The sequence below is a fragment of the Ranitomeya imitator genome, chromosome 1 (assembly GCF_032444005.1).
Source record: "Ranitomeya imitator isolate aRanImi1 chromosome 1, aRanImi1.pri, whole genome shotgun sequence".
Taxonomy (NCBI): Eukaryota; Metazoa; Chordata; class Amphibia; order Anura; family Dendrobatidae; genus Ranitomeya; species Ranitomeya imitator.
Window position 1 is genome coordinate 9,510,522 of NC_091282.1, and position 70,847 is coordinate 9,581,368.

The following is a 70,847-nucleotide window of genomic DNA, read 5'->3' on the forward strand; positions in this document are numbered from 1 at the left end:
AGATTTATAGATTTTTTTTTTCTAGTTCCCCTCAACAGCAATCAACCTTGCTGTTCAAATGCACTTCCAAAAAGGACTTGAGCCCCAAACAGCTGCCCCTTATAAACCCTTAACTATGGGCCCCCACCCTAAGTTAACCCTTATGAATATAGCTACCCCCAATTCAGCAACTCACACCAATTCACACAGGTATTTGATAAAGGCTTTCCAAATACCTAACCAAGAAGGAGAGTGATGGGGTGCTACGCCAGATGACCTGGCCTCCACAGTCACCAGACCTGAACCCAATCGAGATGGTTCAGGGTGAGCTGGACTGCAGAGTGAAGGCAAAAGGGCCAACAAGTGCTAAGCATCTCTGGGAACTCCTTTCCTTCAAGATTGTTGGAAAACCATTCCCAGTGACTACCTCTTGAAGCTCATCAAGAGAATGCCAAGAATGGTGTGCAAAGCAATCATCAAAGCAAAAGGTGGCTACTTTGAAGAACCTAGAATATAAGACATAATTTCAGTTGTTTCACACTTTTTTGTTAAATATATAATTCCACATGTGTTAATGCATAGTTTTGATGCCTTCAGTGTGAATTTACAATTTTCATAGTTATAAAAATACAGAAAAATCTTTAAATGAGAAGATGTGTCCAAACTTTTGGTCTGTGCTGTATATGATTTTTTTTTATCTCCTGAAGAAGTGGGTTACAATTCGAAACATGTAGAAAAATAAAAGAAACTGTTATTTTTATAATACCTTGAGTGTTTGACGTTTCTTCACAAGCTGGGAGCGCGAATATGGACCACAAACTTTCCATGTTTTCTTTGCTCTTTTTGAGGAGATCACCGATAGATCCGCCGCAGCAGTCGTACAACCTTGGACCAGGTCAGCACATTTCAACATGATTTCTGTTACTTATCAATCAGATAAGATCTTATTCTTCCGCGATTTTATTTCTCCTCAGCTTTTATTTGTTGTATTTTCTTCAGTCACTTAGAATAGTTTGCAGATTTCACATACAGAGCCCCGAAGATAATTTGTGCTCCAAGAATCAAATAGCGCTCGCCCCTCACGAGTCTCGCCGTATGTCTAATCAGTACTATACAACCACATATGGGGTATTTGCACATTCAGCAAAAATTGTGGGACTATTTTTGGTGCCATTTATACCCATTCCCCAGTGTGAAAATATAAAATCTGGGGCTAAAACAACATTTTTTTCTTCTTTGCCCTATGGTAAAAAAAAGTCTGTGACACACCTATGGAGTCAATATGATCACTGCACCCCTAGATGAATTCATTTAGAGGTGTAGTTTATAAAATGGGGTCACCTTCTGCTGTTCTGGCACCTCAGGGGCTCTCAAACCATTCCAGCAAAATCTGAACTCTAATATGGAGCTCCTTCTCTTCTGAGCTTTGCACTGTGCATCAAAAGTATTAATCCCCCACCAATGGGGTATTGGCGTACTCAAGATAAATTGCACAACAAATTGTATGGTCCATTTTCTCCTATTACTCCTTCTGAAAATTAAAACCTTAGGGTCAAAGCAACATTTTAATAGAAGAAATGATAATTTTCCATTGAGTCAGCAAAATGTTATACTGTACAATTCTTTAAATCACCTAAGGGCTAAAAATGCTGATGAATTCCTCAAAGATATATGAGGTGCTCTGCAAATACATCATGGCATCCGCTATCTATTCCAGCCAATTTAGTGCTTCAAAAGTCAAATGGTACTCCTTCGCTTACGAGCCTTGTAGTGCACCCAAACAGTAGTTTTCTACCACATATGGGATGTTAGCGTACTCAGGAGAAATTGCAGAAATTGGACATCAAATTGTATGGTCCATTTTCAGGGGCGAAAGCAACATTTTTGTGGGAAAAAAGTAAAATTCCAATATTTAACATTTTAAAGTGGATTCTCGCTTGTGTGAATTTTCTTATGTCGAACAAGATGTGACTTATCTCCAAAACATTTCCCACAATCTGAACATAAATACGGCTTCTCGCCTGTGTGAATTCTCTGATGTTTAGCAAAATCTGTTTGTCGTGTGAAACACTTCCCGCATTCTGAACATGAAAAGAGATTCTCTCTTGTATGAATTCTCTGATGCTTAGTAAGATAAGATTTATCTGTAAAACTTTTCCCACATTCTATACATACATATGGCTTCTTATTGCCTGTGTGAGTTCTCTGATGTCTAACACTATCTGATTGATATGTAAAACATTTACCACATTCTGAACATGAATACGGCTTCTCTCCTGTGTGACTTCTCTGATGTCTAGCAAGACTTGATTGATCTGAAAAACATTTCCTACATTCTAAACATGAGTATGGCTTCTCCCCTGTGTGACTTCTCAGATGTTTTACAAGACCTGATTTATGAGCAAAACATTTTCCACATTCTGAACATGAATATGGTTTTTCTCCTGAGTGAATTCTCTGATGCTGAGCATAAACTGATTGATGTGTAAAACATTTCCCACATTCTAAACATGAAAATGGCTTCTCTCCTGTGTGAATTCTCTGATGTGTAACAAGATATGATTTACCTGTAAAGCATTTCCCACATTCTGAACATGAATAAGGCTTCTCTCCTGTGTGAGTTGTCTGAGGTGTAACATGAACTGACTGATGAGTAAAACCTTTCCCACATTCTGAACATGAGTAATTTTTTTCCTCCATGTGACTTTGCATATGTCTAAGAAGACTTGATTTATATGCAAAGGACTTCCCACATAGTGAACATGAAAAGGCTTTAACCCCCATTTGATGTCTCTCATGACCAAGACTTGATTTATCTGTAAAGCATTCCCCACATAATGCACTTGAAAATGGCCTCTCTCTTGTGTGCGTTCTTTGATGTTTAACAAAATGTGATTGCTGTCTAAAACATTGCCCACATTCTGAACATGAATATGGCTTTTCCCCTGTGTGAATTCTCTGGTGTCTAACAAGACCTGATTTATCTATAAACGACTTCTTACAAAGTGAACATGAAAATGGCTTCTCTCCTTTGTGAAGTCTTTCATGTATAACAAGACTTGATTTATCTGAAAAGCATTTCGCACATTCAGAACAAGAGTATGGCTTCTCCCCTGTGTGAATTCTTCTGTGTGCATGAAGGCTTGAGCTTCTTGTAAAGTGTTTTCCACATTGACCACATTTAAATCTTTTGCCTCCTTTTTCACAAGTATTTGAGGTAACAATCTGAGATTGCTTATTAGAAGAATCCTCCTGCTTAGGGGGAATATGTGTTCGATCCACACTGTCAAGTCTTGAATTTACATTAAGGTTGATGAGATGTTCTTCTGAATGCTGCTTGATGTCTTCTACTTTATAATTTAGAAATATTGAGGAGATTCTTTCCGAATTCATTATGTGATTTCCTGGTTAAAATGAAAATGGATTTTGTAAGTTTGAAGAATAGAAAAAAAAAAAAAAATAAAGCAGATATTACTTTCCTATCGGATTAGAGAGGTACGTGCCAAACCTCTCTAATCCAATTCCAGTTTAGGCTCAAGAAACTGTGGTACGAACCATGACAAAGAAACTGCATGTGTGATTCTAGCCTTACAAAAACATTATTTAAACATTTATAATTTATCAATGACAAAATCTGGGATTCTGATCTGCGCCAAGTTCTACATTTATTACACAAACCTTGACATAATAAACTCAAAAACTGAAAAGAACAAATTTCTCTAACTTCAAGAAGGAAAAGTCATGGAATTCTGGAAATCACAAGATGAAGACAAGTTACTGATATGTAAAGGAAAAAAACTAAATTTTCAAAACATCTGGATTTTTCCAGTCTGAGTATGAGCCACAAACAGAAATCCACACATTTACACTTCTTGATTGCTGTCAGGGAGGTTATCCATTTTCCTCTGCCAGGCTGAGTGCAGTTGTCTATGTAAATCATTGTAATCTTCTCTAGACCAATTTCCGGATATTAATGTTCAATGAAAAAACTGCTCATTGCTGAAGATGCCAGAGCTCCATTCCAGCCTCTATTGCCATCTTATTCTGCACCAGGATCGGCTTTGAGAGGCAATGTAAGGATAATAGGACACATGTAGCTGGACGTCTGGCTCGTGGCCCAATGTCATGCAGATATTTTCTGATGGTTATGCAGACATTTTCTGATGGTTTGTGCAGACACAATTTGATGTCTGGGAATTGGTATGTGACATCTAATTTCACTTGCCATTCAGAATGAATCGCTAAGTGCCATTCTTGGAATTTGATGATGAGACCATGTGGGCAACACTACGAAGAGGCCTAAATGGCGGAACGCTGCGCCAGCCCTAGTCCCATGATTATGGCGGGGAGTGGCATAATGTGCAGTAGTCGGGCCCCTCCACACTTCCTTCCAGGACACTAGCAACTACTAGTTATTCTGATTTGGTGATGGAAGTAGTGGTTTGGATATTTAACCAAAGTGTCCCAGGAATCGTTATTCCATACTAAAATGCCAGGCCACCTATTTCTTTTCCTACTGTGAGCAACCTGCAAGGCCCAAATGTGCACCAATGGCTGCAGCGTCTCCAGCCTTGTCTCCATTGAGAATGTCATTGGTTGGGATCACAGTAACTTTCAGCAGCAGATCCTTATATTTTGTAGAAGTCCGCTCAGCAGCAGAACTTTCCTCAGACAACATCAGTAACAGCAGCAGAGGCCGAGGTGCTGTGATTTCTGCATGAGGCTCAGACTCAGGACTGATTAATCCAGAGGTTAGGAAAATGTTGTTTACATATTTTTATAATTTGCAAATCAGTGAGGTCTCTATCCTGTGATTTTCATCAGTCCACAACCTATATTATTTGGTGCTGAAATTTCAATGTTGATGAATTTATATTCTGTATAACCTGTTCTCACCTCGTGGTGTAAGAGGCCAGAGCTCCTCCATGATGACATCCTGGTACCGATCCTGGTGTCCTTCTAGATACTCCCACTCCTCCATGGAGAGATAGACAGCGACGTCCTGACACCTTATAGGAACCTGACAACAACGACACCGTCATCACCCAGAATCCTCCAGTGCTGTATAATGTCCCAGCAGTCACCTCTCCGCTCATCACCCAGAATCCTCCAGTCCCATCCTGTATAATGTCCCAGCAGTCACCTCTCCGCTCATCACCCAGAATCCTCCAGTGCTGTCCTGTATAATGTCCCAGCAGTCACCTCTCCGGTCATCACCCAGAATCCTTCAGTGCCATCCTGTATAATGTCCCAGCAGTCACCTCTCCGCTCATCACCCAGAATCCTCCAGTGCTGTATAATGTCCCAGCAGTCACCTCTCCGCTCATCACCCAGAATCCTCCAGTGCCATCCTATATAATGTCCCAGCAGTCACCTCTCCGCTCATCACCCAAAATCCTCCAGTGCTGTCCTGTATAATGTCCCAGCAGTCACCTCTCCGGTCATCACCCAGAATCCTTCAGTGCCGTCCTGTATAATGTCCCAGCAGTCACCTCTCCGCTCATCACCCAGAATCCTTCAGTGCTGTATAATGTCCCAGCAGTCACCTCTCCGCTCATCACCCAGAATCCTCCAGTGCTGTATAATCTCCCAGCAGTCACCTCTCCGCTCATCACCCAGAATCCTCCAGTCCTGTATAATGTCCCAGCAGTCACCTCTCCGCCCATCACCCAGAATCCTCCAGTCCTGTATAATGTCCCAGCAGTCACCTCTCCGCTCAGCAGCTCAATCATCTTGTTGCTGAGCTCCAGGATCTTCTTGTTCCTCTCATGTAGCAGGGAGTGCGGGGGAGGCTCTGTGATGGGGCCCGTGCTCCGCCCTCCTGACTCCTGGAGATGGATGATGGGAGTCACACCGTCCCCCGGTGTCTTCCTCACTATTGTGTAATCCTGTGTATGGAGAGAGACACTTAGGGAGAAGAATTCCTTCCCGACTCCAGATCTGACAATCAGTAGAAATCCCGGGATCAATAACCGTCTCCGGTAATCTGGGGCCATAATCGGGAATATTATTACCCACCGGACAGACATCCCGGCCCCTCTACAGCTCTTATAGGGAATCCCCATGACAACTCCTCCGGGCAGAGAGCTCCACACAATCACTGCTCTTACAGTAAAGAATCCTTCTCTCTATTCTGGATGTCGGACTTGTCACAGAACACAATAAAGCTGATAGAAATGTAGAGGAGTTACCTCTCCGCTCAGCAGGGAGATGATCTCCAGGGCGAAGTGGAATAATCTTCTGGTGGTCTCATTCCTGTCCTCATAATTTCTCAGGGGGTCATTCAGGAGGAGGAGGGATGAACACTGGATCAGCTGGAGGGATCTCGTCCTGCGGGCATCTTCATCATGAAGGAGAAGATGGAAATCATACAGGAAAATATAACGTGAGATACAGAACCGCAGTCACTGAGCATCGTAGTGAAGTGTCGGCGTCTCGTCTTGCCCGGCAGGGATGCTGTCTCACTCACCACCCCAGCCATCCTCCCACGGGTCCTCACCCTCCTGCTGTTTCCCCGGGTCTGCGCATGCCTGGCAGATCCCCAGGCTCTGTGCTTAGGGCATGCCCTGTCTCTAAAAGAGACAGGTCGCACCATCCAAAAGTCCCCAGCCAATAGCTTGGAGACACGTATTACTTAAGGGACCTCCACCTGTTGGGAGGTGCCTGAGCAACGCGTTAAGTCAGTTAGTCTGCACACGTGCTAATTTTCAGGTCCCATGTCTGTTAGTACCTACTTGTTCCTGCCTGTCCCTGCTTGTGCCTTTCTGCACCTGCCGTGCCAGTCTGTATACCAGCCATACGAGAGTGAAGGTTGATCCAGCTCACAGGATGCCAAGCTTTTGTTAAAACATAAAATTTATTTATTCAAAGTTGCTTTAAAAACTGATGAGTATCACAAAATATAATAATGGAACTACGTCCATGATGGGAAAGTCGGGGGAACACCGGGAATATGGATATTGTACCAGACACGTTTCGAACGTCATACACATTCTTAGACTTCGTATGAAACCAGCCGTACCTGCCGTGCCAGTCTGTATACCAGCTGTACCTGTCTGCACCTTCTGTGCCAGTCTGTATACCAGCTGTACCTGTCTGAACCTGCCGTGCCAGTCTGTACCCCAGCTGTACCTGTCTGAACCTGCCGTGCCAGTCTGTGCCCCAGCTGTACCACCTTTACGTGCCAAGGTCCATCCATTCCTGGTCGTTTCAACTACCTGCCCCTTTGGGGGTCAGCTGACGTGTTCCCGGTTAGTCCTGGAGTGGCACCTGGCATCCATTTGGAGCCAAGTCTAACCCCACCATCAGGGGCCCTAGCGAATAGTCAGCACCATGGGGCATGTGTTCATCGGGATATCGCAGTCATTGAGAAGCGCAACAAAGGTAAATGAAGTTTGCAAGGTTGGGAGATTCCTGCTGGATGATCCGAAAAGATGGGATAGAAGAGACCAGACGCCGTATATGAAGAATGTGAAAGGAAATCTCATTAACCTCGACCTTCTCACCTTTTACTCTGTGTAATTTTGAAACAAGAACCAATCTCACATTTTCTGTTATTCTTGCGTTCAGCATCAAAAAATTATACATGACTAAAGTCAATCTGTCGGTAGGATCAGCCCCCCTGAGCCGTCCATAGGGGCCGCAGGTTACATGACACCTTAATATCTGTGATCTGATGTCTTATTACTGAGGAATCCACCTTTTTCTTAATATTTAAATGAGCTATTAAGATCTATGGGCCGGACATAAATCTCCCTGAGACTCCGCCTTCAGAGCTTATTTTGAATGAAGGGGGGCGTTACCAGTGTGAGACATGTAAATGAGAGCAGACTGTCAGTCATTACATGTCTCCCACAAGTAACGCCCCCTTTCATTCAAAAATAATCTCAAGGCGGAGTCTCAGGGAGATCTATGTCCGGCCCATAGATCTTAACAGCTCATTTATACATTAAGAATAAAGTGGATTTCTCTGGAATTATATATCAGATCGCAGATATCAAGGTATAATTTTATTCAGTTTTCTGTGATCTACATGCCCATATAGATGACTTAGGAGGCCTGAACCTACTGACAGATTTCCTTTAGCCCCTTCTCAACAGCCGGTGTATATGTACGGCGCTGCGGGAACCGTGTACCGACAAACAGCTATTGATCCAAAAATTGTGCTGATGTAAAGTAGACATGTGGGAAATGTTAATTAAGAGCACAAAAATTAAAAGTTTGAAAACTGCAAAATATTAATGATTTTCGCCAAATTAACAATTTTTTCACGAATTAACGCAAGTCATACCGAAGAAATTTTACCACCATCATGAAGTAAAATATGTCATGAAAAAACAATGTCAGAATCTCCGGGATCCATGGAAGCTCCAGAGCTATAACCTCATAAAGGGACAGTGGTCAGAATTGTAAAAATTGGCCCGGTCAGAAAGGTGAAAACAGGATTCGGGGTGAAGGGTGTGAGTTAGCGCTCACTAACAAGTAGGGGAATACTCGCTTAGCAACCAGATTCAAGGTACATAACAGTCTATGCGGTTTATTTTATACAGCATAAACCACCAAACCAACAGCAGGTGAAGTCTTTACATCAGGCTTCACATCATTAGTTTGCGGCAACTAAACACGCTGGTCCTCCTCTGACCAGTTGCCGTGGGTGACCGCACAGTTCATAGAACATAATAAGCACCAACAGTCTGTGGAGGTACCTTATGGGAGCTCCTGCTCCACCCGCTGACTCCTTGTCAGCACTCTCTCCCAGGGAAAGCTGCCTTATGGGGATCACCAACTTGCCTGACAGGCATACACCAGTCGGTTCCAGACCCACCGAAGGACGGTAGCTTCCCCAACACAGTAGCCGTCACCGTCTCTGCAGGTCCTTGGCCTCACCTCGTCCTCTTCAGGTATCCGGTCCACACACAGAACCTCCCAAAACAGAGGCCACTCAGGACCACTGCCTCACCAGGTGTTCCTCAGGGATCCGGTCCATACTCTGAACCTCCCAACACCCAGGCCACTCAGAATCACGGCCTCACCAGGTGCTCTTCAGGGATCTGGTCCACACTCTGGACCTCCCAACACTTGGGCCTTTCCTCTTACAGGACCTTACAGCTAAGACCCATTCAGGTCCATACACAGGAACCATGGGACCCACCCCCTGGTCACATTATCAAGCTGTAACCACTCCCATAGATGGGTGGTGTGTGTGTGTGGCTAGTCTGACCCACCCAGGTCTCAAAACTAGCCCTGCCAGCCTGCCTCTAAAACAACACAATTACTTATTGGACTACAGGTCCCAGAACAACCTTATTCAGGCTTACAGCGCAGAGTATCTTCCTCTACGACATGCATACCGGCCGTTCACAATAATGCCAGACTTTGTCTCATCACCATAGTTATGCCTGCGACTACCATGTATTCCTATGGCCTCAATGCGCCTCCATGCGTATTCTGGAGAGACAATGCAGCGCCCCCTACCTGTAACAGGGGTCACTGCATCACAAGGTGTTAATCATGCCTCCTTTACAAAACCTGTATTGAACAGTGTCATTGATCAGCCTTGCAAAAGTTATGAATCTGTGCAATGTACTCCCAGAGGTAGGATTCGGCTGGCTCCCACCGGTTCTGGGGTAAAAAAAAAATTGTTAAAACTGCAGCCAGTTCCCTGAACCGGTTCTAGAGGCCTGCTCGTTTCAATTAAATGTGCGTCCAGGATGCACATTCACTTAAAATACATTACGGTGCAGGAAGTCCTCCCTGCAACGCAATAACTAAATAACCACCGGCCAATCAGAGCCTGGGAGCTGAGGTCGGAGAGCCTGTTGCTGGCATATGACATCATTGCCATGCGCCGGCCCATCTACGCCACAAATTAGGGCAGAAAGAGGACGCTGCTGGACCACAGACAGGTAAGAAGAATCTTTTTTTATTTTCTTATGGTGACTGGGATGAAGATTGAAAATAAGCAAAAGGGTTGAAAGCCAACCAAATTCTTAGAGAAAAGAAGGGTACCCAAAAATTATATCAAATAGAACAAAAAAGGGGACCTAAAACATAACATTTAATATACCTATTAAAAACACGTGACCCAACATATATCGACGAACATATTTCAACAAAATTTAGTCAAACCAGTAAAAGAGATTATAGTCAAGGTACTGCCAGCAAATACAGGTATTTCAAACCAAGAAAACCAATGTAACCACTAGATGTAAACCAGCCCAGTGAAGAAGCGGAGTACTAGTTATTGCTCTCTGTACCTATATATACCTTTTGCTTAAATAGGTGAAAATAAATCAGTGCCACTGATGATCACCATGCCATGTTAGCAAAGGTAAATGATAAAGGGTGCAATACTATAAGTTGGAACAATCTCACCAAAAGATGCCATATTGAAGATGCACCCTGTCATTCAGTCAGACAAAAAACGATCCGTGACTCCATAAGATGTGCACTGGATGGCATTAACAATCGTGGAGCACATTTCCTAATGGGGATTGCACCAGACAGAACAGTTCAATAAAAAAAATAAAAAATAAATACAAAGTATTAATACAAATCAGACAGCAATTCAGTAATTCCACCCTTGGAAACTCCCTGACTCCAAAGTCACTGAATCACAAGTCACACTTACCGCCGTCCACACTTACGCTCAGCTCACACTCAGCTCGCTCACACTCGCTCTGCTGAAGATTTATAGATTTTTTTTTTCTAGTTCCCCTCAACAGCAATCAACCTTGCTGTTCAAATGCACTTCCAAAAAGGACTTGAGCCCCAAACAGCTGCCCCTTATAAACCCTTAACTATGAGCCCCCACCCTAAGTTAACCCTTATGAATATAGCTACCCCCAATTCAGCAACTCACACTAATTCACACAGGTATTTCATAAAGGCTTTCCAAATACCTAACCAAGAAGGAGAGTGATGGGGTGCTACGCCAGATGACCTGGCCTCCACAGTCACCAGACCTGAACCCAATCGAGATGGTTCAGGGTGAGCTGGACTGCAGAGTGAAGGCAAAAGGGCCAACAAGTGCTAAGCATCTCTGGGAACTCCTTTCCTTCAAGATTGTTGGAAAACCATTCCCAGTGACTACCTCTTGAAGCTCATCAAGAGAATGCCAAGAATGGTGTGCAAAGCAATCATCAAAGCAAAAGGTGGCTACTTTGAAGAACCTAGAATATAAGACATAATTTCAGTTGTTTCACACTTTTTTGTTAAATATATAATTCCACATGTGTTAATGCATAGTTTTGATGCCTTCAGTGTGAATTTACAATTTTCATAGTTATAAAAATACAGAAAAATCTTTAAATGAGAAGATGTGTCCAAACTTTTGGTCTGTGCTGTATATGATTTTTTTTTATCTCCTGAAGAAGTGGGTTACAATTCGAAACATGTAGAAAAATAAAAGAAACTGTTATTTTTATAATACCTTGAGTGTTTGACGTTTCTTCACAAGCTGGGAGCGCGAATATGGACCACAAACTTTCCATGTTTTCTTTGCTCTTTTTGAGGAGATCACCGATAGATTCGCCGCAGCAGTCGTACAACCTTGGACAAGGTCAGCACATTTCAACATGATTTCTGTTACTTATCAATCAGATAAGATCTTATTCTTCCGCGATTTTATTTCTCCTCAGCTTTTATTTGTTGTATTTTCTTCAGTCACTTAGAATAGTTTGCAGATTTCACATACAGAGCCCCGAAGATAATTTGTGCTCCAAGAATCAAATAGCGCTCGCCCCTCACGAGTCTCGCCGTATGTCTAATCAGTACTATACAACCACATATGGGGTATTTGCACATTCAGCAAAAATTGTGGGACTATTTTTGGTGCCATTTATACCCATTCCCCAGTGTGAAAATATAAAATCTGGGGCTAAAACAACATTTTTTTCTTCTTTGCCCTATGGTAAAAAAAAGTCTGTGACACACCTATGGAGTCAATATGATCACTGCACCCCTAGATGAATTCATTTAGAGGTGTAGTTTATAAAATGGGGTCACCTTCTGCTGTTCTGGCACCTCAGGGGCTCTCAAACCATTCCAGCAAAATCTGAACTCTAATATGGAGCTCCTTCTCTTCTGAGCTTTGCACTGTGCATCAAAAGTATTAACCCCTTAATCCCATATGACGTACTATCCCGTCCAGGTGACCTGGGACTTAATTCCCATGGACGGGATAGTACGTCATATGCGATCGGCCGCGCTCACGGGGGGAGCGCGGCCGATCGCGGCCGGGTGTCAGCTGCCTATCGCAGCTGACATCCGGCACTATGTGCCAGGAGCGGTCACGGACCGCTCCCGGCACATTAACCCCCGGCACACCGCGATCAAAGATGATCGTGGTGTGCCGGCGGTGCAGGGAAGCATCGCGCAGGGAGGGGGCTCCCTGCGGGCTTCCCTGAGACGATCGGTACACGGTGATGTGCTCACCGTGTACCGAGCATCTTCTCCCTGCAGTCCCCGGATCCAAAATGGCCGCCGGGCTGCATCCGGGTCCTGCAGGGAGCACTTCCGGGTCAGGATCAGGCTGCAGCTGCAGCTCTAATCCTGCCCGGCTGTATGTTAGATCACCGATCTAACAGAGTGCTGTGCACACTGTCAGATCGGTGATCTGTGATGTCCCCCCCTGGGACAAAGTGAAAAAGTAAAAAAAAAAATTTCCACACTTGTAAAAAAAAAAATAAAAAAAAAATTCCTAAATAAAGCAGAAAAAAAAAAATATTATTCCCATAAATACATTTCTTTACATAAAAAAAAAACAAAAAAACAATAAAAGTACACATATTTAGTATCGCCGCGTCCGTAACGACCCGACCTATAAAACTGGCCCACTAGTTAACCCCTTCAGTGAACACCGTAAGAAAAAAAAAAAAAAAAACGAGCCAAAAAACAACGCTTTATTATCATAACGCTGAACAAAGAGTGGAATAACACGCGATCAAAAAGACGGATATAAATAACCATGTTACCTCTGAAAACGTCATCTTGTCCCGCAAAAAACGAGCCGCCATATAGCATCATAACCAAAAAAATAAAAAAGTTATAGTCCTCTGAATAAAGCGATGCCAAAATAATTATTTTTTCTATAAAATAGCTTTTATCGTATAAAAGCGCCAAAACATAAAAAAAATGATATAAATGAGGTGTCGCTGTAATCGTACTGACCCGAAGAATAAAACTGCTTCATCAATTTTACCAAACGCGGAACGGTATAAACGCCTCCCCCAAAAGAAATTCATGAATAGCTGGTTTTTGGTCATTCTGCCTCACAAAAAAATCGGAATAAAAAGCGATCAAAAACTGTCACGTGTCCGAAAATGTAACCGATAAAAACGTCAACTCGTCCCGCAAAAAACAAGACCTCACATGACTCTGTGGACCAAAATATGGAAAAATTATAGGTCTCAAAATGTGGAGACGCAAAAACTTTTTTGCTATAAAAAGCGTCTTTTAGTGTGTGACGGCTGCCAATCATAAAAATCCGCTAAAAAACTCGCTATAAAAGTAAATCAAACCCCCCTTCATCACCCCCTTAGTTAGGCTAGGTTCACATTGCGTTAATGGGTTAACGCTAACGGACAGCGTTGCACGGCGAAAATGTCACAATTAACGCCGTGCAACGGGTCCGTTAGCACAACCATTGACAGCAATGTGATTTTCAGGTGTAGCGCATCGCTAGAGCGTGCCATTTTCGGCTCGCGCTAGCAAGGTGCCATTCTTTTGTGGCGCGCCTCAGACGCTGCTTGCAGCGTCGGCGGCGCGCCCGAGGTCCGATCCCCGATCTTCCAGAGCGGGGACGTTAACGCGACCACTAAACACGACACCTAAAAAGACATTGTGTTAGCGCAATCCGCTAGTGCTAAACGGATTTCCCTAACGCAATGTGAACCTAGCCTTAGGGAAAAATAATAAAATTAAAAAAAATGTATTTATTTCCATTTTCCGGTTAGGGTTAGGGTTAGGGCTAGGGTTGGGGCTAGGGTTAGGGTTTGGATTACATTTACGGTTGGGATTAGGGTTGGGATTAGAATTAGGGGTGTGTCTGGGTTAGGTGTGTGGTTAGGGTTACAGTTGGGATTAGGGTTAGTGGTGCGTTTGGATTAGGGTTTCATTTATAATTGGGGGGTTTCCACTGTTTAGACACATCAGGGGCTCTCCAAACGCGACATGGCGTCCGATCTCAATTCCAGCCAATTCTGCATTGAAAAAGTAAAACAGTGCTCCTTCACTTCCGAGCTCTCCCGTGCGCCCAAACAGGGGTTTACCCCAACATATGGGGTATCAGCGTACTCGAGACAAATTGGACAACAACTTTTTGGGTCCAAGTTCTCTTGTTATCCTTGGGAAAATAAAAATTTGGGGGGCTAAAAATCATTTTTGTGGGAAAAAAAAGGATTTTTATTTTCACGGCTCTGCGTTGTAAACTGTAGTGAAACACTTGGGGGTTCAAAGTTTTCACAACACATCTAGATAAGTTCCATGGGAGGTCTAGTTTCCAATATGGGGTCACTTGTGGGTGGTTTCTACTGTTTGGGTACATCAGGGGCTCTGCAAATGCAACGTGACGCCTGCAGACCAATCCATCTAAGTCTGCATTCCAAATGGCGCTCCTTCCCTTCCGAGCTCTGCCATGAGCCCAAACAGTGGTTCCCCCCCACATATGGGGTATCAGCGTACTCAGGACAAATTGAACAACAACTTTTGGGGTCCAATTTATTCTGTTACCCTTGTAAAAATACAAAGCTGGGGGCTAAAAAATCATTTTTGTGAAAAAAAAAAGAATTTTTATTTTCACGGGTCTGCGTTATAAACTGTAGTGAAACACTTAGGGGTTCAAAGTTCTCACAACACATCTAGATAAGTTCCATGGGAGGTCTAGTTTCTAATATGGGGTCACTTGTGGGGGGTTTGTACTGTTTGGGTACATCAGGGGCTCTGCAAATGCAACGTGACTCCTGCAGACCAATCCATCTAAGTCTGCATTCCAAATGGCGCTCCTTCCCTTCCGAGCTCTGCCATGCGCCCAAACAGTGGTTCCCCCCCACATATGGGGTATCAGCGTACTCAGGACAAATTGGACAACAACTTTTGGGGTCCAATTTATTATGTTACCCTTGTGAAAATACAAAACTGGGGGCTAAAAAATTTTTGCGAAAAAAAAATAAATTTATTTTAACGGCTCTGCGTTATAAACTGTAGTGAAACACTTGGGGGTTCAAAGCTCTCAAAACACATCTAGATAAGTTCCTTAGAGGGTCTAGTTTCCAAAATGGTGTCACTTGTGGGGGTTTTTAATGTTTAGGCACATCAGGGGCTCTCCAAACCAACATGGCGTCCCATCTTAATTCCAGTCAATTTTGCATTGAAAAGTCAAATGGCGCTCCTTCCCTTCCGAGCTCTGCTATGCACCCAAAAAGTGGTTTACCCCCACATATGGGGTATCGTCGCACTCAGGACAAATTGCACAACAACTTTTGTGGTCTAATTTCTTCTCTTACCCTTGGGAAAATAAAAAATTGGGGGCGAAAAGATCATTTTTGTGAAAAAATAAGATTTTTTATTTTTACGGCTCTGCATTATAAACTTCTGTGAAGCACTTGTTGGGTCAAAGTGCTCACCACACATCTAGATAAGTTCCTTAAGGGGTCTACTTTTCAAAATGGTGTCACTTGTGAGGGGTTCCAATGTTTAGGCACATCAGGGGCTCTCCAAACGCAACATGGCGTCCCATCTCAATTACAGTCAATTTTGCATTGAAAAGTCAAATGGCGCTCCTTTCCTTCCGAGCTCTGCCATGCGCCCAAACAGTGGTTTACCCCCACATATGGGGTATCGTCGCACTCAGGACAAATTGCACAACAACTTTTGTGGTCTAATTTCTTCTCTTACCCTTGGGAAAATAAAAAATTGGTGGCGAAAAGATTATTTTTGTGAAAAAATATGATTTTTTATTTTTACGGCTCTGCATTATAAACTTCTGTGAAGCAATTGGTGGGTCAAAGTGGTCACCACACATCTAGATAAGTTCCTTAGGGTGTCTACTTTCCAAAATGGTGTCACTTGTGGGGGGTTTCAATGTTTAGGCACATCAGTGGCTCTCCAAACGCAACATGGTGTCCCATCTCAATTCCTGTCAATTTTGCATTTAAAAGTCAAATGGCGCTCCTTCCCTTCCGAGCTCTGCCATGCGCCCAAACAGTGGTTTACCCCCACATATGGGGTATCAGCGTACTCAGTACAGATTGTACAACAATGTTTGGCATCCATTTTATCCTGTTACCCTTGGTAAAATAAAACAAATTGGAGCTGAAATAAATTTTGTGTGAAAAAAAGTTAAATATTCATTTTTATTTAAACATTCCAAAAATTCCTGTGAAACCCCTGAAGGGTTAATAAACTTCTTGAATGTGGTTTTGAGCACCTTGAGGGGTGCAGTTTTTAGAATGGTGTCACACTTGGGTATTTTCTATCATATAGACCCCTCAAAATGACATCAAATGAGATGTGGTCCCTAAAAAAAAATGGTGTTGTAAAAATGAGAAATTGCTGGTCAACTTTGAACCCTTATAACTCCCTAACAAAAAAAAATTTTGGTTCCAAAATTGTGCTGATGTAAAGTAGACATGTGGGAAATGTTACTTATTAAGTATTTTGCGTGACATATCTCTGTGATTTAAGGGCATAAAAATTTAAAGTTGGAAAATTGCGAAATTTTCAAAATTTTCGCCAAATTTCCGTTTTTTTCACAAATAAACGCAAGTTATATCGAATAAATGTTACTACTAAAATGAAGTACAATATGTCACGAGAAAACAATGTCAGAATCGCCAAGATCCGTTGAAGCGTTCCAGAGTTATAACCTCATAAAGGGACAGTGGTCAGAATTGTAAAAATTGGCCCGGTCATTAACGTGCAAACCACCCTCGGGGCTTAAGGGGTTAATCCCCCACCAATGGGGTATTGGCGTACTCAAGATAAATTGCACAACAAATTGTATGGTCCATTTTCTCCTATTACTCCTTCTGAAAATTAAAACCTTAGGGCCAAAGCAACATTTTAATAGAAGAAATGATAATTTTCCATTGAGTCAGCAAAATGTTATACTGTACAATTCTTTAAATCACCTAAGGGCTAAAAATGCTGATGAATTCCTCAAAGATATATGAGGTGCTCTGCAAATACATCATGGCATCCGCTATCTATTCCAGCCAATTTAGTGCTTCAAAAGTCAAATGGTACTCCTTCGCTTACGAGCCTTGTAGTGCACCCAAACAGTAGTTTTCTACCACATATGGGATGTTAGCGTACTCAGGAGAAATTGCAGAAATTGGACATCAAATTATATGGTCCATTTTCAGGGGCGAAAGCAACATTTTTGTGGGAAAAAAGTAAAATTCCAATACTTAACATTTTAAAGTGGATTCTCGCTTGTGTGAATTTTCTTATGTCGAACAAGATGTGACTTATCTCCAAAACATTTCCCACAATCTGAACATAAATACGGCTTCTCGCCTGTGTGAATTCTCTGATGTTTAGCAAAATCTGTTTGTCGTGTGAAACACTTCCCGCATTCTGAACATGAAAACAGATTCTCTCTTGTATGAATTCTCTGATGCTTAGTAAGATAAGATTTATCTGTAAAACTTTTCCCACATTCTATACATACATATGGCTTCTTATTGCCTGTGTGAGTTCTCTGATGTCTAACACTATCTGATTGATATGTAAAACATTTACCACATTCTGAACATGAATACGGCTTCTCTCCTGTGTGACTTCTCTGATGTCTAGCAAGACTTGATTGATCTGAAAAACATTTCCTACATTCTAAACATGAGTATGGCTTCTCCCCTGTGTGACTTCTCAGATGTTTTACAAGACCTGATTTATGAGCAAAACATTTTCCACATTCTGAACATGAATATGGTTTTTCTCCTGAGTGAATTCTCTGATGTTGAGCATAAACTGATTGATGTGTAAAACATTTCCCACATTCTAAACATGAAAATGGCTTCTCTCCTGTGTGAATTCTCTGATGTGTAACAAGATATGATTTACCTGTAAAGCATTTCCCACATTCTGAACATGAATAAGGCTTCTCTCCTGTGTGAGTTGTCTGAGGTGTAACATGAACTGACTGATGAGTAAAACCTTTCCCACATTCTGAACATGAGTAATTTTTTTCCTCCATGTGACTTTGCATATGTCTAAGAAGACTTGATTTATATGCAAAGGACTTCCCACATAGTGAACATGAAAAGGCTTTAACCCCCATTTGATGTCTCTCATGACCAAGACTTGATTTATCTGTAAAGCATTCCCCACATAATGCACTTGAAAATGGCCTCTCTCTTGTGTGCGTTCTTTGATGTTTAACAAAATGTGATTGCTGTCTAAAACATTGCCCACATTCTGAACATGAATATGGCTTTTCCCCTGTGTGAATTCTCTGGTGTCTAACAAGACCTGATTTATCTATAAACGACTTCTTACATAGTGAACATGAAAATGGCTTCTCTCCTTTGTGAAGTCTTTCATGTATAACAAGACTTGATTTATCTGAAAAGCATTTCGCACATTCAGAACAAGAGTATGGCTTCTCCCCTGTGTGAATTCTTCTGTGTGCATGAAGGCTTGAGCTTCTTGTAAAGTGTTTTCCACATTGACCACATTTAAATCTTTTGCCTCCTTTTTCACAAGTATTTGAGGTAACAATCTGAGATTGCTTATTAGAAGAATCCTCCTGCTTAGGGGGAATATGTGTTCGATCCACACTGTCAAGTCTTGAATTTACATTAAGGTTGATGAGATGTTCTTCTGAATGCTGCTTGATGTCTTCTACTTTATAATTTAGAAATATTGAGGAGATTCTTTCCGAATTCATTATGTGATTTCCTGGTTAAAATGAAAATGGATTTTGTAAGTTTGAAGAATAGAAAAAAAAACAAAATAAAGCAGATATTACTTTCCTATCGGATTAGAGAGGTACGTGCCAAACCTCTCTAATCCAATTCCAGTTTAGGCTCAAGAAACTGTGGTACGAACCATGACAAAGAAACTGCATGTGTGATTCTAGCCTTACAAAAACATTGTTTAAACATTTATAATTTATCAATGACAAAATCTGGGATTCTGATCTGCGCCAAGTTCTACTTTTATTACACAAACCTTGACATAATAAACTCAAAAACTGAAAAGAACAAATTTCTCTAACTTCAAGAAGGAAAAGTCATGGAATTCTGGAAATCACAAGATGAAGACAAGTTACTGATATGTAAAGGAAAAAAACTAAATTTTCAAAACATCTGGATTTTTCCAGTCTGAGTATGAGCCACAAACAGAAATCCACACATTTACACTTCTTGATTGCTATCAGGGAGGTTATCCATTTTCCTCTGCCAGGCTGAGTGCAGTTGTCCATGTAAATCATTGTAATCTTCTCTAGACCAATTTCCGGATATTAATGTTCAATGAAAAAACTGCTCATTGCTGAAGATGCCAGAGCTCCATTCCAGCCTCTATTGCCATCTTATTCTGCACCAGGATCGGCTTTGAGAGGCAGTGTAAGGATAATAGGACACATGTAGCTGGACGTCTGGCTCGTGGCCCAATGTCATGCAGATATTTTCTGATGGTTATGCAGACATTTTCTGATGGTTTGTGCAGACACAATTTGATGTCTGGGAATTGGTATGTGACATCTAATTTCACTTGCCATTCAGAATGAATCGCTAAGTGCCATTCTTGGAATTTGATGATGAGACCATGTGGGCAACACTACGAAGAGGCCTAAATGGCGGAACGCTGCGCCAGCCCTAGTCCCATGATTATGGCGGGGAGTGGCATAATGTGCAGTAGTCGGGCCCCTCCACACTTCCTTCCAGGACACTAGCAACTACTAGTTATTCTGATTTGGTGATGGAAGTAGTGGTTTGGATATTTAACCAAAGTGTCCCAGGAATCGTTATTCCATACTAAAATGCCAGGCCACCTATTTCTTTTCCTACTGTGAGCAACCTGCAAGGCCCAAATGTGCACCAATGGCTGCAGCGTCTCCAGCCTTGTCTCCATTGAGAATGTCATTGGTTGGGATCACAGTAACTTTCAGCAGCAGATCCTTATATTTTGTAGAAGTCCGCTCAGCAGCAGAACTTTCCTCAGACAACATCAGTAACAGCAGCAGAGGCCGAGGTGCTGTGATTTCTGCATGAGGCTCAGACTCAGGACTGATTAATCCAGAGGTTAGGAAAATGTTGTTTGCATATTTTTATAATTTGCAAATCAGTGAGGTCTCTATCCTGTGATTTTCATTAGTCCACAACCTATATTATTTGGTGCTGAAATTTCAATGTTGATGAATTTATATTCTGTATAACCTGTTCTCACCTCGTGGTGTAAGAGGCCAGAGCTCCTCCATGATGACATCCTGGTGTCCTTCTAGATACTCCCACTCCTCCATGGAGAGATAGACAGCGACGTCCTGACACCTTATAGGAACCTGACAACAGCGACACCATCATCACCCAGAATCCTCCAGTGCTGTATAATGTCCCAGCAGTCACCTCTCCACTCATCACCCAGAATCCTCCAGTCCCATCCTGTATAATGTCCCAGCAGTCACCTCTCCGGTCATCACCCAGAATCCTCCAGTCCTGTATAATGTCCCAGCAGTCACCTCTCCGCTCATCACCCAGAATCCTCCAGTCCCATCCTGTATAATGTCCCAGCAGTCACCTCTCCGCTCATCACCCAGAATCCTCCAGTGCTGTCCTGTATAATGTCCCAGAAGTCACCTCTCCGGTCATCACCCAGAATCCTTCAGTGCCATCCTGTATAATGTCCCAGCAGTCACCTCTCCGCTCATCACCCAGAATCCTCCAGTGCTGTATAATGTCCCAGCAGTCACCTCTCCGCTCATCACCCAGAATCCTCCAGTGCCATCCTATATAATGTCCCAGCAGTCACCTCTCCGCTCATCACCCAAAATCCTCCAGTGCTGTCCTGTATAATGTCCCAGCAGTCACCTCTCCGGTCATCACCCAGAATCCTTCAGTGCCGTCCTGTATAATGTCCCAGCAGTCACCTCTCCGCTCATCACCCAGAATCCTCCAGTCCTGTATAATCTCCCAGCAGTCACCTCTCCGCTCATCACCCAGAATCCTCCAGTCCTGTATAATGTCCCAGCAGTCACCTCTCCGCTCATCACCCAGAATCCTCCAGTCCTGTATAATGTCCCAGCAGTCACCTCTCCGCTCATCACCCAGAATCCTCCAGTGCTGTATAATATCCCAGCAGTCACCTCTCCGCTCATCACCCAGAATCCTCCAGTGCTGTATAATGTCCCAGCAGTCACCTCTCCGCTCAGCAGCTCAATCATCTTGTTGCTGAGCTCCAGGATCTTCTTGTTCCTCTCATGTAGCAGGGAGTGCGGGGGAGGCTCTGTGATGGGGCCCGTGCTCCGCCCTCCTGACTCCTGGAGATGGATGATGGGAGTCACACCGTCCCCCGGTGTCTTCCTCACTATTGTGTAATCCTGTGTATGGAGAGAGACACTTAGGGAGAAGAATTCCTTCCCGACTCCAGATCTGACAATCAGTAGAAATCCCGGGATCAATAACCGTCTCCGGTAATCTGGGGCCATAATCGGGAATATTATTACCCACCGGACAGACATCCCGGCCCCTCTACAGCTCTTATAGGGAATCCCCATGACAACTCCTCCGGGCAGAGAGCTCCACACAATCACTGCTCTTACAGTAAAGAATCCTTCTCTCTATTCTGGATGTCGGACTTGTCACAGAACACAATAAAGCTGATAGAAATGTAGAGGAGTTACCTCTCCGCTCAGCAGGGAGATGATCTCCAGGGCGAAGTGGAATAATCTTCTGGTGGTCTCATTCCTGTCCTCATAATTTCTCAGGGGGTCATTCAGGAGGAGGAGGGATGAACACTGGATCAGCTGGAGGGATCTCGTCCTGCGGGCATCTTCATCATGAAGGAGAAGATGGAAATCATACAGGAAAATATAACGTGAGATACAGAACCGCAGTCACTGAGCATCGTAGTGAAGTGTCGGCGTCTCGTCTTGCCCGGCAGGGATGCTGTCTCACTCACCACCCCAGCCATCCTCCCACGGGTCCTCACCCTCCTGCTGTTTCCCCGGGTCTGCGCATGCCTGGCAGATCCCCAGGCTCTGTGCTTAGGGCATGCCCTGTCTCTAAAAGAGACAGGTCGCACCATCCAAAAGTCCCCAGCCAATAGCTTGGAGACACGTATTACTTAAGGGACCTCCACCTGTTGGGAGGTGCCTGAGCAACGCGTTAAGTCAGTTAGTCTGCACACGTGCTAATTTTCAGGTCCCATGTCTGTTAGTACCTACTTGTTCCTGCCTGTCCCTGCTTGTGCCTTTCTGCACCTGCCGTGCCAGTCTGTATACCAGCCATACGAGAGTGAAGGTTGATCCAGCTCACAGGATGCCAAGCTTTTGTTAAAACATAAAATTTATTTATTCAAAGTTGCTTTAAAAACTGATGAGTATCACAAAATATAATAATGGAACTACGTCCATGATGGGAAAGTCGGGGGAACACCGGGAATATGGATATTGTACCAGACACGTTTCGAACGTCATACACATTCTTAGACTTCGTATGAAACCAGCCGTACCTGCCGTGCCAGTCTGTATACCAGCTGTACCTGTCTGCACCTTCTGTGCCAGTCTGTATACCAGCTGTACCTGTCTGAACCTGCCGTGCCAGTCTGTACCCCAGCTGTACCTGTCTGAACCTGCCGTGCCAGTCTGTGCCCCAGCTGTACCACCTTTACGTGCCAAGGTCCATCCATTCCTGGTCGTTTCAACTACCTGCCCCTTTGGGGGTCAGCTGACGTGTTCCCGGTTAGTCCTGGAGTGGCACCTGGCATCCATTTGGAGCCAAGTCTAACCCCACCATCAGGGGCTCTAGCGAATAGTCAGCACCATGGGGCATGTGTTCATCGGGATATCGCAGTCATTGAGAAGCGCAACAAAGGTAAATGAAGTTTGCAAGGTTGGGAGATTCCTGCTGGATGATCCGAAAAGATGGGATAGAAGAGACCAGACGCCGTATATGAAGACTGTGAAAGGAAATCTCATTAACCTCGACCTTCTCACCTTTTACTCTGTGTAATTTTGAAACAAGAACCAATCTCACATTTTCTGTTATTCTTGCGTTCAGCATCAAAAAATTATACATGACTAAAGTCAATTTGTCGGTAGGATCAGCCCCCCTGAGCCGTCCATAGGGGCCGCAGGTTACATGACACCTTAATATCTGTGATCTGATGTCTTATTACTGAGAAATCCACCTTTTTCTTAATATTTAAATGAGCTATTAAGATCTATGGGCCGGACATAAATCTCCCTGAGACTCCGCCTTCAGAGCTTATTTTTAATGAAGGGGGGCGTTACCAGTGTGAGACATGTAAATGAGAGCAGACTGTCAGTCATTACATGTCTCCCACAAGTAACGCCCCCTTTCATTCAAAAATAATCTCAAGGCGGAGTCTCAGGGAGATCTATGTCCGGCCCATAGATCTTAACAGCTCATTTATACATTAAGAATAAAGTGGATTTCTCTGGAATTATATATCAGATCGCAGATATCAAGGTATAATTTTATTCAGTTTTCTGTGATCTACATGCCCATATAGATGACTTAGGAGGCCTGAACCTACTGACAGATTTCCTTTAGCCCCTTCTCAACAGCCGGTGTATATGTACGGCGCTGCGGGAACCGTGTACCGACAAACAGCAATTGATCCAAAAATTGTGCTGATGTAAAGTAGACATGTGGGAAATGTTAATTAAGAGCACAAAAATTAAAAGTTTGAAAACTGCAAAATATTAATGATTTTCGCCAAATTAACAATTTTTTCACGAATTAACGCAAGTCATACCGAAGAAATTTTACCACCATCATGAAGTAAAATATGTCATGAAAAAACAATGTCAGAATCTCCGGGATCCATGGAAGCTCCAGAGCTATAACCTCATAAAGGGACAGTGGTCAGAATTGTAAAAATTGGCCCGGTCAGGAAGGTGAAAACAGGATTCGGGGTGAAGGGTGTGAGTTAGCGCTCACTAACAAGTAGGGGAATACTCGCTTAGCAACCAGATTCAAGGTACATAACAGTCTATGCGGTTTATTTTATACAGCATAAACCACCAAACCAACAGCAGGTGAACAGTCTTTACATCAGGCTTCACATCATTAGTTTGCGGCAACTAAACACGCTGGTCCTCCTCTGACCAGTTGCCGTGGGTGACCGCACAGTTCATAGAACATAATAAGCACCAACAGTCTGTGGAGGTACCTTATGGGAGCTCCTGCTCCACCCGCTGACTCCTTGTCAGCACTCTCTCCCAGGAAAAGCTGCCTTATGGGGATCACCAACTTGCCTGACAGGCATACACCAGTCGGTTCCAGACCCACCGAAGGACGGTAGCTTCCCCAACACAGTAGCCGTCACCGTCTCTGCAGGTCCTTGGCCTCACGTCGTGCTCTTCAGGTATCCGGTCCACACACAGAACCTCCCAAAACAGAGGCCACTCAGGACCACTGCCTCACCAGGTGTTCCTCAGGGATCCAGTCCATACTCTGAACCTCCCAACACCCAGGCCACTCAGAATCACGGCCTCACCAGGTGCTCTTCAGGGATCTGGTCCACACTCTGGACCTCCCAACACTCGGGCCTTTCCTCTTACAGGACCTTACAGCTAAGACCCATTCAGGTCCATACACAGGAACCATGGGACCCACCCCCTGGTCACATTATCAAGCTGCAACCACTCCCATAGATGGGTGGTGTGTGTGTGTGGCTAGTCTGACCCACCCAGGTCTCAAAACTAGCCCTGCCAGCCTGCCTCTAAAACAACACAATTACTTATTGGACTACAGGTCCCAGAACAACCTTATTCAGGCTTACAGCGCAGAGTATCTTCCTCTGCGACATGCATACCGGCCGTTCACAATAATGCCAGACTTTGTCTCATCACCATAGTTATGCCTGCGACTACCATGTATTCCTATGGCCTCAATGCGCCTCCATGCGTATTCTGGAGAGACAATGCAGCGCCCCCTACCTGTAACAGGGGTCACTGCATCACAAGGGGTTAATCATGCCTCCTTTGCAAAACCTGTATTGAACAGTGTCATTGATCAGCCTTGCAAAAGTTATGAATCTGTGCAATGTACTCCCAGAGGTAGGATTCGGCTGGCTCCCACCGGTTCTGGGGTAAAAAAAAAATTGTTAAAACTGCAGCCAGTTCCCTGAACCGGTTCTAGAGGCCTGCTCGTTTCAATTAAATGTGCGTCCAGGATGCACATTCACTTAAAATACATTACGGTGCAGGAAGTCCTCCCTGCAACGCAATAACTAAATAACCACCGGCCAATCAGAGCCTGGGAGCTGAGGTCGGAGAGCCTGTTGCTGGCATATGACATCATTGCCATGCGCCGGCCCATCTACGCCACAAATTAGGGCAGAAAGAGGACGCTGCTGGACCACAGACAGGCAAGAAGAATCTTTTTTTATTTTCTTATGGTGACTGGGATGAAGATTGAAAATAAGCAAAAGGGTTGAAAGCCAACCAAATTCTTAGAAAAAAGAAGGGTACCCAAAAATTATATCAAATAGAACAAAAAAGGGGACCTAAAACATAACATTTAATATACCTATTAAAAACACGTGACACAACATATATCGACGAACATATTTCAACAAAATTTAGTCAAACCAGTAAAAGAGATTATAGTCAAGGTACTGCCAGCAAATACAGGTATTTCAAACCAAGAAAACCAATGTAACCACTAGATGTAAACCAGCCCAGTGAAGAAGCGGAGTACTAGTTATTGCTCTCTGTACCTATATATACCTTTTGCTTAAATAGGTGAAAATAAATCAGTGCCACTGATGATCACCATGCCATGTTAGCAAAGGTAAATGATAAAGGGTGCAATACTATAAGTTGGAACAATCTCACCAAAAGATGCCATATTGAAGATGCACCCTGTCATTCAGTCAGACAAAAAACGATCCGTGACTCCATAAGACATTCACGTTCCTTTCAGGACCACCTCCCTAGGTGGCTAGCTAGTTCCTTAGGCTGTGACGAGTTGCATAGGGAGCGTTAGGAGCAATCCACGGCTATTTCTAGTGTGTGTGATAGGATTAGGGATTGCGGTCAGCAGAGTTTCCACGTCCCAGAGCTTGTCCTGTATTATTATTAACTATCAGGTCTTTCCGTGTGCTCTTTACCACCTGGTCCATTATTGTCCTAACCACCAGGTCATAACAGTACAGGTGGCCCAAAGTATTAATGCATCTCAATAGAGGGATAAGAGAAGTTCTGAGACCATTTTTTTTTCTTTGCACTGTGTTTTGCCTTTCTTTTCCCCTAGACCTCTGGGTGGTTCAGGATACAGGTGTTGATATGGACATTCAAGGTCTGTCCTCTTGGATGGATAATCTCACTGCAAGGGTACAAAACATTCAAGATTTTGTGGTTCAGAATCCGATGTCAGAGCCTAGGATTCCAATTCCTGATTTGTTTTTTGGGGATAGATCTAAGTTTCTGAATTTCAAAAATAATTGTAAATTGTTTCTTGCTTTGAAACCTCGCTCCTCAGGTGACCCTGTTCAACAAGTGAAAATCATTATTTCTTTGTTACGTGGCGACCCTCAAGACTGGGCATTTTCCCTTGCGCCAGGAGATCCGGCATTGCGTGATGTTGATGCGTTTTTTCTGGCGCTTGGATTGCTTTATGATGAACCAAATTCAGTGGATCAGGCAGAGAAAATCTTGCTGGCTCTGTGTCAGGGTCAGGATGAGGTAGAGATATATTGTCAGAAGTTTAGGAAGTGGTCTGTACTCACTCAGTGGAATGAATGTGCCCTGGCAGCAATTTTCAGAAAGGGTCTCTCTGAAGCCTTTAAGGATGTCATGGTGGGATTTCCCATGCCTGCTGGTCTGAATGAGTCTATGTCTTTGGCCATTCAGATCGATCGACGCTTGCGTGAGCGTAAAGCTGTGCACCATTTGGCGGTATTATCTGAGCATAGACCTGAGCCTATGCAATGTGATAGGACTTTGACCAAAGCTGAACGGCAAGAACACAGACGTCGGAATGGGCTGTGTTTTTACTGTGGTGATTCCACTCATGCTATCTCCGATTGTCCTAAGCGCACTAAGCAGTTCGCTAGGTCTGCCACCATTGGTACGGTACAGTCGAAATTTCTTTTGTCCGTTACTCTGATTTGCTCTTTGTCATCCTATTCTGTTATGGCATTTGTGGATTCAGGCGCTGCCCTGAATTTGATGGACTTGGAGTTTGCTAGGCGCTGTGGTTTTTTCTTGGAGCCCTTGCAGTATCCTATTCCATTGAGAGGAATTGATGCTACGCCTTTGGCCAAGAATAAGCCTCAGTACTGGACCCAATTGACCATGTGCATGGCTCCTGCACATCAGGAGGATATTCGCTTTTTGGTGTTGCATAATCTGCATGATGTGGTCATTTTGGGGTTGCCATGGCTACAGGTCCATAATCCAGTATTGGATTGGAAATCTATGTCTGTGTCCAGCTGGGGTTGTCAGGGGGTATATGGTGATGTTCCATTTTTGTCTATTTCGTCATCCACCCCTTCTGAAGTCCCGGAGTTTTTGTCGGATTACCGGGATGTATTTGATGAGCCCAAATCCAGTGCCCTACCTCCTCATAGGGATTGCGATTGTGCTATTAATTTGATTCTTGGTAGTAAGTTTCCTAAGGGCCGACTGTTCAATTTATCTGTGCCAGAACACGCCGCTATGCGGAGTTATATAAAGGAATCCTTGGAGAAAGGTCATATTCGCCCGTCGTCATCACCGTTAGGAGCAGGGTTCTTTTTTGTGGCCAAGAAGGATGGTTCTTTGAGACCTTGTATTGATTACCGCCTTCTTAATAAAATTACAGTCAGGTTTCAGTATCCTTTGCCGCTGCTGTCTGATTTGTTTGCTCGTATTAAAGGGGCTAGTTGGTTCACCAAGATAGATCTTTGAGGGGCGTATAATCTTGTGCGTATTAAACAGGGCGATGAATGGAAAACAGCATTTAATACGCCCGAGAGCCTTTTTGAGTACCTGGTTATGCCATTCGGGCTTTCCAATGCTCCATCAGCATTTCAGTCCTTTATGCATGACATCTTCCGAGAGTACCTGGATAAATTCCTGATTGTATATTTGGATGATATTTTGGTCTTCTCGGATGATTGGGAGTCTCACGTGAAGCAGGTCAGAATGGTGTTCCAGGTCCTTCGTGCTAATTCTTTGTTTGTGAAGGGGTCAAAGTGTCTCTTTGGAGTTCAGAAGGTTTCATTTTTGGGTTTCATTTTTTCCCCTTCTACTATCGAGATGGACCCTGTTAAAGTCCAGGCCATTTATGATTGGACTCAGCCGACATCTGTGAAGAGTCTGCAAAAGTTCCTGGGCTTTGCTAATTTTTATCGTCGCTTCATCAGTAATTTTTCTACTGTTGCTAAACCATTGACTGATTTGACCAAGAAGGGTGCTGATGTGGTCAATTGGTCTTCTGCGGCTGTGGAAGCTTTTCAGGAGTTGAAGCGTCGTTTTTCCTCTGCCCCTGTGTTGTGCCAGCCAGATGTTTCGCTCCCGTTTCAGGTCGAGGTTGATGCTTCTGAGATTGGAGCAGGGGCTGTTTTGTCGCAAAGAAGTTCTGATGGCTCGGTGATGAAACCATGTGCCTTCTTTTCTAGAAAGTTTTCGCTTGCTGAGCGCAATTATGATGTTGGCAATCGAGAGTTGTTGGCCATGAAGTGGGCATTCGAGGAGTGGCGTCATTGGCTTGAAGGAGCCAAGCATCGCGTGGTGGTCTTGACGGATCACAAGAATTTGACTTATCTCGAGTCTGCCAAACGGTTGAATCCTAGACAGGCTCGTTGGTCGCTATTTTTCTCCCGTTTTGATTTTGTGGTTTCGTACCTTCCGGGCTCTAAGAATGTGAAGGCTGATGCCCTGTCAAGGAGTTTTGTGCCCGACTCTCCGGGTGTTCCTGAGCCGGCGGGTATTCTCAGAGAAGGGGTAATTTTGTCTGCCATCTCCCCTGATTTGCGGCGGGTGCTGCAAAAATTTCAGGCTGATAGACCTGACCGTTGCCCAGCGGAGAAACTGTCCCTGATAAATGGACTAGTAGAGTTATCTCTGAGGTTCATTGTTCGGTGTTGGCTGGTCATCCTGGAATCTTTGGTACCAGAGATTTGGTGGCTAGATCCTTTTGGTGGCCGTCTTTGTCACGGGATGTGCGTTCTTTTGTGCAGTCCTGTGGGACTTGTGCTCGGGCTAAGCCCTGCTGTTCTCGTGCCAGTGGGTTGCTTTTGCCCTTGCCGGTCCCGAAGAGGCCCTGGACGCATATTTCTATGGATTTTATTTCGGATCTCCCTGTCTCTCAAAAGATGTCGGTCATTTGGGTGGTTTGTGATCGCTTCTCTAAGATGGTCCATTTGGTACCCTTGTCTAAATTGCCTTCCTCCTCTGATTTGGTGCCATTGTTTTTCCAGCATGTGGTTCGTTTACATGGCATTCCGGAGAACATCGTTTCGGACAGAGGTTCCCAGTTTGTTTCGAGGTTTTGGCGATCCTTTTGTGCTAGGATGGGCATTGATTTGTCTTTTTCCTCGGCTTTCCATCCTCAGACAAATGGCCAAACCGAACGAACTAATCAGACTTTGGAAACATATCTGAGATGCTTTGTTTCTGCTGATCAGGATGATTGGGTGTCCTTTTTGCCTTTGGCTGAGTTCGCCCTTAATAATCGGGCCAGCTCGGCTACTTTGGTTTCGCCGTTTTTCTGCAATTCTGGTTTCCATCCTCGTTTCTCTTCAGGGCAGGTTGAGTCTTCGGACTGTCCTGGTGTAGATACTGTGGTGGATAGGTTGCAGCAGATTTGGACTCATGTGGTGGACAATTTGACATTGTCCCAGGAGAAGGCTCAATGTTTCGCTAACCGCCGGCGCTGTGTGGGTCCCCGACTTCGTGTTGGGGATTTGGTTTGGTTGTCGTCTCGTTATGTTTCTATGAAGGTTTCCTCTCCTAAGTTTAAGCCTCGTTTCATTGGTCCGTATAAGATTTCTGAGGTTCTCAATCCTGTGTCATTTTGTTTGACCCTTCCAGCTTCTTTTGCCATCCATAATGTATTCCATAGGTCGTTGTTGCGGAGATACGTGGCGCCTGTGGTTCCATCCGTTGATCCTCCTGCCCCGGTGTTGGTTGAGGGGGAGTTGGAGTATGTGGTGGAGAAGATTTTGGATTCTCGTATTTCGAGACGGAAACTCCAGTACCTGGTCAAGTGGGAGGGTTATGGTCAGGAAGATAATTCCTGGGTCTTTGCCTCTGATGTTCATGCTGCCGATCTGGTTCGTGCCTTTCATTTGGCTCGTCCTGGTCGGCCTCAGGGCTCTGGTGAGGGTTCGGTGACCCCTCCTCAAGGGGGGGTACTGTTGTGAATTCTGTTGTCAAGCTCCCTCCTGTGGTCATGAATGGTACTTCGGCTGGTTCTGTCCATGGGCTTCCTCTGGTGGTTGTGAGTGGGGCTGCGGCTTCTGAGTTTCCTTCCACAGGTGACGAGGTTAATTCGTTAGCTGGCTGCTCTATTTAACTCCACTTAGATCATTGCTCCATGCCACCTGTCAATGTTCCAGTATTGGTCTGTTCACTCCTGGATCGTTCTTGTGACCTGTCTTCTCCAGCAGAAGCTAAGTTCCTGCTTGTTTATCTCTTGTTTGCTATTTTTCTGTCCAGCTTGCTATTTTGATTTTTGTCTTGCTTGCTGGAAGCTCTGGGACGCAGAGGGAGCGCCTCCGCACCGTGAGTCGGTGCGGAGGGTCTTTTGCGCCCTCTGCGTGGTTTTTTTGTAGTTTTTGTGCTGACCGCAAAGTCACCTTTCCTATCCTCTGTCTGTTCAGTGAGTCGGGCCTCTCTTTGCTAAATCTATTTCATCTCTGTGTTTGTGATTTTCATCTTAACTCACAGTCATTATATGTGGGGGGCTGCCTTTTCCTTTGGGGAATTTCTCTGAGGCAAGGTAGGCTTTATTTTTCTATCTTTAGGGCTAGCTAGTTCCTTAGGCTGTGACGAGTTGCATAGGGAGCGTTAGGAGCAATCCACGGCTATTTCTAGTGTGTGTGATATGATTAGGGATTGCGGTCAGCAGAGTTTCCACGTCCCAGAGCTTGTCCTGTATTATTATTAACTATCAGGTCTTTCCGTGTGCTCTTTACCACCTGGTCCATTATTGTCCTAACCACCAGGTCATAACAGATTAGCCCCCCACAAATATTGACTGTGAAAGGAGAGGGAAATAACATACGCAGACATGAAATCAGGATTTAGCATAGGAGGCCATACTAGCTAAAAAGGAAGAATAGGACAGAGTACTATGCGGTCAGTATTAAAACACTAGAAAATATCCACCACAGAAAATACAAAACACCACATCTGACTAAAGACATGGGGGGTATATCTGCATCTCCAGAGACAAAGCTAGGCTGCAAAAAATCCTTCACAGACAAAGCTGGACAAAACAAAACAAGAAAATGCACAGACTATAAGGTCCACAGCAGGTGGACAGCAAAAACAAGGCCAGAACTTATCTTTGAAGAAATGAACAGCAGACTAGGAGAGACCAAGTATGGATGTGAATCCTCCAAAAACAATGGACAACTGGCACTGACTAAAGGATAAAGCAGGACTTAAATAGCCCAGCCCAAATTGCAAAAAATGGATACACCTGATAAATGCTGCGATCCAACTACCGCAGCACTACCACTCATAATCACCGGAGGGAGCCCAAGAGCAGAATTCACAACAGGGATCAGGATGATGGACATATGGTATGGGGATCAGGATGATGGACATATGATATGGGGATCAGGATGATGGACATATGGTATGGGGACCTGGATGATGGACATATGGTATCAGGACTTGGATGAGGGACATATGGTATGGGGATCAGGATGATGGACATATGGTATGGGGATCAGGATGGTGGACATATGGTATGAGGATCAGGATGATGGATATATGGTATGGGGATCAGGATGATGGACATATGGTATGGGGATCAGGATGATGGACATATGGTATGGGGACCTGGATGAGAGACACTTGGTATGGGGACCTGGATGATGGACATATGGTATGGGGACTTGGATGAGGGACATATGGGGACCTGGATTACAGACATATGGGGACCTAGATGAGGGAAGTATGGGGACCTGGATGAGGGACAAATGGGGACCAGGAAGAGGAACATATGGGGACCTGCATGAGTGACATATAGGGACCTGGATGAGGGACATATAGGGACCTGGGTGAGGGACATATGGGGACCTGTGTGATGGACATATGGGGACCTGGGTGAGGGACATATGGGGACCTGGGTGAGGGACATATGGGGACCTGGGTGAGGGACATATGGGGACCTGGATGAGGAACATATGGGGACCTATTTGAGGGACATATAGGGACCTAGATGAGGGACATATGGGGACCAGGATGGATGACATATGGGGCCTCGGATAAGAGACATGGGGGACATATGGGGACCAGAATGGAGTACATTATTACATAAAGTGGTCAGAAGGAGGATATTATTAAAAGAAGGAGGCCAGGACAGAAGCAATTATTACAGGACGGGGTACATTGTTACAGAAATGAACCAGGATGGGTGGCATAATTACTGTATGGGGCCAGAATGAGGAACATAGATTATTGCTTTATGGTGGCAAGCGGGGAACATAATTACTGCAGGGCCAATTATGGGACATAATTACTGCTGTATTATATTTTATTTTTCAAAAGACTGTTTTCCATGGGGAGGGGGAACAAAAGAGAGGTCATGTTTTTTTTCATCTGACGTAGTGTAGAACTCAGGGAAAATGTGGGGAATGTGTTCTAGAAGTGATAGACGACTGTGTGTGGTCAGAAGTGATGGTGGTCTGCGCTGGATGAAGTACAAAAGTGAAGATGAATTACTTCAACTAGTGACGTCACTGGTAATGCATGGTATAGTATATAAAGAGCTCCTGTGTACAATGTCACCAGTGATCACTGTATTACCTGTACACTGACACTATAGAGTATATACAGAGCTCCTGTGTACAAGGTAACTGGTTATCAATGCATTACCTGTACACTATACACTATATACAGAGCTTCTGTGTATAGGGTCACTGGTGATCACTGTATTACCAGTACACTGTATACTATGTACAGAGCTCCTGTGTATAATGTCACTGGTGATCACTGTATTACCTGTATACTATACACTATATACAGAGATCCTGTGTATAATGTCACTGGTGATCACTGTATTACCTGTACACTTACACTATATACAGAGCTCCTGTGTATGTCACTGGTGATCACTGTATTACCTGTACACTGACACTATATACAGAGCTCCTGTGTATAATGTCACTGGTGATCACTATTACCTGTACATTGACACTATATACAGAGCTCCTGTGTATAATGTCACTGGTGATCACTGTATTACCTGTATACTATACACTACATACATAGCTCCTGTGTATGTCACTGGTGATCACTGTATTACCTGTACACTGACACTATATACAGAGCTCCTGTATATAATGTCACTGGTGATCACTATATTACCTGTACACTATACACTACATACAGAGCTCCTGTGTTTAATGTCACTGGTGATGATATTAGTGTTATTAATAGTGTTTTTTTTTTATTAATGTTCAGTATTGTATTATTTGGTCACTGTGTGGTGGTAATATGTAATCCAGTAGTGGTGTGTGGTATTTATCCTTTGTATGTGGAATTCAGTCCCTATGTGGCAGCAATATGTGGTGGTAATATGTGGTGGTATTATGTGGTCCGGTCATGGTGTGGCGGTATTTGTTCCTTGCATGTGGTATTATTTGGTCACTGTGTGGTGGTAATATGTAGTCTGGTCATGATGTGATGGCATATTGAGCCTGTGTCTGCTGAAGCCAGAGATTAGGTGCAGCAGACAATTGAGGTGACAGATTGATGAGTGCTCATTGTCACGGGGTCCTTCTCCGGTATCACACAATCAACAGAGCAAGAGAATAGTGAACAATTCCAAGACCTTTATTTAGGTAAAAATACGAAAGGTCCATATAAGATCCACCACACAAAGGATAAGATAGTCCAGAAGCCGAATGCAGTTCAGTAACAGGATAAAAGTCCTGGGAAATGAGAGTCCAACAATCCAGCAGACAGAGGATAACAGTCCATATACTCTTCTTTCTCTCTGAGGTGCTGTCATCACATCATAGTTCCACACAGGATCTGATTGTGGCTCACCTCTCTGATATTTTAAAAGTCACCCTCCTCATTCACAGGTTAGGGGGGTACGGTCGCAGGGGCTCATTGTTGCAACAAGCTAGGTCAATATGTCATTAGTAGTGTTGAGCGATACCGTCCGATACTTGAAAGTATCGGTTAGTATCGGCCGATACCCGAAAAATATCGGATATCGCCGATACCGATATCCGATACCAATTCAAGTCAATGGGACATCAAGTATTGGAAGGTATCCTGATGGTTCCCAGGGTCTGAAGGAGAGGAAACTCTCCTTCAGGCCCTGGGATCCATAGTGAGGTGTAAAATAAAGAATTAAAATAAAAAATATTGATATGCTCACCTCTCCGGCGGCCCCTGGACATCACGCTGGTAACCGGCCGGCTTCTTTGTTTAAAATGAGCGCGTCTAGGACCTGCGAATGACGTCGCGGCTTCTGATTGGTTGCGTGCCGCTCATGTGACCGCCACGCGACCAATCAGAAGCCGTGACGTCATTCGCAGGTCCTTAATTCCTAGAATTAGGAGTTTAGTGAATGAGAATGACGTCGCGGCTTTTGATTGGTCGCGTGGCGGTCACATGAGCGGCACGCGACCAATCAGAAGCCGCGACGTCATTCGCAGGTCCTAAACGCGCTCATTTTAAACAAAGAAGCCAGCCGGTTACCAGCGTGATGTCCAGGGGCCGCCGGAGAGGTGAGCATATCAATATTTTTTATTTTAATTCTTTATTTTACACATCCCTATTGATCCGATACCGATACCCGATACCACAAAAGTATCGGATCTCGGTATTGGAATTCCGATACTTGCGGTATCGGAATGCTCAACACTAGTCATTAGTAGTGATGAGTGAATATACTCGTTACTCGGAAATTTAGTTGTTCTTGCCGCAGCTGAATGATTTACATCTGATAGCCAGCATAAGTACATGTGGGGGTTGCCTGGTTGCTAGGGAATCCCCACATGTACTTATGCTGGCTAACAGATGTAAATCATTCAGCTGCGGCAATAAAAACTAAATTTCCGAGCACTAAAAAACACTCGGAGGATCCCCGAGCGTGCTCGAGAAATCTCGAGTAACGAGTATATTCGCTCATCACTAGTCATTAGCATATTAGCAAACAACATGATTCACTGACCCTGTGGAGAGATAACAGTACAGTACTGTGGGGGTCTGATATCAGACAACAAATAACAGCCATTCATCAATTAGCAAATAACAACTCATCCTACAAGAGAACATCATGAACATCAGTAAAATATGAATACAAACAAAATGATCCCCACATACCATATCCCACCATCACACTCATCCCTTCCTATTTCAGCAGGGTTTCTTTAGTACTAATCTGAAAAACTTGTAGAAAACCCTTTAATACTATTCACAATAGTAAGAAGTGACTGACAGTGACTGGAACAACATGCACATGACAGGAGACAATCAGACGAACTATGACGGTAAAGGTCGAGCAAGGAAGAGAAAGCGCTTTTACTTTTAGCTCCCGTTACTTGTATTTTGTGGTTGTGAAAACTGTGCAAGAAAATGGATGTTGATAAAAAAATAGGTGTGGCTTTACAATGGGTGTGGTTTGCTGGCACAAACAGGGAACCTGTTATATTTGAATCGCAACCCTGTGTACTCTATTATATTATACTAGATGGTGGCCCGATTCTAACGCATCGGGTATTCTAGAATATGCATGTCCACGTAGTATATTGCACAGCCCACATAGTATATTGCCCAGCCAAGTAGTATATTGCCCAGCCAGGTAGTATATTGCCCAGACACATAGTATATTGCACAGCGACATAGTATATTGCCCAGTCACGTAGTATATTGCACAGCGACATAGTATATTGCCCAGTCACGTAGTATATTGCCCAGCCACGTAGTATATTGCCCAGCCAGGTAGTATATTGCCCAGACACATAGTATATTGCACAGCGACATAGTATATTGCCCAGTCACGTAGTATATTGCCCAGCTACGTAGTATATTGCCCAGCCACGTAGTATACTGCCCAGTCACATAGTATATTGCCAAGTTACGTAGTATATTGCCCAGCCACGTAGTATATTGCCCAGCTACGTAGTATATTGCCCAGCCACGTAGTATACTGCCCAGTCACATAGTATATTGCCAAGTTACGTAGTATATTGCCCAGTCACGTAGTATATTGCACAGCTACGTAGTATATCGTCCAGTCACGTGGTATATTGCCCAGCCAGGTAGTATATTGCCCAGCCACGTAGTATATTGCCAAGTTACGTAGTATATTGCCCAGTCACGTAGTATATTGCCCAGCCACGTAGTATATCGTCCAGTCACGTGGTATATTGCCCAGCCAGGTAGTATATTGCCCAGTCACGTAGTATATTGCACAGCGACATAGTATATTGCACAGTCACGTAGTATATTGCACAGCGACGTAGTATATTGCCCAGTCACGTAGTATATTGCCCAGTCACGTAGTATATCGTCCAGTCACGTGGTATATTGCCCAGCCAGGTAGTATATTGCCCAGTCACGTAGTATATTGTCCAGTCACGTGGTATATTGCCCAGCCAGGTAGTATATTGCCCAGTCACGTAGTATATTACCCAGTCACATAGTATACAGCACAGAGCCACGTAGTATATTGCACAGCGACGTAGTATATTGGCCAGCCACGTAGTATATTGCCCAGCTACGTAGTATATTGTCCAGTCACGTGGTATATTGCCCAGCCAGGTAGTATATTGCACAGCGACGTAGTATATTGGCCAGCCACGTAGTATATTGCCCAGCCACGTAGTATATTGTCCAGTCACGTGGTATATTGCCCAGCCAGGTAGTATATTGCCCAGTCACGTAGTATACAGCAGAGAGACACGTAGTATATTGCACAGCGACGTAGTATATTGCCCAGTCACGTAGTATATTGCCCAGTCACGTAGTATACAGCACAGAGCCAAATAGTATATTGCACAGCGACGTAGTATATTGCAGTCACGTAGTATATTGCCCAGCCACGTAGTATATTGCCCAGCCACGTAGTATGCGGCACAGAGCCACTTAGTATATTGCACAGCCACGTAGTATATTGTCCAGCCACGTAGTATACAGCACAGAGCCACATAGTATAATGCCCAGTCACGTACTATATTACCGAGCCACGTATGTCACAGGTTAAAAAAATAAAAAATATACATACTCACCTAACGATCCGAGGGCCCCTTGTAGTTGAACATACTCACCATTCTAGTCGCTGCTCCTCAGCGTCCCGTCTCTCCGCCTCCTGGGATCCTGTGCAGATGGGTGCGCGGCTGCCGCCATCTTGCGTTCCCAGGATGCTTTGCGCAATTACCCATATGACTTAGCGGTCTCGCAAGACCGCTAGGTCTTTTGGGTAATTTCGCAAAGCATCGCTGGGAAAGTAAGATGGCGGCAGCCGCGAGCGCCTCAGCGGACAACGGAGGGTGAGTATAGCAGGTTTTTTGTTTTTTTACTATTTTTAACATAACTTTTTTTTTTCTACTATTGATGCCGCATAGGCAGCATCAATAGTAAAAGGTTGGGGACACACAGGGTTAATAGCGGCGGTAACGGAATGTGTTACCCGCGGCATAACGCGGTCCATTACCGCCGGCATTAACCCTGTGTGAGCGGTGACCGGAGGGGAGTATGGAGCGGGCGCCGGGGACACTGACTGCGGGGAGCATGGAGCGGAGTGCCGGGGACACTGCGGGGAGTAAGCAGCGGAGCGCCGGGGACACTGACTGCGGGGAGCGGAGCGCCGGGGACACTGACTGCAGGGGGCGGAGCGCCGGGGACACTGACTGTGGGGAGCGGAGCGCCGGGGACACTGACTGCCGGGGACACTGACTGCGGAGAGTGTGGAGCGGCCATTTTCTTCCGGACTGTGCCCGTCGCTGATTGGTCGTGGCTGTTTTGCGGCGACCAATCATCGACTTGGATTTCCATGATAGACAGAGGCCACGACCAATGAATATCCGTGACAGACAGACAGAAGGACAGACGGAAGTACCCCTTAGACAATTATATAGTAGATTGCTTCCTTTTTTCACAAATTTCATGCTGAAAATGTGGTTTCCAATTTTTTTATTCATGCTGTTTTAGTGGCTGCTTTGAACTGCTGCTCTAGCAACAATCCACACTCACACACTAATTACAAACACTCACTGTCTAAGCATGGGCGAGGGGAGCACAGAAGCTCATACAGACAAGAATTTGTTTTCAGATTTTTGCTGGAGCTGCAGTTAGAAACAGCTTCTAAATGTGCATAAGGTAGAAAACTAATGCAGCACTTTCAGCAAAGTTGTGGGAGAAAAGCAAAGTAAGATGATAGAGTATATTATAAAGATTCTTAACTTTCCAAAAGCTGCCCGATAATTAAATTATATATATATATATATAAAAAGGTTTAGTTAATAGTTAATCACTCATCATTTATGGCTCAGGAGTCCAGCAGGCAGGGACAGTTTGTAATAGTCAGCTATTATTGTATACACTCAAGAAAGCTAAGAAAATATTGGGTATCAAACATTCTTTGCCCCAAAAACACCCAATAATTTTCTGAGCTCCTCCTGCTTTATCACATTCTTCACAATGATCGGACCACTGTTCACGGTAACAGGTTCCCATTAAGTAACAATTCACAACAGATATGCTGGAAGTCAATACAAATATCAGACATCACTCAGAGGCGTTTTATAATCTTACTAAGGTAATGTACAAATAAGAATCCATTTATAGATTTTTTTTTCTTTTTCAAAAGCCTATGATCGTGCTCACTTCACATAAGTGCTCTGAAAAGGTGAAAAGTGTCACAATAAACAATGCCAAGGATGCGGTCCATTGTAGCTCACTCCGAACACAGATGACACAGCATTTAATCTTAATTATCCAGAAGTAAATTCGGTAATCCAGGAGGCATAGATTGTTACCTTAATGTTGACTCGATATTTGTAAATTGATGAATGGTTGTTATTTACCTCTTATATCAGCTCCCACAGTTTATTGTACTGTTATCTTTCCAAAACAGAGATGCAGGAGCACTGAACAATGATGTTTGCTAATATGTTGATTACACATTATACCAGGCCATGCAGTTTGTTGACTTGCAGACATTGAAGGATAAACTATAAATAATTATAATCAATGAGGGTTAACCTCATCACCCATTCCCTTTGACCTGTGGATGTTAGCTTGAGGGACAACAGTTGCGAACTATATAAGTCGGATATTTCTCTGTAACAGGTCATCCAAGAGACTCAGAGATCCAAAGAACTAGAGAATTTTAACAAAATAACAGTCAGGAACACTCTACAAGACAGCAGCCAAGACATTATGGCTCCATGAAAAAAGGACACAGTTCTGGCATTCTACAGGATGCCAGCTTAGGGGACCATGGCCCCAGCTGAAAAAATACAGATCTGCTCTACTGACCATCACTGAACACATGGATGCATTTGGGGTAGCCAGGATTTGGACCCACCGGTCAGCTGAGCCCAATGGATACGTTTGGGAAGGCCCTTGTGATGAACAGAAGTTCAAAAAAAGGTGACATTCAGTGAAACAAAATTAATTAAATACGGTAAATAGTGGAAGGCATTTTCAGTGTAAAACTGACTGAAACCCCCCGACTGGAATTTAAAAATTTCCCTACCCTTGACAGAAGGCCTGGTTTGAGGGTGTAGGCTCAAATGAGTGTGAAAAGTTGAAGTGCAAGTGCTGAAATTCATGTGGTGTTTCCAACCCCAGTGAATTAAGGCTCCCCAGGGTCACCACTCCAGGGTCACCACTCCAGGGGGACGTCACACCTCGGGTTTCTCTGTTCCATGTAGATTGTGAGCAGGGCCTCTCTTCTTGTGATAGTCACTGGTGGAGGACTTCAACCTAAGTAGCTCTATCACCCAGCGTGTGATACCACATCAGGAGGAGACTCAGGACATTTTCGTCTCTAGGACCCCCATCAATCACTAGAATTGTAGCCAGGAAACCCCAATAAGTTTGAGTAACTGCACTTGTTTTTCCTTACACTTCATTATTGATCAGCCATCATGTAATGATACACAGTCTGCTCTGCTCTATGTTCTGCTCGGAGTTCACGCTCTGTTAGAAGCTCTTTACATCGGCGGCTTTATAGAATTTCTGCTCAAACACGATTCACAATCTCTTTCCCTATCTGAGCATGGGGGATGGGAGCAAAGGAACCGACAAAGGAGAGTGATTGTAACTAGTGTTTGATATCAAACTCTGCTGCTAAGGTGACAAGAATATCATATGATTGAGCCCTTTATTGTACCTGGCAAAAATAGCATGTGATGTGAAAAAAGCCTAAATTGGGGAGATTTATCATTACAAGAACTAGTGTACCTCGTGGTATAAGAGGCCGGAGCTCCTCCATCATCACGTCCTGGTACCGATCCTGGTGTCCTTCTAGATACTCCCACTCCTCCATGGAGAGATAGACAGCGACGTCCTGACACCTTATAGGAACCTGACAACAGCCACACCGTCATCACCCAGAATCCTCCAGTGCTGTATAATGTCCCAGCAGTCACCTCTCCGCTCATCACCCAGAATCCTCCAGTGCTGTATAATCTCCCAGCAGTCACCTCTCCGCCCATCACCCAGAATCCTCCTGTGCTGTATAATGTCCCAGCAGTCACCTCTCCGCTCATCACCCAGAATCCTCCAGTGCCGTCCTGTATAATGTCCCAGCAGTCACCTCTCCGCTCATCCCCCAGAATCCTCCAGTGCTGTATAATCTCCCAGCAGTCACCTCTCCGCTCATCACCCAGAATCCTCCAGTCCTGTATAATGTCCCAGCAGTCTCCTCTCCGCTCATCACCTAGAATCCTCCAGTGCTGTATAATGTCCCAGCAGTCACCTCTCCGCTCATCACCCAGAATCCTCCAGTGCTGTATAATGTCCCAGCAGTCACCTCTCCGCTCATCACCCAGAATCCTCCAGTGCTGTATAATGTCCCAGCAGTCACCTCTCCGCTCATCACCCAGAATCCTCCAGTGCTGTATAATGTCCCAGCAGTCACCTCTCCGCTCATCACCCAGAATCCTCCAGTCCTGTATAATGTCCCAGCAGTCACCTCTCCGCTCATCACCCAGAATCCTCCAGTGCTGTATAATCTCCCAGCAGTCACCTCTCCGCTCATCACCCAGAATCCTCCAGTGCTGTATAATGTCCCAGCAGTCACCTCCCCGCTCATCACCCAGAATCCTCCAGTCCTGTATAATATCCCAGCAGTCACCTCTCCGCTCATCACCCAGAATCCTCCAGTCCTGTATAATGTCCCAGCAGTCACCTCTCCACTCATCACCCAGAATCCTCCAGTGCCGTCCTGTATAATGTCCCAGCAGTCACCTCTCTGCTCATCACCCAGAATCCTCCAGTGCTGTATAATGTCCCAGCAGTCACCTCTCCGCTCATCACCCAGAATCCTCCAGTGCCGTCCTGTATAATGTCCCAGCAGTCACCTCTCCGCTCATCACCCAGAATCCTCCAGTCCTGTATAATGTCCCAGCAGTCACCTCTCCGCTCATCACCCAGAATCCTCCAGTGCTGTATAATGTCCCAGCAGTCACCTCTCCGCTCATCACCCAGAATCCCCCAGTGCTGTATAATGTCCCAGCAGTCACCTCTCCGCTCATCACCCAGAATCCTCCAGTGCTGTATAATGTCCCAGCAGTCACCTCTCCGCTCATCACCCAGAATCCTCCAGTGCTGTATAATGTCCCAGCAGTCACCTCTCCGCTCATCACCCAGAATCCTCCAGTTCTGTATAATGTCCCAGCAGTCACCTCTCCGCTCATCACCCAGAATCCTCCAGTGCTGTATAATGTCCCAGCAGTCACCTCTCCGCTCATCACTCAGAATCCTCCAGTGCTGTATAATGTCCCAGCAGTCACCTCTCCGCTCATCACCCAGAATCCTCCAGAGCTGTATAATGTCCCAGCAGTCACCTCTCCGCTCATCACCCAGAATCCTCCAGTGCCGTCCTGTATAATATCCCAGCAGTCACCTCTCCGCTCATCACCCAGAATCCTCCAGTGCTGTATAATGTCCCAGCAGTCACTTCTCCGCTCATCACCCAGAATCCTCCAGTGCTGTATAATGTCCCAGCAGTCACCTCTCCGCTCATCACCCAGAATCCCCCAGTGCTGTATAATGTCCCAGCAGTCACCTCTCCGCTCATCACCCAGAATCCCCCAGTGCTGTATAATGTCCCAGCAGTCACCTCTCCGCTCATCATCCAGAATCCTCCAGTGCTGTATAATGTCCCAGCAGTCACCTCTCCGCTCATCACCCAGAATCCTCCAGTCCTGTATAATGTCCCAGCAGTCACCTCTCCGCCCATCACCCAGAATCCTCCAGTCCTGTATAATGTCCCAGCAGTCACCTCTCCGCTCATCACCCAGAATCCTCCAGTCCTGTATAATGTCCCAGCAGTCACCTCTCCGCTCATCACCCAGAATCCTTCAGTGCTGTATAATGTCCCAGCAGTCACCTCTCCGCTCATCACCCAGAATCCTCCAGTGCTGTATAATGTCCCAGCAGTCACCTCTCCGCTCATCACCCAGAATCCTCCAGTGCTGTATAATGTCCCAGCAGTCACCTCTCCGCTCATCACCCAGAATCCTCCAGTGCTGTATAATGTCCCAGCAGTCACCTCTCCGCTCATCACCCAGAATCCTCCAGTCCTGTATAATGTCCCAGCAGTCACTTCTCCGCTCATCACCCAGAATCCTCCAGTCCTGTATAATGTCCCAGCAGTCACCTCTCCGCTCATCACCCAGAATCCTCCAGTCCTGTATAATGTCCCAGCAGTCACCTCTCTGCTCATCCCCCAGAATCCTCCAGTCCTGTATAATGTCCCAGCAGTCACTTCTCCGCTCATCACCCAGAATCCTCCAGTCCTGTATAATGTCCCAGCAGTCACGTCTCCGCTCATCCCCCAGAATCCTCCAGTCCTGTATAATGTCCCAGCAGTCTCCTCTCCGCTCATCACCCAGAATCCTCCAGTGCTGTATAATGTCCCAGCAGTCACCTCTCCGCTCATCACCCAGAATCCTCCAGTGCTGTATAATGTCCCAGCAGTCACCTCTCCGCTCATCACCCAGAATACTCCAGTCCTGTATAATGTCCCAGCAGTCACCTCTCCGCTCATCACCCAGAATCCCCCAGTGCTGTATAATGTCCCAGCAGTCACCTCTCCGCTCATCATCCAGAATCCTCCAGTGCTGTATAATGTCCCAGCAGTCACCTCTCCGCTCATCACCCAGAATCCTCCAGTGCTGTATAATGTCCCAGCAGTCACCTCTCCGCTCATCACCCAGAATCCTCCAGTGCTGTATAATGTCCCAGCAGTCACCTCTCCGCTCATCACCCAGAATCCTCCAGTGCTGTATAATGTCCCAGCAGTCACCTCTCCGCTCATCACCCAGAATCCTCCAGTCCTGTATAATGTCCCAGCAGTCACCTCTCCGCTCATCACCCAGAATCCTCCAGTGCTGTATAATGTCCCAGCAGTCACCTCTCCGCTCATCACCCAGAATCCTCCAGTGCTGTATAATGTCCCAGCAGTCACCTCTCCGCTCATCACCCAGAATCCTCCAGTCCTGTATAATGTCCCAGCAGTCACCTCTCCGCTCATCACCCAGAATCCTCCAGTCCTGTATAATGTCCCAGCAGTCACCTCTCCGCTCATCACCCAGAATCCTCCAGTCCTGTATAATGTCCCAGCAGTCACCTCTCCGCTCATCACCCAGAATCCTCCAGTGCTGTATAATGTCCCAGCAGTCACCTCTCCGCTCATCACCCAGAATCCTCCAGTGCTGTATAATGTCCCAGCAGTCACCTCTCCGCTCATCACCCAGAATCCTCCAGTCCTGTATAATCTCCCAGCAGTCACCTCTCCGCTCATCACCCAGAATCCTCCAGTGCTGTATAATGTCCCAGCAGTCACCTCTCCGCACATCACCCAGAATCCTCCAGTCCTGTATAATGTCCCAGCAGTCACCTCTCCGCTCATCACCCAGAATCCTCCAGTCCTGTATAATGTCCCAGCAGTCACCTCTCCCGCTCATCACCCAGAATCCTCCAGTGCTGTATAATGTCCCAGCAGTCACCTCTCCGCTCATCACCCAGAATCCTCCAGTCCTGTATAATGTCCCAGCAGTCACCTCTCCGCTCATCACCCAGAATCCTCCAGTGCTGTATAATGTCCCAGCAGTCACCTCTCCGCTCATCACCCAGAATCCTCCAGTGCTGTATAATGTCCCAGCAGTCACCTCTCCGCTCATCACCCAGAATCCTCCAGTCCTGTATAATGTCCCAGCAGTCACCTCTCCGCTCATCACCCAGAATCCTCCAGTGCTGTATAATGTCCCAGCAGTCACCTCTCCGCTCATCACCCAGAATCCTCCAGTCCTGTATAATGTCCCAGCAGTCACCTCTCCGCTCATCACCCAGAATCCTCCAGTCCTGTATAATGTCCCAGCAGTCACCTCTCCGCTCATCACCCAGAATCCTCCAGTGCTGTATAATGTCCCAGCAGTCACCTCTCCGCTCATCACCCAGAATCCTCCAGTCCTGTATAATCTCCCAGCAGTCACCTCTCCGCTCATCACCCAGAATCCTCCAGTCCTGTATAATCTCCCAGCAGTCACCTCTCCGTTCATCACCCAGAATCCTCCAGTGCTGTATTTTGTCCCAGCAGTCACCTCTCCGTTCATCACCCAGAATCCTCCAGTGCTGTATAATGTCCCAGCAGTCACCTCTCCACTCATCACCCAGAATCCTCCAGTCCTGTATAATCTCCCAGCAGTCACCTCTCCGCTCATCACCCAGAATCCTCCAGTGCTGTATAATCTCCCAGCAGTCACCTCTCCGCTCATCACCCAGAATCCTCCAGTCCTGTATAATATCCCAGCAGTCACCTCTCCGCTCATCACCCAGAATCCTCCAGTGCTGTATTATGTCCCAGCAGTCACCTCTCCGTTCATCACCCAGAATCCTCCAGTGCTGTATTATGTCCCAGCAGTCACCTCTCCGTTCATCACCCAGAATCCTCCAGTCCTGTATAATGTCCCAGCAGTCACCTCTCCGCTCATCACCCAGAATCCTCCAGTCCTGTATAATCTCCCAGCAGTCACCTCTCCACTCATCACCCAGAATCCTCCAGTGCTGTATAATGTCCCAGCAGTCACCTCTCCGCCCATCACCCAGAATCCTCCAGTCCTGTATAATCTCCCAGCAGTCACCTCTCCGCTCAGCAGCTCAATCATCTTGTTGCTGAGCTCCAGGATCTTCTTGTTCCTCTCATGTAGCAGGGAGTGCGGGGGAGGCTCTGTGATGGGGCCCGGGCTCCGCCCTCCTGACTCCTGGAGATGGATGATGGGAGTCACACCGCCCCCCGGTGTCTTCCTCACTATTGTGTAATCCTGTGTTTGGAGAGAGACACTTATGCCGGGGTCACACTTGCGTGTGCAACATGAGAAACTCGCGCCTCAATACCAGGCACTGCCGCCGGCTCTCGTGACCGCAGAGTGCATGTATTTCTATGCGGCCGCATGCTCCGGTCCCAAGTGTCGGCGGCAGTGCCTGGTAATGATGTGCGAGTTTCTCGTGTTGCACACGCAAGTGTGACCCCGGCTTTAGAGAAATGACGTAAACACTAAATCCCACTTGTACAAAGACATGTAACAGTACGTGCACCCCTGGTCGGAATTCCTGTTATTGTGAAATGATCTCAAAGTCTTAAAGTTACAGATCCGATAACACCAAAAGAAGAAAAAACACCAACCGCTTTACATTGACATTTTTGATTGGATTTTTGTATTTTGAGCATCATTCTGTATCATGATATTTTTCAACACGTGTATGAAGTTTGGGCGCCACATGTATTAAAATTGTGTTTATGGATTGTTATTCACATATAATTTTGTATCGGAGGGTATCCCACATTATTTATATATATATACTGGATTCTGGCGTTCCTGTAACAGACAGATAATTGTTTTTTGTTATTTTCATTATTGATATATTTTTGATCTCATTGTTTTTAACCTGGTATTTAATAAAAATGATATGACATAATATTGAAATAGCTTTTTGGACGTTCTGGTCGGTCTTTTTGGGCAGGTGACAGGAAAGGCTCAGCCATTATTTGGTCATTTTGCAAGTGTGAGAAAATCTCCCCATACGGATGAGATACAGATGACACACGTATCCTGGCATCGCACACGGATGAGATACGGATCACCATACGCAGAACATTTCTGCGATTCCCGGCAGCCAAAACCAGAAAGATTTTTCTTACGCTGTGTGTGACTCCAGCCTTATAGTGATCTCTGAGTTGGCGTCCCCGATTCGTGTTAATTGTTAAAGTTACAGATGATATAGAAGGGTTAATAGTTTGCCTTTAAGTGCCTTTTGCCTTTAATTGCTAGAATTACTAGAATCTGTTAATGCAGTAGTCTGATGGTCTCCGCTTCAAGGAGACTACATTTCTTATCATGTATGTTCTCAATAGTCAGTCACAACATGCTCTGGGTACATGAGAGAATAAAGGTCAGTATGACCCTGGGTGATGGTGGGGGCTACATGAATTACATTGAGAGTTATATTTGTTGTAAATGGTATAAAATATTGCTTCTTGCTCTATTACTTCAGATAAAAGTAAATTTCACACAGAACAACGTGTGCGATTCTTTTGTCTCCAAGGGTGCTTGTAAAATGACGGGTGTAACCTCCTGATTTGGCCTCACTGGTGATCTGTCAGCTGACATTGGGTCAGAACGAAAACAGCTACGACACAGATAAAACATTCCCTTTGTATTGTAGGCAAAAAAAACACATAAAGTTAAGTACAGGTCCTTCTCAAAAAATTAGCATATAGTGTTAAATTTCATTATTTACCATAATGTAATGATTACAATTAAACTTTCATATATTATAGATTCATTATCCACCAACTGAAATTTGTCAGGTCTTTTATTGTTTTAATACTGATGATTTTGGCATACAACTCCTGATAACCCAAAAAACCTGTCTCAATAAATTAGCATATTTCACCCATCCAATCAAATAAAAGTGTTTTTTAATAACAAACAAAAAAACCATCAAATAATAATGTTCAGTTATGCACTCAATACTTGGTCGGGAATCCTTTGGCAGAAATGACTGCTTCAATGCGGCGTGGCATGGAGGCAATCAGCCTGTGACACTGCTGAGATGTTATGGAGGCCCAGGATGCTTCAATAGCGGCCTTAAGCTCATCCAGAGTGTTGGGTCTTGCGTCTCTCAACTTTCTCTTCACAATATCCCACAGATTCTCTATGGGGTTCAGGTCAGGAGAGTTGGCAGGCCAATTGAGCACAGTAATACCATGGTCAGTAAACCATTTACCAGTGGTTTTGGCACTGTGAGCAGGTGCCAGGTCGTGCTGAAAAATGAAATCTTCATCTCCATAAAGCATTTCAGCCTATGGAAGCATGAAGTGCTCCAAAATCTCCTGATAGCTAGCTGCATTGACCCTGCCCTTGATGAAACACAGTGGACCAACACCAGCAGCTGACATGGCACCCCACACCATCACTGACTGTGGGTACTTGACACTGGACTTCAGGCATTTTGGCATTTCCTTCTCCCCAGTCTTCCTCCAGACTCTGGCACCTTGATTTCCGAATGACATGCAAAATTTGCTTTCATCAGAAAAAAGTACTTGGGACCACTTAGCAACAGTCCAGTGCTGCTTCTCTGTAGCCCAGGTCAGGCGCCTCTGCCGCTGTTTATGGTTCAAAAGTGGCTTTACCTGGGGAATGCGGCACCTGTAGCCCATTTCCTGCACACGCCTGTGCACGGTGGCTCTGGATGTTTCCACACCAGACTCAGTCCACTGCTTCCTCAGGTTCCCCAAGGTCTGGAATCGGTCCTTCTCCACAATCTTCCTCAGGGTCCGGTCTCCTCTTCTCGTTGTACAGCATTTTCTGCCACATTGTTTCCTTCCAACAGACTTACCATTGAGGTGCCTTGATACAGCACTCTGGGAACAGCCTATTTGTTGAGAAATTTTTTTCTGGGTCTTACCCTCTTGCTTGAGGGTGTCAATGATGGCCTTCTTGACATCTGTCAGGTCGCTAGTCTTACCCATGATGGGGGTTTTGAGTAATGAACCAGGCAGGGAGTTTATAAAAGCCTCAGGTATCTTTTGCATGTGTTTAGAGTTAATTAGTTGATTCAGAAGATTAGGGTAATGGGTCGTTTAGAGAACCTTTTCTTGATATGCTAATTTATTGAGACAGGTTTTTTGGGTTATCAGGAGTTGTATGCCAAAATCATCAGTATTAAAACAATAAAAGACCTGACAAATTTCAGTTGGTGGATAATGAATCTATAATATATGAAAGTTTAATTGTAATCATTACATTATGGTAAATAATGACATTTAACACTATATGCTAATTTTTTGAGAAGGACCTGTATTTTGTCATCTTTTACATTTTAAAAATTACTTAAAATTGGAACAATGCAAAAGTTTGGGCCCCCTGCGTGGTTATTATCTAGTAGCGCCCCCTTTTGCAAGTTTCACAGCTTGTAAACGCTTTTTGTAAGCAGAAAAGAGTCTGCCAATTCTTGATTGAGGGATTTTCATCCATGCTTCCAGGTTAGAGGAGGCTGGGTTTTTATAACGCTGGGAAATTTGCATCACCTGGCCTTTCCTAATGATGGTAGTAAACAACTCATCAGGCTAATTAAGGACTGAAACCTTAGTTAAAGTTATCTGAGCACATATACCTTCAGGGGGGCCCAAACGTTTGCATTCACGCATTTTCCTTTTGATAATTTTTAAAATGAAAAAAAAAAATGAAAATAATTCTTTTTTTTGCCTAAGATACTGTCATGCTGCTGCAATGCAGGTAGGTGCGGGCCTCACTAGATGGCAGTAGAGAGGAAGCAGGTCTGCGCCTAAACAGAGCTAACCTGCAGGGCAGCAGTGAGGCTACCACAGGTGGCAGCAGAATAGTCAAACAAGCCAGGTCAAATCCTAGACTATAACGCAGTACCAAAGGAATAAGCAAACTCGCGGTCAGAGACAAGCCAGGGGGTCAGTAACGGTCAGGAGCAGATAAACCAAAAGACAAATGACAGAAACAGGTCAGGATACAAGCCAAGTCAAAACCAGGGAGTCGGCACACTAAAGGGGAAACACTGAGTCAAGATGAGAACAGGGGAAAACAGAGACACGGGTTCAGACAGCAATAGCAGCAGGACAAATCGGAGCATCAGAGTCAGCAACAGCAGAACTAGGCAAAAACTATAACCGACATCACCTGCAGGAAGCAGCGGCGATAAATAGCCAGACTGAGACCAGACTGAGGCTGAGAAAGGTTAACTCCCGACATGATCAGACAGGGAAAACGGAAGACAGGACTCAAAACCTGGTCTGGATCATGACAAATACAAAGGAAATGTGTCATCTTTAAAAGTTTCCCACCCACACACTGTACATCAACGTCGGCACTTGCTGGGCTCTGTGCAGCACTGACATTTATCAGAGGTCGGTGGTCTCGCAGCGCTCAGGACCCCCAAGGTCCTGCAAGTGTTAAGATTCCTGTGCAGAGCGGTCACTCTGACATGCAAAATTATCGGAACCTGATTGGATCGGGTCCCCATGATGTTAACCCTTTGCTATCTGCTAGATGCTGTGATCGCGGAATTTAGAAGATAGCAGAGGGAGCCCACTAATGCACCTATCTCTCCGACACCTCCCGTTATGAGATCTGATCACATCACAGGGGATCCCGTGTGGTCATGGCAGCCGGAGGCCACGTGATGCCTCTGGGTCTGCCAGCTACGGTGAAAAACTGTCAGGTCTCACACAATGCAATACATGTTGTGACAGCGTCACTTGCACTGTATGTGAGGGGAGAAATGTATCACGGAGATTGGTTTCTTGCATAATCTAGAAACCCTCACTATGTGTATTGCATTGCATGAGACCAGTGATTAGAGAAATAAACATACGGTACATACATGGACTAAGTAAAAAAAAAAAAAAAAGTAAAAAAAAAATGTTTTAAAACTGTAATAAATAAATAAATCACAAAATAAGTAAAGAAGACATATTAAACCAATAAATACGTATATTTATGTAAAAACAAAAAAGTACACATATTTGCCATCGCCGCGTCTGGAACGTCCCGACCTATAAAATGGTCACAAGAGTTAACTCCTTCAGTGCACACCATAAAAAAAAATAATAAGAAACAGAGCAAAAACCTTTGCTTTTTCATTATGCCACCATACAAAAAGTAGAGTAAAACGTAATCAAAAAGTCAAATGGAAATAAAAATTGTACCGATGAAAACGTTATCTTGTCCCGCAAAAAACTAGCTGCCATACAGCTCCATCAGTCAAAAAATAAAAAGGTTATAGCTCTCAGAATAAAGTGATATAAAAATAATTAATTTTTCTATAAGGTAGTTTTTATTGTATAAAAGTGCCAAATCATAAAAACCTGTATCAATGAGGTATCGCTGTAATCGTACTGACCCGAAGAATAAATCTGTTTTACCAATTTTACTACATGCGGAATGGAAATTTAAAAAAATCCCCAAAAAACAATTCCTGAATTGTTATTTTTTGATAATTTTGCCTCCCACAAATTGGAATAGAAAGCAATTAAATAATATCATGTGTCCGAAAATTGTACCAATAAAATGTGAACTTGTCCTGCAAAAAACAAGCCATCACCTGACTCTGTTGGCAGAAATATAGAAAAATTATAGCCGTCTAAATATGGGGATGCAAAAACTAGTTTTCGCAATAAAAAGCGTCTTTTAGTGTGTGACAGCAGCCAAATAAAAACCCGATATAAATCTGGTATCGCTGTAATTGCACCGACCCGGAGAATAAAGTCGCCTAATCATTTATCCCACACGAGGAACGGCATAAAAAATAAATAAAAACAACTCTTCACATGCTGTTGATTTGTTCATGTTGCTTCCCAAAGATCGCAGTAAGGCTCGGCGCACATTTATCCTGCGCTCTATGCTGAGCTCTTACATTGGAATTTCCGTGTAAATCTCTGAAATACATGAAAAACCTCTGGCTGAAGATTCTCTATAATGAGGCAGATGGAGGCACTGTGGACGCCATAGAACCTGTGATCCGGCGGTGTCCATCTTTTTAGGCATGCATAAAAGCACAGTCCAACAGTTTTGTGCACCTCTGAAAAGGACACCGCTGAACTGAGGCCAGACGGAGTCCAGAGTAACTCTGCTGCCTCATTATAGTGAACGGGGGTTTCATCTGTCACGTCACTCAGAGATTTAGATGGAAACCCCAACGTAAGTGCTCAGCATAGAGTGCAGGATAACTGTGATCCCAAACGTTATGCAACATGTTCCCAATAAAAGCATCAACTCAATCCTCAAAAAAAGCAAGTCCCCACTCAGGTCCGTCATCTGCTTCCACATTGCTGGTAGCACAAAGGCTCTGGAAAAGCAAAATGGCTCCTCACCCCACAAAAAGAAATTCAGCAAATTCTGCACTCCCAAATCCAATTGCTCCCACCCTTCTCCACTTTTGGGTATTTTCTGTCACATAGGCCCCTCAAAGTCTCTTCAAATGTGATGTGGTCCCTAAAAAATGGTTTTGTAAATTTTATGGAAAAAGGAGAAATCGCTGGTCAACTTTTAGCCCTTTTTTATGTTTAAAAAAATTGTGCTGATGTTAAGTAGACATGTGGGAAATGTTATTTATTAACTATTTTATGTGAGATAACGCTCTGGTTTAAGGGCATAAAAGTTTGAAAATTGCAAAATTTTCAACATTTTCACCAAATTTCCGATATTTTCAGAAATAGAGTTACATCAAACAAATTTTACCACTGTCATGAAGTACAATATGTCAGGAACATGTTTTTTTAAATCACTGGGATCCATTGAAGCTCCAGAGTTATGACCTCATAAAGTGACACTGGTAAGAATTGTAATATGTCACAAAGGCGAAAACCGGCTCTGTGCGAAAGGGTAAATTTCAGGCCTTTTAGAGATCATTTCATCTTCAACTTGCTTAAATGTTCCCAATAACAGTAATTTTGACCATTGGTGCACAAACTTTTGCATGCCACTTGCAGTAAAGCGGTAGCACACTGTGCATTGATGATTCAGTGACACAGCAACGTTCAAAGCAAAACGTCTCTTTAATGTTCAACTAAAAAAAAAAACACTGCACACTATATTGTCCGGATCGCAGCCGGGAACCATATCCTCCAGTTTACAGTCACTATACACACCAGCCCACCTCTGTCCGGTTGCCGTGGGTGACTCCACCTTCGTGTTAATGTCTCTTTACTCACAGCAGTACACGGTACACAATATCCTCCGGATCGCAGCCTGGAACCATAAGCTTCAATTTACAGTCACTAAACAAGCCAGTCCACCTCCTGAGACCAGTTGCCATGGGCAACTGCACCGCCGTGTATGCTGTGAGTTCAGGCATTTCAGCAGCCTTGGCTGTTTGGCTCCGCTGGCCTGTGTTGCCTCACACAGGTGGAGCTCTGCAAAGCCGACTGCTCTGTATTTCTGCCAACACCCAGACTGACACTGATTCTGAACCTGACACACCCAAACCCTATACTGCAGTTTTGTTTTTTTATTTGAATCTGTGGCCTTCAGCCACATGGAAAACCTAGCTCAGAATGAAACAGATTGCTACATTACCGTACTGTAGTCTGTTTCAAAACACAAAAAGCCCATAGCAGGTTTTCCCTAAATCTCCCTTGGACAACCAGCATGTCCAGGACTAACACTTAATTTAGTCTGCACTGCAACCACAGCTACACCTGTGACTGCAATGCACTCTCATGTCCTCAATATGCCTCAGTGCGCATCCTGGGGGGGAACATACAGCGACCCTCACATGTAACAACAGTCACTGCCTCACACACTGTATAATGAAATACTTGTTTTGTGACCAAAAACCTATTGACAGGATCCTATATTCAGTAAAGCTGATAGAAATGTAGTGGAGTTACCTCTCCGCTCAGCAGGGAGATGATCTCCAGGGCGAAGTGGAACAATCTTCTGGTGGTCTCATCCCTGTCCTCGTCCATCCTCGGGGTCATTCAGGAGGAGGAGGGATGAACACTGGATCAGCTGGAGGGATCTCGTCCTGCCGGCGTCTTCATGATAAAGGAGAAGATAGAAATAACAGGAGACGATATAACGTGAGATCCAGAATAGAAGTCACTGAGCAGCGAGAGGAGCAGGTCCTCCGAGCCGTCACCACATGGATTATAGGAGGATTCGACACAGATTTATGTCGAGGCCTCATGATTTCCTTCAAACAAGTGATAGATGAGCCCTCCCCTCCCCGTGCATAACAATGAAAATCTAAATGGAAATACGGCCCCCCAGCGGCTTTGCCCCGCCTGATGCCACTGACAGGTCTCTCCTCATACAGACAAGCAGGGAGAGACCTGTCACTCACAGTATGCGGGTGGCATTTAAAGTCTGTTTACCTCTGAAAACCCTCCAGCATTAGAGTCACACATACATGGATAAAGTCATGTAGCCAGAGTCTGATACCTGCTGCCCGTGGATGAGGCAGCAGGTATCAGCCGTTTGGCTCCCTTCAGCCTCTCGGTTTGACAAAGTGATAGCAACTGAGGCAGCTATGGGTGGGAACTTCTTCTGTGTGACCAACGGTGTACTAAGCCCTGCCTGGGCTTATAGAAGTATATTGTATGTATATAGTATATATACATATACACACAGTCATGGCTGAAAGTGTTGGCACCCTTGAAATGGTTACATATAATGAAGTATCTCTCTCAGTACCTTAGTGCGATTACTCACCTTTATTTCCTTTGTGTGTATTGGAAAAAAGAAAAGGCAAGTTGAACATAATTTCAACCAAACACCGCTAAAATGGGCCGGACAAAAATGTTGGCACCTTTCCAAAATTGTGGGTTAACGTTTTTGTTTCCAGCATGTGATGCTCGTTCACACTCACCTGTGGCAAGTAACAGGTAGGAGTGGACAATATGAAAATTACAGGTGAAACCAGATAAAAGGGGGAGAAGGTGCCTCAGTTTTTGCTTTGTGTGTCTGTGTGTGCCACATTAAGCATAGAGAACAGAAAGCGGAGAAGAGAACTGGATATGGAAAGAAGAGAAAAATTGCTGAAAGGTTGCAACACAGAATAGTGTGGAATTAAATTAAATGCTATGGCATGAAACGTTGGGGGCAGAGGCGTATCTAGAGGGGGGGACCCGCAGCCGGCAGGGGGGTGCAGTCAGGCCACCTAATACGGCGGTCCTCTGTCTCCCCCGGACTGGGAGTCAGCTGTTCTCTGTGCCGACTGTCAAGCAGATAGCCGGCACAGAGAAGATGCAGCGCACCGGCTCCCATGGGTCAATTGTGCTCGCATCTTTCAGAAGTGAGTACAACTGAGGCTCTGACTGCCGGGTCAGCGCGACTCTAGCAGCGTGATCAGGTCATGTGATCACACTGCTGACGTCACTCTCCAGCACTGCAGCGCCAGAGACACGGATTAGTGGGAGAGGGAGATTTAATGTCAGTGGGAAAGGGGGGATTTATTGTGTGTGGGGGAGATTTGTCAACAGTACGGGGGAATGGGTGCTATGTATGAGGAAACAGTACGGGGGAATGGGGGGGATTACATCTACAAGGCGTCACTGGCCATAACCGATGGATCCTGCAACTAAGGCTCCGATCACATCTACAAGGCCTCAGTGTCCGATGGATCCTGTAACTAATGCTCCAATCACATCTACAAGATGTCAACCACAATGACCAATGGATCCTGTAACTAAGGCTCCGATCACATCTACACGACGTCACCGATGACGACCGATGGATCCTGTAACTAAGGCTCCGATCACATCTACAAGACGTCACCGACCACGACCGATGGATCTTGTAACTAAGGCTCCGATCACATCTACAAGACGTCAGTGAACGATGGATCCTGTAACTAAGGTTCCGATCACATTTACAAGACGTCACCTACCACGACCGATGGATCCTGTAACTAAGGCTCCGATCACATCTACACGACGTCACCGACCACGACCGATGGATCCTGTAACTAAGGCTCCGATCACATCTACAAGACGTCACCGACCACGACCGATGGATCCTGTAACTAAGGCTCCGATCACATCTACACGACGTCACCGATCACGACCGATGGATCCTGTAACTAAGGCTCCGATCACATCTACAAGACGTCAGTGAACGATGGATCCTGTAACTAAGGTTCCGATCACATTTACAAGACGTCACCGACCACGACCGATGGATCCTGTAACTAAGGCTCCGATCACATCTACAACACGTCACCGACCACGACCAATGGATCCTGTAACTAAGGCTCCGATCACATCTACAAGACGTCACCGACCACGACCGATGGATCCTGTAACTAAGGCTCCGATCACATCTACAAGACGTCACCAAACCCTCCTGTAATCTCACCGGAATGGCGGGAAATCTGCTGCTGGCTGACACCAGAGAACACGAGCTGCACACAATCGGGACGGAGCTGCTGCACTGAGATCTGTAGGACCTGTGGTGATGTCACTGTCATGTGATCAGAAGGTGGAGGTTGGGAGAGATGTGGTGAAGGACCTGTGGTGAGGTCATGTGATGTGATCCCTCCTGGTTGTGTGTGCAGTCTCTTATTCTCGGTTATCAGCCATTATTCACAGCTCTCTCTATAGCTGTATAATTTGGCATTTGTCTTAGATATGAATATTTCCTCCGTTTTCTGTATAAAGTTGTGACACAATAGTTTTCTGTGTGAGTTTCAGAGCAGACACATTCTGGACCTGATGTTTTCATGTGAATGTTTGTATTTGTAGTGATGAGAGTTCCTGCATTGTCCTGGTCACATAGACAATGTGTGAGACCCCCATGGCAGGATGCCCACCATAGTCTATAACAGGTTAGTTAGAAATGAATATTCAGCTACGTAGAGGATTGAATTATCACCACTCAGTAGTGAGATGTTACCACAAACCAATGAGATTCTTACGTTTTTGCTCCTTATTTCTATGTTACGCCCCAGAAGATGCTGTATAAATATGTATTAACCTCTAATAAACGTGGAATCTCGTCATACAGAAATCTGCTCTGTAACTTCATCTCCTCCGTCCACAGCATTGATCTGTGACGAGGCCGATCTCCATAGCTGCACTTGTTATGGGAAATATTTATACTTTATTATTTAGACAATTAAGTCTCCCTATATGCAGTGACTACGGAAAGTATTCAGACCTCTTTACATTTTTCACTCTTTGTTTCATTGCAGCCGTTTGGTTAATTCAATAATGTTCATTTTTTTTCTCATTAATGGATACTCTGCACCCCATCTTGACTGAAAAAAAACAGAAATGTAGTAATTTTTGCAAATTTATTAAAAAAGAAAAACTGAAGTAGGCCATGGTCATAAGTAGCGATGAGCGAGCACTAAAGTGCGCTCGTTGCTCGGGTCGAGCAGATTGGAATACTCGGGTACTCGGCCAGAACAACGAGCCCAATGTAAATCTATGAGAGACACGAGAATTTTACCGAGTTTCCCCCCTCCCCCCGAGATCCTTTTAAAGGGCCTCTGTCACCTGAATTTGGAGGGAACAATCTTCAGCCATAGGGGCGGGGTTTTCGGGTGTTTGATTCACCCTTTCCTTACCCGCTGGCTGCAATATTGGATTGAAGTTCATTCTCTGTCCTCCGTAGTACATGCCTGCACAAGGCAATCTTGTCTCCTAAACTGTTGTAGCCTATGCTGTGAGTGGATGGGTTGCCAAGGATTATGACGCACCACAATACCCAAATACTGGGGACCGAGTAACTTGGGACGGCCGCCGCCATCAGGTTGCAGAAAGCTTCCATCTCAATGAGCCTAAAAGGCAGCATTTTTAGCGCAAGCAGAAGAGAAATGTTAAAATTTAGTACTGTGGCCTGTGGGGCATTGGATGGGTGTTTCCGCTTGCGTTCCAAAGACTGGGGTATAGACAACTGAACGTTGTGCTGGGACAAGAACGTGGACGAGCTTGCTGATGGTGCTGCTTGACTGTGGGCAACAACAGGTGCAGGGCTAGAGGCATCGTTACATGCACGGTGTACTGGGGATTGGATTCTACGCAAAACAATGGAAGGAGCAGTCGTGTGACCAGCAGACAGTGGTCCTGGAGCCTGGGGTTTGGCCCACAACGTCGGGTGCTTTGCTTGCATGTGCCTGATCATGCTGGTGGTGGTCAGGCTGGTTGTTGTGCTACCTCTGCTGATGCGGGCGTGGCTGGTGCTGCAAATGGCCTGTTTGGGGTTATCAGCAGAGTCTTTAAAAAAATAGCTAGACTCGGGAAGATCTCACAGTTGGAATGGCAACTTCCTTCATGTTGGTGTTATGGGGGACGGATGCATGCCTTCTGTCTTTGGCCACCACACTGCTTCTTCCTGCCTGTTGGGGTGATATGCCTCACTCCCCATTAGTGCTGCTGCCCTCGCTCTGCATGTCCTCCTGCCATGTTGGGTCAGTCACTATGTCATCCACCACGTCTTCCACATCCGCACCCTGCTCCTCCTCCCGACTTTCTGGCAATTGTGTCTCATCATCGTCCACCTCTTGTGACACTTTCCCACCATCGCCTTCATGTGACCGTGGCTGTCAAAGCTTTGGGCATTGCTACATGTGATCTCATTTTTCCCCACTTCAAGTTGACCGTCCGAGACTCCGGAATCTTGAAAGGGAAAACTGAACAGCTCTTCGGAGTGTCCAAGTGTGGGATCAGTTGTCTCAGGGCACTCGGCATGGTGGGAGGAAGGAGGATCAGGGTGAGGAATATCCTGGCCACACTCACGGCTACTCAGACTTGACCGTGTGGAAGACAAGGTGGTGGTGGCTAAGTGACTGGAAGCATTATCTGCTATCCAACCAACAACCGTTTCACACTGCTCTGGCTTCAATAGTGGTGTACTGTGATCCCCTAGAAACTGGGACATGAAGGTCGAGCGAGAAGATGTGGGTCTTTGTTGTGGCCCACTTTCAGCTTGGCCACGGCCTTGTCCTCTGCATGCACCATCACGTCCACTTCCCCGTCCCTTGCCTTGCCCATTTTAAATGGACTACTGAACTATTTCAAAAGGTCAACACAAATGTATTTTTTTGGAGCTAAATGATATCTGATCAGTATGCCTGCAAAGCTACGATTTTTCCACCACAGATACTACAGGCCTCAGATACAGATAACAGACTGTATAATTATTTGTTCTGTTGTATGTGAAATTTAGGCTGCCCTCACACTAGCAGTATGTGGTCAGTATTTTACATCAGTATTTGTAGCCAAAACCAGAAGTGGAACAAACAGAGGGGAAAGCTATAATAGAAATACGTCACCAAGTCTGTATTTTTGACCCACTCCTGGTTTTGGCTAACAAATACTGATAGTGTGACCGTAGCCTTTAAAAAAAAAAAAAAAAAAAAAATAGTACAAGGCTAGCACACAGAACTATGATTTTTCCACCACAGTTACACCAGGACTCAGCCTGACATAACAGATGGTATAAAATTTTTTTTTTATTTTTGGTGATTTTTTTTATAAAAAAAATGAGTGAAACAAGGCTAGCAGACAGATACACCAGGACTCACCACCACAGATACAGCAGGCCTCAGCCTGACATAAACAGACTGAGCTAAATGTGGCCTTGATTTTTTTGGGCACAACTAAATTGTCTCAACAAGTTGGCTATGACGCAAAAAAAAAAATTTGGGGAGCTCACATATGATGCATGGGACAAAAAAAAAAAATAGCTTTCCATGCTCTTCGATTAGCATGACCTGGTTGTATTTTGCAGCGTGACGAAGCAAATAAATGTAGAAAAAGGGGGCTATGGATTGCTTTACAATAAAAGGAGCAGGTATAAGGTGAAGAAGAAAAAAGCCACAGAAAACTGCAGCTAGGTATATAGTAAATAAGCAGCAGCAGACAGTAATGGAGCTTTGGGAAGGATGCAGTGGAAGCAATCGATGCACATACAGTGCCTGCAGGCCTTGCACTGATGAGGATATGCTGTGCCCTGCCTGCCTAGCGCTGCAATATTGGGACCCATAAATAAGCCCTAAAAAGGACTGTTGGTTTCTCAGGAGTCGCGGACCGAATAGTTGCAGACCTACACTAACTCTAAAACCACGATTCTGACCCTATCTCAGCAGCAGCTCTCACTACTCTCGCTAAATGCGGTGAGCAGGGCGGCGCCAGGTCTCTTATAGACCTGATGATGCTGTGCGGCCAGCCAATCACTGTAATTCCACAACAAAGATGGCTGAGGCATTACAGTGCATGGCAGACAATCCCTGCATTATCATTGGCCCTCTATAGTCCGCCAGAATTGCAGGACGGAGACCCGAGCTCCCGCTAAATAATCCTGGAAATACTCGGTGCTCGCCGCGTACACCGAGCATAGTGATACTCGGGCGAGTAACGAGTAGTGGCGAGCACGTTCGCTCATCACTAGTCATAAGTAATCAGCCCCTTTGCTCAGTATTGAGTAGAAGCCCCTTTTGAGCTAGTACAGCCATGAGTCTTCTTGGGAATGATGCAACAAGTTTTTTCACACCTGGATTTGGGGATCCTCGGCCATTCTTCCTTGCAGATTGTTACAGCCGCCTGTACCGGTCCCACAAAACTTACCTGGGCTCCTCTGCATCTCGCTGCGGCACTGTCCGGGTCCTGTGCAGCATCTCGCCAGCACTTCTGGATCTTTTGAGGGTCCACTGCCCGTGCATGAGCATGGGTTCCCGACTGCACTTTCCTTCTGCGCTTCAATCTGCAGGAAGGTCATGACTTGGAAGCTCCGCCCTGTCATGGCGGTCGCCGCCGAGTATATTAGGCCGCTTCCTGCTCAGGGTAAGCGCCTGATTATCACTTGCGTGTCTGCTCAGTGCCTGTTTGGTATTGTCCCAGACATTCCTTGTACTTAGGCCGCCTCTTCCCAGTCCAAGTCCAGATGCACTTCCTAGCATGCGCTCTGCCCAGTCCTGATTCCGGTGCTTTGCTCAGCGTACTCTCTTCCCTGTCCCGGTTTCTGTGCACATCCCGGTATCTGCTCATTGCTTAACCCTTGCTCTGCCTTGCTCACTCCCTCTCCCTTCCTGTTCTAGCCTTTCCTGTAGTCTTCAGAGATCCTGGTTCTATTCCCGCTCCTTTACCACAGGTTCCTGGATCTTGCTCCCCTGCTCCTATTTTCTGCCACAGACTCTAGCTTCCTAGTTCCTTGAGCTTCCCTGGTCTTCCCTGTCTCCTACGATCCGGCCCTCTGGTAATAGCTATTGTGGTCATCTCCCCCATGGGCCTGCCCCTGACAGTCCCTGTATAGGGGTCAGTTCCACCTGGTCAGCTCGCCCTGGGGTGGTTGGTACAACGATCCAGTGGGTCCACTCCAGGAATCGTGACACAGATCCTCTCCAGTTCCGTCAGGTTGGATGGTGAACGTTGGTGGACGCCATTTTCATGTCTCTCCAGAGATGCTCAGTTGAGTTTAGGTCAGGGCTCTGGCTGGGCCAATCAAGAATGGTCACAGAGTTGTCCTGAAGCCACTCCTTTGCTATTTTAGCTGTGTGCTTATGGTCATTGACTTGGAAGGTGAACCTTCGGCCAAGTCTGAGATCCAGAGCACTCTGGAAGAGGTTTTCATCAAGGATATCTCTGTACTTAGCCGCATTCATGTTTCTTCAATGGCAACCAGTCGTCCTGTCCCTGCAGCTGAAAAACACCCCCATAACATGATGCTGCCACCACCATGTTTCACTGTTGGGATTGTGTTGGGCAGGTGATAAGCAGTGCCTGGTTTTCTCTACACATACTGCTTAGAATTATCACCAAAAAGGTCTAACCTTGTCTCATCAGACCAGAGAATCTTATTTCTCATAGTCTGGGAGTCTTTCATGTTTTTTTTTTAGCAAACTATGTGGACTTTCATATGTCTTGCACTGAGGAGAGGCTTCCACTGGGCCACTCTGACATAAATACCCGACTGGTGGAGGGCTGCAGTGATAGTTGACTTTGTGGAACCTTCTCCCATCTCCCTACTGCATCTCTCGAGCTCAGCCTCAGTGATCTTGGGGTTCTTCTTCACCTTTCTCACCAAGGCTCTTCTCCCACGATTACTCAGTTTGGCTGGACGGCCAGGTCTAGGAAGACTTCTGGTGGTCCCAAACTTCTTCAATTTAAAGATTAAACCTTGAGTCCTGCAGAAATTATTTTGTAACCTTGGCCAGATCTTTGCATGGCCACCATTGTGTCTCTGAGCTCCTTGCCCAGTTCCTTTGACCTCATGATTCTCATTTGGTCTGACATGCACTGTGAGCTGTGAGGTCTTATATAGACAGTGTGCGCCTTTCCAAATCAAGTCCTTTCAGATTAATTATACACAGCTGGACTCCAATGAAGGAGTAGAACCATCTCAAGGAGGCTCACAAGGAAATGGACAGCATGTGACTTACATATGTGTGTCTGAGCAAAGGGTCTTAAGACTTATGACCATGAGATATTTCAGTTTTTCTTTTTTTTAAATTTGCAAAAATTTCTACATTTCTGTTTTTTTTTTCAGTCAAGATGGGGTGCAGAGTGTACATTAATGAGAAAAAAATGAACTTTTTTTGAATTTACCAAAAGGCTGCAATGAAAGAGTGAAAAATGTAAAGGGGTCAGAATACTTTCCGTACCCACTGTATATCTCTAGTCTGTATTTAGTATTCGCTTTATAAGTGTTATTCATAGAAGCAATAATACCGGGCGCTGTCTCTATATAGAGAGTCTGTGTGCAGGGGTGGATTAAGTGTAGCCAGGGCCCGGGCTGTTCAGACACTGTGGGCCCCCCGGTCATGTGATGGGGTCATGCGACGGGGTCTTCATATACCTGAACCAGATTATTCTAGAAAAATAGCTGCTGTGTGAAACAATAACCTGTCAAACATCCATTGATCTAGTCAATTTACCCTTCAGTTAGGAAGAAAAAACAACCAAAAAAAACCCCACAATACTATCACCATAAGTGCCAGTATTCACAGGAGATCTGTACTTAGTATGCAGTGTCTGTGTAGAGGTAATACAGTGATCACTGGTGACATTGTACACAGGACCTCTGTATATAGTATACAGTGTATAGTGTCAGTGTATAGGTAACACTGACTCACCAGTGACGTCTCTAGGTGAAGTCCTTCATCTTCATCCAGCACAGACCGCCATCACTTCATGCAGGCAGGACTTGTCTCTGCTGGAAATAACAGTTGTCTCAAGCTCCTCTTGCAGAACACATTACTTAATTTTTCCCAACTTCTACATTACACCACATGAAGAAAAAGAGGCGACATAGTGTCACTCTACGCAGTAACAGGACCGCCCCCCCATTTAAAACAGTGTCCTCAAAAAATAAAATAAATACATCACTGCAGTAATAATCTTCCTTAATTAGCCCCTATGGTTATAATATTCCCCACCCTGGCCCTGTGTATCTCATTCCTGGCTCCAGCCATATGTTCTCCCATCCTGCCCTCATGAGTATCCATCCTGCCCCATCAGTCTCCATCTAATCCATCCTGCCCCATGATCCTGCACGATCTGTCTCCAATCCTGCTCCATGTCTTTCATTCTGCCCCGTGTTTCCAATCATGCCCCGTATCTATATTCTGCCCATGTCTCCAATCCTGCCTCATCTGTCTCCAGTCCTGCCCCCAGTGTCCAGCATCTCTGCCCCCAATATGTCCAGCATTCTGCCCCAGTGTCCCCAAGCATTCTGCCCATGTCTGCAATCCTACCCCATCTGTCTCCAGTCCTGCCCCCAGTGTCTCCAGCATCTCTGCCCCCAGTGTCTCCAGCATTCTGCCCATGTCTCCAGTCCTGCCCCAGTGTCTCCAGTCCTGCCTCCAGTGTCTCCAGCATCTCTGCCCCCAGTGTCCAGCATTCTGCCCATGTCTCCAGTCCTGCCCCAGTGTCTCCAGTCCTGCCCCCAGTGTCTCCAGCATCTCTGCCCCAGTGTCTCCAGCATCTCTGCCCCCAGTGTCCAGCATTCTGCCCATGTCTCCAGTCCTGCCCCAGTGTCTCCAGTCCTGCCCCCAGTGTCTCCAGCATCTCTGCCCCAGTGTCTCCAGCATCTCTGCCCCCAGTGTCCAGCATTCTGCCCATGTCTCCAGTCCTGCCCCAGTGTCTCCAGTCCTGCCCCCAGTGTCTCCAGCATCTCTGCCCCCAGTGTCCAGCATTCTGCCCATGTCTCCAGTCCTGCCCCAGTGTCTCCAGTCCTGCCCCCAGTGTCTCCAGCATCTCTGCCCCAGTGTCTCCAGCATCTCTGCCCCCAGTGTCCAGCATTCTGCCCATGTCTCCAGTCCTGCCCCAGTGTCTCCAGTCCTGCCCCCAGTGTCTCCAGCATCTCTGCCCCAGTGTCTCCAGCATCTCTGCCCCCAGTGTCCAGCATTCTGCCCATGTCTCCAGTCCTGCCCCAGTGTCTCCAGTCCTGCCCCCAGTGTCTCCAGCATCTCTGCCCCCAGTGTCCAGCATTCTGCCCATGTCTCCAGTCCTGCCCCAGTGTCTCCAGTCCTGCCCCCAGTGTCTCCAGCATCTCTGCCCCCAGTGTCCAGCATTCTGGCCTGAGCCCCGCGGATTGCCGTTCACAATTAAAAAAAAGTTCTCCTCACCTGTCCGCTCTCCTTCGGCGAAGCAGCTCCCTCCAGCAACGCGCACCCGCAGGTGACTTACAATGACATCAGACGCTGGCGACGTGTGCGCTGCGGCTGATGTGAGCTGCCAGCCTCTGATTGGCTGGTGCTTGTTAACTATTGACGTGTGGGTTCGCGCCAGCACATCAATAGCGTGAAACTGCCGCAGAGCCGGTAGGGGCCCGTGAGCAGATGAGACGGTGCCCGATGCCCCCCGGGCCCATACGCCAGTCAGTAATGCCCTGATGGCTGCGGCAGTCTGAGCTCCCCCACACCGCTGGGCCCTGAGCTACCGCCCGTCTGTGTGTTATACAATGCTGGGTCTCTGAGTACAGTAATGTGGGGGGAACCGGTCTGACAAGAATCTCCCACCGTAAATCCTCCCTCAGGTAATGTAAGAAGCCATTCCTCCCGCTCTCATCTCCGGGACCGGAGACCAGACGAGGATCGGACACGGACAGACGCGGCTTCTGCTCTGGGCTCTGAGGTGATGATAACTGGTAAATGTCTGACACCTCCTGAGCTTCTATCTCCTCACAGGTCTCCACATTACAATCTGTGATGCTGAGAGCCAATCACAAGCCAAACTTCACACTGGCAAGGCCCGCCCCCTGATCACATGACGGTGACGTCACCACAGGTCCTGAGCCCCGCCCCTGATCACATGACAGTGACATCACCACAGGTCCTTCCGCTCTCAGTGCAGCAGCTCCGTCCTGGTTGTGTGCAGCTCGTGTTCTCTGGTGTCAGCCAGCAGCAGATTTCCCGCCATTCCGGTGAGATTACAGGAGGGTTTGTGGTAAATCTGTGAGAGGAGAGTGTGGGGTGAGATCAGAGCTGTTCCTGTGGAGGCTCCTGCTCCCTGTGACTGCGGCTCCTCACTGTTGTGTGGGGGATGTAGAGCTGCACAGATGTGGAGACGTGTTGTAGATTCTCAGGCATCTTGGATATGAAATGAACATGAATTATGTGGAGATAATAGAGGAAATGACCACAGATCCCAGATCCTCTATATTCCATGTTCCTTCTCAGCTATATAATATAATATACACCGGATTATCTGGGATCTGTGCTCATTTCCTAATTATCTACATATATTTAATGTTCATTTCATATCCAAGATGTCTGAGAATCTACAACACGTCCACATCTGTGCAGCTCTACATTATTATGTCCATTCTTTTTAGTGCCTCCCATGTGCAGCGTCTGCTCCTCATCTCACGGCCCCACTGGGAGTGTAGTTACCACGGTGACCATCCTCTGCTGGCGGTGCAGTTACCATGCTGACCGTTCTCTACTGGAGGTGTAGTTACCCCGGTGACCGTCCTCTGCTGGAGGTGTAGTTACCCCGGTGACCGTCCTCTGCTGGCAGTGTAGTTACCACGGTGACAGTCCCCTGCTGGCGGTGCAGTTACCATGGTGACCGTTCTCTACTGGCGGTGTAGTTACCTCAGTGACAACCTCCCCCTACCAGGCAGATGATGAGCAGTCAGATCGGTGGAGTTTTGTGGCTTCTCCTCCAGATTCTTCCTGATAAATGTTGATATTTGGCAGAATTTAGTGATTGTCGTTCTCTCGTCCCCGGTGATTTCCATCTTCTCCTTCATCATGAAGACGCCGGCAGGACGAGATCCCTCCAGCTGATCCAGTGCTCATCCCTCCTCCTCCTGAATGACCCCGAGGATGGACGAGGACAGGGATGAGACCACCAGAAGATTATTCCACTTCGCCCTGGAGATCATCTCCCTGCTGAGCGGAGAGGTAACTCCTCTACATTTCTATCAGCTTTATTGTGTTCTGTGACAAGTCCGACATCCAGAATAGAGAGAAGGATTCTTTACTGTAAGAGCAGTGATTGTGTGGAGCTCTCTGCCCGGAGGAGTTGTCATGGGGATTCCCTATAAGAGCTGTAGAGGGGCCGGGATGTCTGTCCGGGGGGGAATAATATTCCCGGTTATGGCCCCAGATTACTGGAGACGGTTATTGATCCCGGGATTTCTACTGATTGTCAGATCTGGAGTCGGGAAGGAATCTTCTCCCTAAGTGTCTCTCTCCATACACAGGATTACACAATAGTGAGGAAGACGCCGGGGGACGGTGTGACTCCCATCATCCATCTCCAGGAGTCAGGAGGGCGGAGCCCGGGCCCCATCACAGACCCTCCCCCGCACTCCCTGCTACATGAGAGGAACAAGAAGATCCTGGAGCTCAGCAACAAGATGATTGAGCTGCTGAGCGGAGAGGTGACTGCTGGGAGATTATACAGGACTGGAGGATTCTGGGTGATGAGCGGAGAGGTGACTGCTGGGACATTATACAGGACTGGGGGATTCTGGGTGATGAGCGGAGAGGTGACTGCTGGGAGATTATACAGCACTGGAGGATTCTGGGTGATGAGCGGAGAGGTGACTGCTGGGACATTATACAGCACTGGAGGATTCTGGGTGATGAGCGGAGAGGTGACTGCTGGGAGATTATACAGCACTGGAGGATTCTGGGTGATGAGCGGAGAGGTGACTGCTGGGAGATTATACAGGACTGGAGGATTCTGGGTGATGAGCGGAGAGGTGACTGCTGGGACATTATACAGGACTGGAGGATTCTGGGTGATGAGAGGTGACTGCTGGGACATTATACAGGACTGGAGGATTCTGGGTGATGAGCGGAGAGGTGACTGCTGGGAGATTATACAGCACTGGAGGATTCTGGGTGATGAGCAGAGAGGTGACTGCTGGGACATTATACAGCACTGGAGGATTCTGGGGGAAGAGCGGAGAGGAGACTGCTGGGACATTATACAGCACTGGAGGATTCTGGGTGATGAGCGGAGAGGTGACTGCTGGGACATTATACAGGACTGGAGGATTCTGGGTGATGAGCGGAGAGGTGACTGCTGGGAGATTATACAGGACTGGAGGATTCTGGGTGATGAGCGGAGAGGTGACTGCTGGGACATTATACAGCACTGGAGGATTCTGGGTGATGAGGGGAGAGGTGACTGCTGGGACATTATACAGGAGTGGAGGATTCTGGGTGATGAGCGGAGAGGTGACTGCTGGGACATTATACAGCACTGTAGGATTCTGGGTGATGAGCGGAGAGGTGACTGCTGGGAGATTATACAGCACTGGAGGATTCTGGGTGATGAGCGGAGAGGTGACTGCTGGGACATTATACAGGACTGGAGGATTCTGGGTGATGAGGGGAGAGGTGACTGCTGGGACATTATACAGGACTGGAGGATTCTGGGTGATGAGCGGAGAGGTGACTGCTGGGACATTATACAGGACTGGAGGATTCTGGGTGATGAGCGGAGAGGTGACTGCTGGGACATTATACAGCACTGGAGGATTCTGGGTGATGAGTGAAGAGGTGACTGCTGGGACATTATATAGGACTGGAGGATTCTGGGTGATGAGCGGAGAGGTGACTGCTGGGACATTATACAGGACTGGAGGATTCTGGGTGATGAGCGGAGAGGTGACTGCTGGGAGATTATACAGGACTGGAGGATTCTGGGTGATGAGCGGAGAGGTGACTGCTGGGACATTATACAGCACTGGAGGATTCTGGGTGATGAGGGGAGAGGTGACTGCTGGGACATTATACAGGAGTGGAGGATTCTGGGTGATGAGCGGAGAGGTGACTGCTGGGACATTATACAGCACTGGAGGATTCTGGGTGATGAGTGAAGAGGTGACTGCTGGGACATTATATAGGACTGGAGGATTCTGGGTGATGAGCGGAGAGGTGACTGCTGGGACATTATACAGCACTGGAGGATTCTGGGTGATGAGCGGAGAGGAGACTGCTGGGACATTATACAGCACTGGAGGATTCTGGGTGATGAGCGGAGAGGTGACTGCTGGGACATTATACAGCACTGGAGGATTCTGGGTGATGAGTGAAGAGGTGACTGCTGGGACATTATATAGGACTGGAGGATTCTGGGTGATGAGCGGAGAGGTGACTGCTGGGACATTATACAGCACTGGAGGATTCTGGGTGATGAGCGGAGAGGAGACTGCTGGGAGATTATACAGCACTGGAGGATTCTGGGTGATGAGCAGAGAGGTGACTGCTGGGACATTATACAGCACTGTAGGATTCTGGGTGATGAGCGGAGAGGTGACTGCTGGGAGGTTATACAGCACTGGAGGATTCTGGGTGATGAGCAGAGAGGTGACTGCTGGGACATTATACAGCACTGGAGGATTCTGGGTGATGAGCGGAGAGGTGACTGCTGGGACATTATACAGCACTGGAGGATTCTGGGTGATGAGTGGAGAGGTGACTGCTGGGACATTATACAGCACTGGAGGATTCTGGGTGATGAGTGGAGAGGTGACTGCTGGGACATTATACAGGACTGGAGGATTCTGGGTGATGAGCGGAGAGGTGACTGCTGGGACATTATACAGCACTGGAGGATTCTGGGTGATGAGTGAAGAGGTGACTGCTGGGACATTATACAGGACTGGAGGATTCTGGGTGATGAGCGGAGAGGTGACTGCTGGGAGATTATACAGGACTGGAGGATTCTGGGTGATGAGCGGAGAGGTGACTGCTGGGAGATTATACAGCACTGGAGGATTCTGGGTGATGAGTGAAGAGGTGACTGCTGGGAGATTATACAGGACTGGAGGATTCTGGGTGATGAGCGGAGAGGTGACTGCTGGGACATTATACAGCACTGGAGGATTCTGGGTGATGAGGGGAGAGGTGACTGCTGGGACATTATACAGGAGTGGAGGATTCTGGGTGATGAGCGGAGAGGTGACTGCTGGGACATTATACAGCACTGGAGGATTCTGGGTGATGAGTGAAGAGGTGACTGCTGGGACATTATATAGGACTGGAGGATTCTGGGTGATGAGCGGAGAGGTGACTGCTGGGACATTATACAGGACTGGAGGATTCTGGGTGATGAGCGGAGAGGTGACTGCTGGGAGATTATACAGGACTGGAGGATTCTGGGTGATGAGCGGAGAGGTGACTGCTGGGACATTATACAGCACTGGAGGATTCTGGGTGATGAGGGGAGAGGTGACTGCTGGGACATTATACAGGAGTGGAGGATTCTGGGTGATGAGCGGAGAGGTGACTGCTGGGACATTATACAGCACTGGAGGATTCTGGGTGATGAGCGGAGAGGTGACTGCTGGGACATTATACAGCACTGGAGGATTCTGGGTGATGAGCGGAGAGGTGACTGCTGGGACATTTACAGGACTGGAGGATTCTGGGTGATGAGCGGAGAGGTGACTGCTGGGACATTATACAGCACTGGAGGATTCTGGGTGATGACCGGAGAGGTGACTGCTGGGAGATTATACAGGACTGGAGGATTCTGGGTGATGAGCGGAGAGGTGACTGCTGGGAGATTATACAGGACTGGAGGATTCTGGGTGATGAGCGGAGAGGTGACTGCTGGGAGATTATACAGGACTGGAGGATTCTGGGTGATGAGCGGAGAGGTGACTGCTGGGAGATTATACAGGACTGGAAGATTCTGGGTGATGAGCGGAGAGGTGACTGCTGGGAGATTATACAGGACTGGAGGATTCTGGGTGATGAGCGGAGAGGTGACTGCTGGGAGATTATACAGGACTGGAGGATTCTGGGTGATGAGCGGAGAGGTGACTGCTGGGAGATTATACAGGACTGGAGGATTCTGGGTGATGAGCGGAGAGGTGACTGCTGGGACATTATATAGGACTGGAGGATTCTGGGTGATGAGCGGAGAGGTGACTGCTGGGAGATTATACAGGACTGGAGGATTCTGGGTGATGAGCGGAGAGGTGACTGCTGGGACATTATACAGGAGGCACTGGAGGATTCTGGGTGATGAGCGGAGAGGTGACTGCTGGGACATTATACAGCACTGGAGGATTCTGGGTGATGAGCGGAGAGGTGACTGCTGGGACATTATACAGGACAGCACTGGAGGATTCTGGGTGATGAGCGGAGAGGTGACTGCTGGGAGATTATACAGGACTGGAGGATTCTGGGTGATGAGCGGAGAGGTGACTGCTGGGACATTATACAGCACTGGAGGATTCTGGGTGATGAGCGGAGAGGTGACTGCTGGGACATTATACAGGACTGGAGGATTCTGGGTGATGAGCGGAGAGGTGACTGCTGGGAGATTATACAGGACTGGAGGATTCTGGGTGATGAGCGGAGAGGTGACTGCTGGGACATTATACAGCACTGGAGGATTCTGGGTGATGAGCGGAGAGGTGACTGCTGGGACATTATACAGCACTGGAGGATTCTGGGTGATGAGCGGAGAGGTGACTGCTGGGACATTATACAGCACTGGAGGATTCTGGGTGATGAGCGGAGAGGAGACTGCTGGGACATTATACAGCACTGGAGGATTCTGGGTGATGAGCGGAGAGGTGACTGCTGGGACATTATACAGCACTGGAGGATTCTGGGTGATGAGCGGAGAGGTGACTGCTGGGACATTATACAGGACTGGAGGATTCTGGGTGATGAGTGGAGAGGTGACTGCTGGGACATTATACAGCACTGGAGGATTCTGGGTGATGAGCGGAGAGGTGACTGCTGGGACATTATACAGCACTGGAGGATTCTGGGTGATGAGCGGAGAGGTGACTGCTGGGACATTATACAGCACTGGAGGATTCTGGGTGATGAGCGGAGAGGTGACTGCTGGGACATTATACAGCAC

General features: G+C 46.0%; 2 protein-coding genes across 4 annotated transcripts; both read right to left on the minus strand.

Annotated features, from left to right (window-relative positions):
• Positions 1–582: 582 nt before the first annotated feature.
• On the minus strand, positions 583–12,516 carry LOC138657440 (zinc finger protein 271-like). Of its 2 annotated transcripts, none has more exons than XM_069745233.1 (5): positions 11,411–12,516; positions 6,171–6,319; positions 5,688–5,867; positions 4,876–4,999; positions 583–3,383 (listed from the first exon to the last, which is right to left on the minus strand). In XM_069745233.1, the coding sequence occupies exons 1-5, from the start codon at positions 11,469–11,471 to the stop codon at positions 1,900–1,902; spliced, it is 1,998 nt and encodes a 665-aa protein (XP_069601334.1). In that variant the 5' UTR covers positions 11,472–12,516; the 3' UTR covers positions 583–1,899. The 2 variants fall into 2 exon arrangements, with proteins under 2 accessions (XP_069601334.1, XP_069601333.1); XM_069745232.1 differs by lacking the exon at positions 11,411–12,516 and adding an exon at positions 6,714–7,680.
• A 3,007-nt stretch (positions 12,517–15,523) lies between these two features.
• LOC138657420 (zinc finger protein 271-like) lies at positions 15,524–56,032 on the minus strand. 2 transcript variants are annotated; one of them, XM_069745200.1, is made up of 9 exons: positions 55,915–56,009; positions 53,448–53,594; positions 45,667–45,846; positions 40,760–40,883; positions 22,364–22,465; positions 21,821–21,969; positions 21,338–21,517; positions 20,371–20,482; positions 16,820–18,879 (listed from the first exon to the last, which is right to left on the minus strand). In XM_069745200.1, exons 2-9 carry the CDS (start codon positions 53,535–53,537, stop codon positions 17,396–17,398), a joined length of 2,421 nt encoding a protein of 806 aa, XP_069601301.1. In that variant the 5' UTR covers positions 53,538–53,594; positions 55,915–56,009; the 3' UTR covers positions 16,820–17,395. The 2 variants fall into 2 exon arrangements, with proteins under 2 accessions (XP_069601302.1, XP_069601301.1); XM_069745201.1 differs by lacking the exon at positions 22,364–22,465 and having other exon boundaries at positions 15,524–18,879; positions 55,915–56,032.
• Between the last annotated feature and the right edge of the window lie 14,815 nt (positions 56,033–70,847).

Coding starts and splice junctions, on each gene's coding strand:
- LOC138657440 (XM_069745232.1), bottom strand. CDS start 6,777: ATGGCTGGTATACAGACTGGCACGGCAGGTGCAGAAAGGCACAAGCAG. Junction 5,868..6,170: donor TCTCCCTGCTGAGCGGAGAG/GTAACTCCTCTA, acceptor CTCCATACACAG/GATTACACAATAGTGAGGAA. Junction 3,384..4,875: donor CTGGCCTCTTACACCACGAG/GTGAGAACAGGT, acceptor CATTTTAACCAG/GAAATCACATAATGAATTCG.
- LOC138657420 (XM_069745200.1), bottom strand. CDS start 53,537: ATGACCCCGAGGATGGACGAGGACAGGGATGAGACCACCAGAAGATTG. Junction 22,466..40,759: donor CCGGCCTCTTATACCACGAG/GTACACTAGTTC, acceptor TTTTAACAAAAG/CTTGGCATCCTGTGAGCTGG. Junction 21,518..21,820: donor TCTCCCTGCTGAGCGGAGAG/GTAACTCCTCTA, acceptor CTCCATACACAG/GATTACACAATAGTGAGGAA.